This window comes from Cynocephalus volans, chromosome X (assembly GCF_027409185.1).
Source record: "Cynocephalus volans isolate mCynVol1 chromosome X, mCynVol1.pri, whole genome shotgun sequence".
Taxonomy (NCBI): domain Eukaryota; kingdom Metazoa; phylum Chordata; class Mammalia; order Dermoptera; family Cynocephalidae; genus Cynocephalus; species Cynocephalus volans.
The window spans coordinates 171,720,810-171,792,898 of NC_084478.1; the positions used below are offsets into that span (position 1 = coordinate 171,720,810).

Here is a 72,089-nt window from a genome sequence, read left to right on the forward strand (position 1 = left end):
TGAAATAAGAGAAATACCATATATTCCCACTCATAAGTGGGAGCAATAAACGCACAAGCACATGATAATAAGTTGAACTTTCAGAAGGAGAGAGCAGAACTGTGGTTACTATAGGTGGGGAAGAGGAAGGGGGAGGGAAGATAGTGAGAGGTTGGTTAATGGACACAAAACAGCTAGTCAGGAAAAGTAAACTCTATTGGTGTACTGCCAAGCTAGGCCTCTGTATTAATTAGTCCATTTCTGTTGCTTATAACAAAATACACCGAACTGGGTGATTTATAAGAAAATGAAATTTATTGCTTACAATTTCTGAGGCTGGGAAGTCCAAAGTGCAGGGAACACACCTGGTGGTGGCAACAGTGACCCCTCACATGCAAGGTGGTGGAGCAGAGAGAGCAGAGAGAGACTCTGCTCTTCTTTTAAAGCCCTCCACACCACGCCCCTGACCACCATTTTTAATCCATTCACTACTGCAGGGTCCTACAGTCCAATCACCTCTTCAAGGCCCCACCTTTCAATAACCATAATAGGATTTCCCATCCTCAACAGTTACAGTGGGGAGTGAGCTTCTAATATATGGACTTTGGGGGACACAATTCAATCAACCCACAGCAGCATCTGTAATTAACCCTAATTTACTGCATGTTATTGAATGACTAGAAGAGAGGAGATTGAATTTCCCCATCACAAAGAAATGAATAAGTTTTGTAATGGTGAATATGCTAATTACCCTGATTTGATCATCACACATTGTATACCCATATTAAAATATAACTCTGTACCCTACAAATATGTATAATGAGTACGTTTGAATAAAAAAAATTAAAAAAATAAAAGCTCAGTACTTTTATCCCTTTCCACCAAGTGGTACTGTGGGTGACCCAGATGATTCCTGATTCCTATTCTCTGCTTCCCTAGACTCAATCTGAAAGATGTTTCCAGTGCTTTTCCTCTCCTGATATTGACCCCCAATCTGAGTTCAATTCAACAAATATTTAAGCTCTACTGGGCACGGGTTCCTGTAACAGGTTACCGGGAATGAAAAGATGACTAAAACAAAGCTACTGCCTTGGAGGGACTTACAGCCTTGGAGGGAGGTGGACCCCCAAACATGATTTAAGAGACCAGTTTCCTTCTCTCCATAGTGATCAAGGCACACCCCCCTCTCCGCCTCTAGCCATAGGCCTCTGCTCTGCCGTGGCTTCCTGTTGTTTCTGGCACTGGTCTCCCTGTGTCTGCTTTCCTGTTTCAGCTCCTCACTTTATGTCTTCTTTTCTTGAAAAGCAAAACAAAATAAAACACAAAAGGAATATATGCATTATCAAATATTTGTGTCTCTGTGTATACAGGGACAGCCTGTAGTCCCGTTTCTTAGGCACTTACAAGGTAATTTATTATATGTAAATAATTTCTTATACATACAGAAATTTTAAATCAATATGAAATTAATATAATATTATTACTACAGATAAATATATAAATACGTACTCATGTATGTATATATAAGGATATATATTAACATATAAATATATGGGCAATACTAATAGGAATTTATAATGCATGAAATCAAAGATGTCTTGTAGAGAGGACAGGATACTTTGTCACAAACAGAATGCTCAGCTTCTGAAATAGGCTCAGTGGCAGAATCTACTAGTGAGCTAATCTTCGTGTTTACATGAATCAATTCACTAATTCAATAAACATTTTCTGAGAAATCAAGTTTAATGAGGCACTGGGGACACAAAGAGGAAGAAAGGTCCCTGACTCAAAACAAGTTTTGATCAGTTGGGGAGTTAAGAAAATACCCCAGCCATGTAATTAGCATACAGTGCAATAAGTGACGTAGTAAATGGCATAGGCGTGTAAACAGGGAGCTGTACATTTGGCTTAGGGTGGGAGGATACTTGATTTGGTACTTGAGGTACAAAAGGGTTAGATGAGACAGCATAGGCAAAGGACTTGGTGGGGAAGGATTTGGTGCGTTCACAGACCCGTGATAGTTGAGTGTGGCTGGAGCTTAGGAAGCAGGCAGAAGAGGACAGTGGAAGATCTCACGAGTCAGATTGCTAAGGAGTCTGGTCCTGCTGAAAAACCTTTTCAGTACGGGAGTGAAATGACAAGTGTTAGGTGGTCTGTCTGTGCTGGTAGCCCAGGTAACACATGATCAGGGAATGACCCAATCGAATGGGCAAAGGAACGTGGTTGAGCGGAGGCGTGTGAACTTCAACTCGGCAGGACCTGCGCAGGGATGGACAGAGGGCTGGGCGACATGCGGTCCGGGAGCTGGCACCGTCGACTGAATTGTGCACCGCTCCCCCGAGCCCCGCCTCCACAGTTCCTGTGCCGAAGCCCTGATCTCCAATGTGGCTGTATTTGGAGACAGAACTTTGAGGAGGTGATAAAGGTGAAATGAGGTCATAAGGATGGAGCAGTAATCGGACAGAGCTAGTGCCCTTATAAGAAGAGACTCAAGAGAGCCCTCACCAGAAAGTGACCCTGCTGGACCTTGATCTGGAACTTCTGGCCTCCAGAACTGTGAGAAAATACATTCCTGTTTTTTAAATCACCCAGTCTGTGGTATCTGGTGGTAGTCTGAGCAGACTAGTGCAGGGTGACAAGTAAGACAGCGGCAGGAGGACTGAGGGCAGGTCTGGGCGATTGAGAAGACGGGGTGAGGCTGGAGGACTGAGGAGAGGGCAGGGCTGGCGGGACGGATGGGGCTGGAGGACTATGAGCCAGGCTGGAGAAGACGGGGTGAGATTGGAGGACGGAGAAAGCTGGAGGGGTTGGAGTAATGCAGAAGGGCTGGGTCTGGAGAACTGAGAAGCAGGCCGGGCAGGGGGGTCAGAGAACTGGGGCAGAGCAGTAGGAGATGGGGGTGTGGCACAGACTTAGTCTGAGGACAGCTAGGTACTGCTGCTGCCACACCAGTCAGCTCAGTTCACGGCGGTCTGTGTGTTAACAGAGGACGCTCTGAGCACCCTCCGTGGCTGCGTAACAGGCTTTACCTCACACCATGTGTTCTTCAGTTGTTTGGCCCCTTTAAGGGCTGCTTGAAATCTAGTTATGACTCTCATCTGATCTGAAGCCAGGCCCGTGGGTGGAAGCTCAGGGCCTCATCCCCTGGAGACTGCCATGGAGTGACAATTCGCCTCCTTTCTGTCCTCATAGAGAGGCTCATGGCATCATTTCACTGACATGGTATTTCCTGGTTGGACCCGCCAGACCCTCAGCATATAATTGCTGCTGCTGGTCTCAAAGCAATAGCAAGCAGAGGGCAATGGTTTCCCATGACTCTCTGTCTCACGGTCGGTAGGGTGGTCCCTGAGCGGTTACCATAAGCTTACCTTGGTCTGGGAGATTTCATCATAGATTCTGCTCTCTGCTGGTTTGTTTTCTCTTGAAACTGTGTCCATATACTATTTTCTTTGAGACATCATCTATGTCACAAATAAAAACAGATTATAGTATAGGAAAGGTGATTGATTTTTTAGAGATTATCAATTCCAGCCCTTTTTAGTAAGAGGAAAGGGAGGCCCGAAGAGGTTAGATGACTCCCAAAGTTTCTTGGCTCCAAATCCAAGACTTTTCCCATCATGTTCAAGGCAGACTGGCTCTGACCTCATTTAAGTCAGAGGATTGGTGACCTAAATGATGATCTAGGTTGAGGACTGGTGTGGTTCCTATATCTTGGCCTGGTACCCGTATCCATGTGTTTCATGCCTCTATAGTTGGATGCTTGGGTCTTTGTCTGTCTGTTCCTTTTCTAGGGATTGTATGTAGGTAGATGTTGTGGATTGAATTGCATCTCCCGAAAATTCATATGCTAAAGTCCTGTGCCCCAGTACCTGAGAATGTGACAATATTTGGAAGTAGAGTCATTATAGATGTAGTTAGTTAAGATAATGTCATATAGGAGTAGGGTGGGCCCCTAATCCAATATGACTGGTGTTCTTGTGAAAAAGGGTAAATGTGGTCACAGATACACACAGCCAGAGAAGGCTATGTGAAGATTGGAGTTGTGATGCCACAAGTCAAGGAACTCCAGAATCTAGGAGAGAGGGCTGGAACAGATCTCCCCCCAGAGCCTTTGGAGGGGGAGTGGCCTTGTTGACACCTTGATCCAAGACTTCTGGCCTCCAGAACTGTGAGACAACATATTTCTGTTGTTTAAGCCACTCAGTATGTGGTCCTTTGTTACAGCAGCTCTAGCAAACTAATACAGTAGAGGAGGCACCTGGCTGAGGCCTCACCCAGAGCTCAGTGGAAATTCTCTTTTACTCAAGAGTCCAGATTCAGCTGAAGAGAACCTCTTCAATTGCTGGGTGGACAGTCAAAGGCAATTCTTTTATGCAAGGTGTGGTCTCACCACACTTGGTGTCTCTGACACAACACTGCTTTGCTCAGCTATGTGGCTTTTCATGTTGGTGTCCTAATTTCTCAGCTAGATTATCTCCAGTTATATGCTATGTTGGATTCTTCTAGTGTTATTTATCATCACCACTTCAATGTTGAGCACATTGTAGATGAAGCTCAGTGTGAGGCCCAGAGAAGCAAAGACAGTAAAAACAAATCCCTAATATTAAGACTTTATGGGCTGATAGAGGCACTCATCCCAGTTTCTCCTTTTCTTTGGTACTGACGTGGAACATTTTACAGTCAGCTAGAAAAGAGTTGGTCATATTCAGGGCACTTCAACATATGCACGAATAACAGGTCCAGTGAGCAGAGCAACATCATGGGGATCCAATGTTTTAGAGGCTAGTCCTGAGCCACACTGAGTGCCCTCTCCTACATCATCTGTAGATGCGAAGAATAGCCCTTCTTCTTCCCCAGTAGGCTGTGAGGGATTGACATGGCATGAGCTGTGTGATTTCTCCTCATCATGATGCTGTTTGAGTTGTGGCTCATGTCCAAAACCCTCTCCCCTTAAATTCCTCTTTCTGTGCCATTCCCAGACCCTTCAATTATCAGGACAGTAGCTGATATTTATTGAAGACTTACTAGGTACCAAGCATGGGTCCAAGTATTTTATATGTGTAATTCCATTTAATCCACTTAATAATATGTGCCCAAACCCTATAATTATGCATATTTTACAAAGGAGAAAACTGAGACTTATAGTGTTAAAATAACTGGCCTAAGATCCCATAGTTCCCAAAGCTGATAAATAATCAGGTGGTGACTGCCACATAAGCTGACTGCAAAGCACATGCTCTTAGTCTTAATCATTGTGCTGCGAATGCCCCATCCCTCCCAATAATTACCCAGGGAACCTTGTGGCTGAGAATTTACCCAGACTTATACCAAAGGTCTTTGCATAGGAACCTGAGGAATCAAGCCCAAAGGAGATTCAGGAACATGGAAGCAGAGTTTGAACCTGTCTACATCCATGCTTTTTATTGTGTTTGATGGGAAAAGAAGAGCTTGGGTGAACATGAGATCAGAAGGATTAGCAGGTTGCAATTACCCACCCAGGCTCCCAAGATCATGTTTTCTAAATTCAGAATGGCATAATTACAGAAGATTCCAGAGGGATCTAGTGGGATGTCGTGATGACCATGGGATGCAAACTTAGTACACATGCCTCAGTGACTCATCAGAGGTCATAGTCAAAATGCAATAGCAATAGAAGTGACCCTGGAGACCCTCTAGTCCAAACCTCATTTCACATGTGAGGACACTGAGCCAAAGAGGTGAAGACACTTGCCTAATGAGGCACACCTTGTTTTTGGCAGAGCTAAATTAAAACCCAAGTTCTAGGGCGCACTACACTGGCAAACCTGGGAATGGATTCTGGAGACAAATCAGGGTAATGTCTGGTAGTCCCCAGGGTCATCATTCTGGGAGGTGTTTAGGTGGTGGGCTGCGGATTGCAGAAGGGTTAGTTTCCTGGAACAAAGGACCTTTTCACATTACCTTAGATAAATAACTTCAGTCCCAGGAAGAAGGAAATTGCACTTCTTCATATCCACCTTCTGGGAAATTCTACTGAATGAAAGCACTGAAGGTGCAGTGGGAACAAACAGTGAGAGCGTGACCAGTACATTCAGCAACTCAGGGTAGTGAGTATGGAGGCCCATTGAGAGGTCTGGAAATAGAAGATGTGTGTATCTTGACTTCCTGGGAAACGGGAAGAGGCTGGGCAGGCTTGTCTGCATGCAGGGGCACTATCACAATTGGGTACCCTCCAGGAGAGTTCCCATGCTCCTAGGGAAACTACGCTTTCTGCTTGTTAGGTTTGGCAAGACAGAGGAAAAGAGAGAGAGAGACCTGAGTCAAGAACTATTTCTGCCAGAAGGTTTATTCCATTAATGTGTAGGGGAGACTGAACCAGATCAGTTCCCATGAATGAAGGAAAGCATGGGCTTGACAAGGCTTTTAGGAAGGGTTCAGACAGAGTAATGGGCAATTTTGAAATCAGTGGTATGCAAGGTGACACAGTCCTTGTGATCCGATGACATCTGGTAGGTTAAATCATAGGCTCTTGATTAGCCACTATCTCAGTACAAAGCATTCCAGCCCGAAGGCTGCTAGACGCAACCCATAAGACGTTCCCTTGATGATGATGGTAAAGTTTACCCCTTCCCAGGAGAGGATCTCAGTTCCCAGAGCAGAAAAGGGAAAGGGGAGGAGGAGTAGGGGGAAAGTTGCTTAACCTGCCTGTGCTGATGTGAAACTAGCCTTGAGGCCTAATACGGCTTTTAAAGGTCAGGATTAGAAAGTCTGAATCAGAAGGTTGAGCAGAGGCTGTCTCAGAACACCCTGAAATGCTTGGCATTTCTCTGAAGGCTTTGGGCTGTTTTCCAGTGGACTTCCTGAGAGAAGATGCCCCCAGCAACAGGGCCTGGCAAAATAGGAAGCACATTTCCCCAGCTCTCCAGAGTTATTTCTGAGGCCCCGGAAGAGTGGGACAGAGCCAGTTACACGCACAGGGCTGCCAGGCAGAGATGGAGTCAGAGTGGTTGCTGTGGGTTCCAGGCTGTTAGCTCTTGGTCCTTCGAGGTCTGGAAGATGCTAAAGACATTACCCTCTTCTCCCAGGGGACTCTAACTGTATGTAACATCTTTTTCTTCCTTCTCCGCAGAGCACGTCAGTGTGACATTGAAGGTGCTATTCACAGAAGTCATTAAGCTCCAGCTTCCCAAAATATGAACCACTGGTGCACTGGAGCTGGCTTGTACCAATGTGTAAGGTAAGAATTGATTGTCAAATTTTAAGAAATTTTGCAAGATGGTTGTTAAACTCAGCCTTCATTCAAAATTAAATTATAAAAATAAATTATTTTAAAGACAAGGGTAATAAATACTTAAAGTTACTTTCTAGTTAGTTTTCTTAGATTTTAGTGTTATCTATGCTCTTGAGGTTATTTATATCTATTGTAGCTCTACTTTGTAATGATGTACTACTGGGCATGTCTTCCCAACTCCATATGGCTTTAAATCAGCTATGTTGAAAACATTTATACGACAGAAATTGGCAAATGCTACAAACTAGGGCTTATTTTACTGTTTGTCGCTCTAGACTTAAGAAAGTGATGGAAGAAATGTTACTAATGCAGATTCTGCTTAAAAGTGGGTCATGTTTGTAGTCATTACATCATGAATAGGACAAAAAACGAGGCAATATTTTTTTGGTATTTGAAAAGCATTACCCAAATGAGTAAAGAAGTCATTCACATCACTGATGAATACGTGCCAATACATAAGCCTTTGTTGAATTCCTTTTTTCATTACTTAACTTAAATGAAAATATCAACCAACATTCATATCAGAAGTACACCAGTTCATCAGCTGCAACCACACATTATGTAGCAATATATGTTTGGAAAAAATCAACAAAAACATTCTGCAAGAATCAATTGGTTATATGGAATTTACAATAAAGTTTATTAAATAAAATAAAATTTTATTATAATTTATGAAATTGTGTGCCACACATCCTTTGTAGCAGTAAAATTTAGAAAAATGTGCACCTGCCTCTATAGAGAATCAGTTGAACATTTATCAGCACACCACCACGTAAAACAATATTTGTTTAAAAAGTTATTCTGATTCCTGATGTATGTGTTTTAAGGGTTTTTTTGTTTTATTTTAAAGTGTCCATGGTGAAAGCTACCACTGCTTTGAAAGTCTGTTTTAAAAAAAATGCTTTTACTAAATCAATGTAAAGATTAAGCATAAAAGTTGTGGACTACTGAAGGGGTACTAAAGAACAATCATATTTAAGTTCAGGTAATAGCTACATTGGGAGCTGTCAGGGGGAAGCTCTTTTTATTTACTGGAAGACAATAAAATGACCACATTTAGAATTAATAATCCTAGTGCATGCTCGGAAAAGCTGCTGCAATGAGGCTTCTTCCTTCTGCTGCAGCCATATAAGGGGGAGATAGAAGAGCCAGAAGAAACTGGCATATAACTTTCTAAGTAAGAGGAGCCTGGAAAGGAAATACATTCAGCAGTGTAAATATGCGAATCAATTGTCTGTATCTGTAAGGGAGTAGAATGTGAGCAGGTTTTTGGTTTCAAGCTATACAGAAAAACCTGGCTCTAAAAGTCAAATAATATATTTCTTAGAGGGATTTATTCCAGAATAAATTAGAATTAGTGATGATTTGGAAGAAGGCTTTGATTAGTTATACCAATGATTAATACAGACATGGATTAGTGAAATTAAACGAAACTTGTGAGATATCTTGTTTTTTTCTTTCGGGGACGTGTTGAGGTAGGGGATAGTAATGAGCAATGGTGTTCCCATCTACTTTTCTCCGCAGGAACAGAGACATTATCTTCAAGATGCTGCTCGTCAGAGAAAGACAGAGCCGTGGCTGGCAGGTCTTCATCCTCCCAAGCCAAGGAGCATGGAAGCCATTGGAGAGCTAGTTTGCAGTCCCGCTTCACTAATATCTAGCTGTAGGATTTTGGAGAAGGTGTACAGGTTCCCTGAGCTTTAGTTTCCTCATTTATAACATGAAGAAAACAATTTCTTCTTATATATAAAGAAGGACTATCTATGTCCATGTGCTTGGTCGCACGTTGATTATCTATGGAGACAAACGGGTACCAGCGATCGCCTCTGAGAAAGGAAACTTACTTTCCACGGCACGACTTCCCGTACTCGTGGCAAAATTTACAGAAGCGGATGAAGCACTGCTTCACTGGTGACCACTCCAGCGAAGGCAAAGGCAGGGACAAACAGGAAAGAGACCAAGGAATAATCACTTGGGTCTGTATGACACACTTGCTTTTAAAGGGTTGTAGTGGAGGAAGATGTTGGTCAAGTCCATGGGCCTAGAAGCTTCGGCAGAGTTCTTAGGATTTTTGTATGTAGACTAAGTTTTAAGAATGTTTGAGCTGGGGTGACGAAATTCTGATCAAAGGCGGCATTTGGGAAAGGTTGGTGCGATGGGCGGGGTACTTATCAGACTCAGGCCAGTGGCTCCACTCGGAAACAGACACAAAGACCGCTTCAAGGAGCAGGAGGCTGCCTGGGTTGTTGGGACCAGAAAGGCGGAGGCCGAACCCTCCAGGTGGCGTCTGTAGTCAGGTCCGAGAGACGATCGGGTTGCTGTGGAAGCCGTGACGGAGGGTGCCGCCTGTTCTGGCGAGGGCGTGGGACCCGTCGTAGCTCCCATTCCCAGGGCTTTAACCCCGTCCGCTCACAACATCCCCAAACTCCTTTTCCCAGGAGTTTTTCTTGCAGCTCCGACTCCTCCTTCGCGGGCCCCTGCACGCTTGTCACTCACTTGCGCGCAGCCAATCAACACCTACAGGTTGGGCTACTGGGTCAAAGGGGAAGGGGCGGCTCCTCCTTGAGCGCCAATGAATGCTCAGACTTCCACGAGGGGGCGGGCCTTCCGGGGCGCCAATGAATGCTCAGACTTCCACGAGGGGGCGGGCCTGCCGGGGCGAGCAAGCCAATCACGGACTCCCGGCGGCCGGTGGCCTGGATACAGTGGGTCGCGCTCTTGCTTCCTCAGCATGGCGGCCGCTAAGGACGGTTGTGGTACAAGCGAAGTGGCGGCAGGGAACGGGCGGAGACTTCATCTGGGGATTCCTGAGGCCGTGTTTGTGGTAAGAGGCACGCTGTCCCCCTGCCCCTGCCCGGGCTTCGACTGTTGGGGGAAGGAGCTGAGCTGAAGGTCCAGGCAGGGAGTCCCGCCCGGGCCCGCCCGGAAGAAACGCGGCCTGAGGAGGCCCTAGAAGGGGAGGGGCGCGGGCCGGCCCACGCCTGATTTCGTCCCCGGCTCCCTGGAAAAGGCGAGGCCCGAGCATGTCGTGGATCAGCCTGGACGCTGCAGCGACATACAAATGAACATTGAGAACGCAGTTAATAGGCAGGACAGCTGGCGCTAGCCGGGAGACATGGGGGAGGAGACTGATGGCCGAGCGCGGTGGTGGGAGTCGCGTGTGAAGTCTTTTGTGTCTTGCTGAGGAAGTTAGGCTTCATCCAGTAGGCAGTGAGCTGTCGTTAGAAGGTGTCTGAGTAAAGCCGCGATATAACCGTAGTTGGTTTTAGGCCCATCATTCTAACGACTTAGTAGAGAACGAATTGTCCGGAGTTGAGAGAGGAGGCAGGGAACGCAGTTTGGAGGCTTCACAGAACAGGGAGACCAACCCCAGTCCAAACAGAGAGAAGGAGGCAGACGCTATCAACTCCATCCTCCTATCGAGCTATTCCAGAAATAGTATTTGAAAACTACTTGAATAATGAGAAAAAACCTGTCACTGGCTTTCCAGGCCACCATCATCTGTCTTTCCTCATTTAGTTGTACTGAGCTACTATTAAATCTTAATGGAATTTTCTCGATCTTTTGGTTTGTTCCTATATTGCCTTACCTATACCTTTTTGCCGTGTCTTACTTACATCCTTCCAAAGACCCATTTCTTTTCGTTTAGACCACTCTTTGTATTGTACATTTGTATTTGCTGATTAAATTTTCCAATTATTTTCTTTAGTGATTTTGTGATTCCTCCCTGAGCTGTGCCATCTTATTTCTTTACATTTATCTCTCAACTAAATGTAACAAGAGAAACAATTTGTTGGGTGTCTGGCATATCTTAATGATTTTACAAAACTCCAGGAGGTGGTTACTGTCATCAGTCCCATTTTACAGATGATGATACCTGAGGCACAGAGCCCTTGAGTAACTTGCCCCAGGTCACACAAGATGTAAGTGAAGTATCCAGGATTTGAATTTGGGCAATCTGTAGGGTTTCAGAACCTCAGCTTACCCCACATGCTCTGCTACTGGGAGGAAAATGGGGTAGTTCGCTTGCATAGTGCCACTTCTCCTAGTCCTAGCACAGTGCCATCGTAGTATATAAGCTCTTAACTAGGGGTCTAATTGAATTTCCATAGTGCCTTAAATATCATAGTGCTCAGCTGGAGATGGCTTCAGAAATCTAATTCAAGAGGATAAACTTTATCTGAGAGCTTTATAGAGTCTTATCTTAAAATGCCTTTTTTTCCTAAAATTTTATGGGCTATTTTTTCTAGACCTTAAAAGTCCTACCTACATGATGTAATAAGCAACCTACATTTTACATAATTATTTTATACTCCCAAACTAAAGAACATTGGCTTCTAAATAGACCAGAATTTGAATCCTGTCTCTGCTTCCCAATTGCTGCCTAGCCTTGAGCATATTATTTTACCACTTTAACCCTCAGTTTCTTTAACTGAGGTTCAGATGACAATATTCTCAGAGTTGTTATGAGAAACAGAAAATTTGCTTTCAGTATTGACCTACTACTACATTTGCTGTTTCTCATAAAAACTCATCTAGTTCCTGATCCTTATTTAATTAACTCTCTTTTCTTCAAGGACCAGCATATGTGGTATATATTAAACAGTTTTTAACACTAGTTTTACTGCTTTTCTTTTGACTAATTATTCCTATTAAAAAAAAGATTGTTCTGTTTGCCTTTATTTCAACCACTTGATATTTAAGGAAGCATTTATGGCTTGCCTTGAGAACCTAATGACTATATTGAGCATGATTTCTATGGCAGAATTTGTAGAATTAAAAATAAGTAGATAAAGTTGATCATTTCAGCACACAACCTGTTGAATCATTTTGTGACTAGGGCACATGAATAGGCAGTGTGTTTGATTGTTGGTAATTTTCATACTTACTACTAGGGCCACATGGGAAATGCATAAAAGAGGCAAGGTCATCCTTCTTTCCCTTTTTTTTTTTTTTTTTGGTGACCGGTAAGGGGATCACAACCCTTGGCTTGGTGTCGTCCGCACCGCGCTCAGCCAGTGAGTGCACCAGCCATCCCTATATAGGATCTGAACCTGCTGTGGGAGCGCTGCACTCTCCTGAGTGAGCCACGGGGTCGGCCCCTTCTTTCCCTTTCTATAAATAAAACTTAAAAGAGGAAGGTGAAAGAATAAATTATCTATATGTGCATTTTCTGAAATGGTCTCTAACTTTTTACAACTCTTTTTTTTGGTTAAGAACAAACCTTTAGAGAGAAAGAAACAAAGCTTTTTTCTTTTATATTTTAAAAACAAAGCAATCAAAAAATCAGATTAGTGGCATGGATTCTAAAATTGGCAATGTATTATTTTTGATATTAAAGGAAGATGTAGATTCTTTCATGAAACAGCCTGGGAATGAGACTGCAGATACAGTACTAAAAAAGCTGGATGAACAGTACCAGAAGTATAAGTTTATGGAACTCAACCTTGCTCAAAAAAAAAGGAGGTAAGTGTCAAAATTTCTAAGTTAAGTTTTTAATCTTATATGACTTGAACTTTCAAAAAATTGCGATATAATTTACATACAATAAAATGTCCAGATGTTAAATGTTCATTTTGATGGATTTTGACACATTTATACAGTTCTGTAAGCATTGCTCAGATGAGTATGTGGCATATTTACATCACCCCAGGAGGTTCCCTCATGCTCCTTTCTGGTCAACTCCCTCCTCAGTTCCCCAGCAACCACTGTTCTCATTTTTCTCATGCTAAATTAGTTTTGTTTGTTCTTGAAGTTCATATAAATGGAATCATATAGTAACTATTGTTTTTGTGTCAGGTTTCTTACACTTATTATAATGCTTTGAGAGTCATTCATGGTGTGTGTATTGGTAAATTAGTTCCTTTTTAGTGCTGAGTCATGTTCCATTATATGTGGATGTACCACAATTTTTATCTCTTTTTTATCTGTTTGTCTACTGATGGGATTTGGGTCGTTCCCCCTTTTTGGCTTTAAATCTTTGTGTGGACATATGTTTTTATTTCTCTTGGGTAAATACCTAGGGGTGGAATTGCTGAGTTTAATGATAAGTGTATGTTCGATTTTATGAGAAACTGTCAAAAGTCCTCCAAGGTAGCTGTACTTTGTTACACTCCCACCAGCAATGTGTGAGAGTTCCAGTTGTTCCACATCCTTGCCAACACTTGATATTTCCAGTCTAAAGATGGTTTTGAAAACAGAATGAATATTGAAGACCTTGTTCCAAAGCATCTAGTATCATAACATCTTAGATGTCTAGTTCATCTTTCTCATTTTGCCAGTGAAATGAGGGACCCATGGAAGTTATGACTTTCTGTGATTTCATAACATATAAGTATAGGACAAAGATATCTATGGTACTAACTCTTTGTTTCCCTATATTATTTTAGATAGCTATAAAGTCAGTTTGCTATAATAAATATTTACGGATATCTATTTGCTATGTGCATGTGCCAGCATTCTTCTGTCAGTTAAATACTGGGATGCCAACTAAAAACACTATGAACGGTATGTTATAATTTTGGAAAAAAATGTATGTATGCACAGAAATGTCTGGAAAAATCCACACTAAAGGTCTATTAACAGTGATAATCCCTGGGTGGTGAGAATATGGTGTTTTCCTTATTTTTGCTTGTCTTTATTCTCAGTTTTCTACAATGTACATGTACTGGTTTTGTGATAATAAAAGTTTTTATTTTTAAAAAAAGAATGAAGCCATTGGATTCAAGATTGCCTACAGGGAGGTTACAGATACAGAAGAAAATGGGCCTTGGGACCACTCCCTGGGAGAGAGGAGGAAATTTGTATATCAAAGTTATATTGCTGACTCTAGTACTGTGGTATCATAGGGTACTCACTCCTACCTTACATATGCTTTAGGCCTGAATGTGTGGTGTGTAGGGGCATAGTAAAAATTGCAGTATATACCTGCAGCCCTCCTAATTAGATGCACTTGGGATGCATCAGTTAGCAAAACAGGCAAAATCCCTGGCCTTGGGGAGGTTACAGTCCAGTGGGATCTAGACAGTCTAGACAGTAAACATTTGATTCAATACAGTTAATATTTATTATACACTTACTATGCGTCAGGCCTTATCCTAGGCACTTAGAATACATCAGTAAACAAAACATGAAAATGGGTGTCCTCATGGAGCTAACATTCTAGTGAGATAAATAAATTATATAGTGGGTTAGAAGGTGATAAGTGATAGGCAGATAAGAAATAAAGCAGAGTAAGGGGTATGGAGTGTTGGGAGGTAGGAACCACTGAGGGTTTTGAGAAGAGGAGTGGCATGATCTGACCTTTCCCTGTTATCTGAATCACTTGGGTTGCTGGTTGATAATATTCTCAAGAAGGGCAGAAACAAGGAGGTCCGTTAGGAGGCCCTCTCACTAATATAGGTGAGGTTGATGGTGGCTTGCACCAGGGTGGTAGCAGTGGGGGTGGTGGGAACGAGTCAGATTCTGGATCTATTTTGAAGTTAGAACAAGCATGAACTGGTGGATTAGAAGTGAGATTTGGAAGGGAGGCATGAAGCATGCCTCCCAGGTCTGAGTGACTAGAAGGGGAGAGCTATAATCTGAGATGGGGAAGACTGTGGGTGGAACAGGTTTGAGGAAAATTAGGAGTCGGTTCTGGACACATTTGAGATGCCTTTTGTACATCCGAGTGGACATGTTATGTAGGCAATTAAATATATGAGTCTAAAGTTTGGTAAGATCTGGAGATAAAAATTTGGGAATCATCAGTATTTAAAGCCAGGGGACTGGATGAGCTCAAGCACCAAGACAGTGTGTGTAGGTGAAGAGAAAGTGATTAAAGATCCCGGCACTGCAACAGTAAGAAGTTAGGGAGAAGAAGGGTAGCAGCAAAGTAAGATAAGGACTGAGAATGGACTTGGAAGTCATTGGTGTTCTGGATGGGAACAATGTCAGTCCAGTGTGTGTTAAAAGAGAATGGTAGAATTAGAATAAGGAAAACTTTCTTGAAGAGTTTTACCCATTTTAATGTGGATTGGTTGTCTTTTTTATTTGTAGGAGTTCTTTATGTATCGGATACTAATCCTTTCAGGTTATATGTGTAAGAAATTTTTCTTCCTTTTGTAGTCTGTCATTTTTCTTTCTTTATGATTTCTTTTGATCAGTTGCTCTTAATTTAAATGTTTTCAGTCAAAATTTCCCTTTATAGTTAACACTTTTTGTATATTGTTTAAGAAATCCTGTCCTATATTTCATGTTCAAAAAGACAAACTCCTATGTTTTCTTCTAAAAATTTTAAAATTTGCTTTTCACAGTTAAGTTCTTAATCCATCAGAAATTTATTTTTATGTGTGGTGTGTGGTAGGCTTCCAATTTCTCTTTTAACATGAATACAGTGTGGATATAACATTTCGCTCAGCACCGTTTAATTTTAATGTAGTCTGATTCAACAATCTTTTTCCTTAATGGTTAGTGCTTTTTGTATTTTGTTTAAGAAATCTTTGCCTATCCCAACTTCATGAAGATATCCTCCCATGTTATCTTCTAAAAAGCTTTACTGTTTTATCTTTCACATTTAGATCTACAATCCATGGGTTACTCAGAAGTGTGTTGCTAAATCTCAAAACAATTGTGTGATATTCAAGCATGTTTCTTTGTCATCCATTAAAATTGGTAGATCTACCGGCTTGATCATATTGAAGTTTGAAATTTTTTTTTGCAGCACTGCTTCATAGGTGTATTGGTCCTTTTTTGTGTTGCAATAACAGAGTACCTGAGACTGGGTAATTTCTAAATAACAGAGGTTTATTTGGCTTACGATCCTGGGACAACTGAATCTCGTGCGGGCCTCAGGCTGCTTCTACTCATGGCAGAAAGCAGCAGGCAGCTGGTGGATACAAGCAGATCCCATGGTGGGAGGAAGCAGGAGAGAGAGATAGGGGAGGTGCCAGGCTCCTTTTAAACAAACAGCTCTCGTGGGAAATAATAGAGCGAGAACTCACTCATGACCTGTCAGGTCCACCGCTGGCTGACCCGAACAGCCCTAGCCTCGTTCTTTGGTGGGCAAGCAAATGGCCCAGATTCCTCTTTCCCTCCTGTCCCCTTTGGAAGGAGACGGGGGAAGAGAACCGTGAAGAGAGATGAGCACACCGCGGCCCCAATTAGCCCGGTTAAAGGACACTCAGACGCGGCGGGGGTTCTGTCGAGCAGTTCCATTTATTATCACACAAGCACTTGCTTTTAAAGGCAACTGAGGAAGGGAGGTTTTTTACATAATCCTATCAGCTTAAAGGTCAAGGGCATGCATCCTGTCTCAGTGCCTAGCTATTGCAACCACGCAGTGCTCACAAGCGCAGAAGCACGTATTTGGCCAATAAGGGCTAAGGCAAGGTTCCTGCAGACACCCCCACCCTACTTCCTTCCAGCGCCGCCTTAAGCTGCCACGTTAATACGCCCTTGTGGGCCTATAATGGCACCGCTTGTAATGTCACTTAAGGTGGCGTTAGTTTTTAAGGCCCGACAATGACTGTCCTCCTTGTAGGGTGAGCGTTAATCCATTCAGGAGGCATCCGCCCCCGTGACCAAACTGCTCCCAACATTGCCAAGTTGGGGATCAGATTTTGACATGAGTTTTGGGGAGACAACACATCCAAACTCTGTCAGTAGTTTTGTGTATTGTTCTTCCATTAAGAGGCAGACAGTATCTAGTTGTCTCTCTATGATGCTCAATGCCTAGATCCATTAATTTTGAGTTGTAAAGTGATGATACTTGAATTCATTTATTAATAAGCTGGCATACGTCTATAAAAAGATATGTCCCCTCATATATTTTTTGGTAAACGTGGCTGCAGGAAATCAGTTTACCTCTCAGAGTTTCTTCCCTTGCAGGAATCTTAGTCCTGTAGTTCCCATCACCTCAGCACCTCTCTGCTCCCTCCAACAGAGAAGTTGTGTATTTTCTTTGGCTCTTGGAATGGTTGGAGGTGGGAATACTTGTCTGCTGCCAGCTACTCCATCTTACCCAAATCAATTTCTGTCTTTTTTTTTTTTTTTTTTACTTTTTAGTCTACTTTATGTTTTTGGCAGCTGGCCAGGACGGAGATACAAACCTTTAACCTTGGTATTATAAACACCGCACTTGAACCAACTGAGCAAACAGGCCAGCCCCTTTTTAGTCTATTTTATTAGGCACATGCAATTGCAGGGATTATTATGTCTTCTTGATGAAGTTAACCCTATATATAATAATGCTTATTGTCTTAAAGTCTGTTTTATTGGATACTTATAGTTACCCCAGCTTTTCTCTCAGCTAATATTTTCTTAGTGTATCTTTTTCTAATCCCTTTACTTTCAACCTATTTATCACATATTTAAGGGTATTCTCCATAAACAATATATGGTTGTTGTTTTTAAATCCAGCCATTTTAGATAAACTAATTTAACTTTTTGGGTATTTCAAAATCACCCTTTTTTTTTATTGTTATTTCACCATAATTTGTCTCTGTGTGGATATCTACTTACTTAACTTCGTTGATATAGGTCAGTTTCCTGTAGCTATAGATGCTTGTCTAGTTTGCCTTTATCCATAGAGGATTTTGCTTTTGCCAGGAGCTGTGAGTCAGTACCAACCTTGGGCCATTTGAGCCCAGTTCCAAATTGTTACATTTTTTCTGTGAACTCCCACACCAAGCTGCAAGCCCAGGCTCAGCACCAGCCCTCACCCCAACCTTTTGCCAGTCTTCACTGTTCGACTCAAGTTCTTTTCTCGTTTTTTCCCTTTTTATTTTTCTGGAATTTTCCTCACCCCTATGATGTTAGCTATGCAACAAAACTATTTTTGTGCATAAGCTAGTCATTTTGCAGCATATAGCTCTATGTAGTTTGGGTGCTAACCTTTTTCTTTACATAAGTTGTAAATCTTTTTTTGCAGCCTGTCATTTAACTTTACTATCAGGCTATATAAAAGTTCTTTAGTATTTCATAATTTATGGGGTACAGAGTTGACTATCAGTATTTGTGTACAGTATGTGATGATCACATCAATATTATTAGCATGTTCATCATTACAAATCATAATTATTCTTTGTGAACTTTACCCAATTGCTGCCTAACCCCCCTCTCCCTCCCCTTCTCACCTTTAGTAACTATAGTCTGTTTTCTCATTCTGAAAGTTCAACGTTTTATCGCGGTCTACTTCCTCCCATCCTTCCTTCCTCCCATCCTCCCTTCTTCCCATCCTCCCTTCCTCCCATCCTCCTTTCCTCCCTTCCTAGCCCCCACCCCTCCTTGCCTCCTTTCCTTCCCTTCCTCCTTTCCTTCCCTTCTCTCCCCTCCCCTCCCTTCCCACTTATGAGTGAGGACATGCAGTATATCTCTTTGTGTGCCTGGTTTATTTTGCTTAACATAATTTTCTCTAGCTCATCCATGTTGCTGCGAATGGCAGAATTCCGTTCTTTTTTATGGCTTAGTAGTATTACATTTTGTGTGTATATATGTGTATATATATATATATACACATACCACATTTTGCTTATCCAGTCATCCATCGATGGACATTTAGATTTGTTCCAACTCTTGGCTATTGTAAATAGCACTGCGATAAACATGGTAATGCAGGTGTCCCTTTGACATGATGATTTACTCTACGGCCATACCACCCTGAACGCGCCCGATCTCGTCTGACATGATGATTTCCATTCCTTTGGGTATATACCCAGCAGTGGGCTTGCTGGATCTTATCGTAGTTCCATCTGTAGTTGTTTGAGAAACCTCCATACTGTTTTCCATAATGGCTGTGCTAATTTATAGTCCTACCAACAGTAGAAGAATTCCCTTTTCTCCACATCTTTGCCAGCATTTGTTATTCCCAAATAGTGGCCAGTCTAACTGGGGTGAGATATCTCAGTGTGATTTTGATTTGCATTTCCCTGATGATTACTGATATTGAACATTTTTTTCATGTACCTGTTGGTCTTTTATCTTTTAATTAGGAATTTTGTGATTATCATTTTTTCATTTTTTTCTATCATATGTTAATTATTTTCCTCTCTCCTTCTGGATTTCCTTCTGGTTTTGGATGTTGACACTTCCAATTCTGCCTTCCATTTCTCTCTTCTCTTTTGCTGTCTTTTGTCGTTGTTTTTTAGCAAATAGATGGATATCTATGAATTTTTTTTTTAAATACCAAGTAATTTTGTTTGGTTCTTCTTAGAATGACTTATTTCTTCATATTACCAATATCCTTTTTTTTTCTTCTTGAGGTATTTTTAAATACTTACTATATAATCTTATCTTTTGGTATTTGTTAATTTTATTTTATATGATAAAGGTTGTTGCGTTTATTGTCTTTATTTTACTGTAGTTTAGTTGATCAGATTATTCATTTCTTTTGTCAGCTCATATTTCCTGAGGGCTGTCAGTTACATGTGGAAGTGGGGATGACTTAAGTCCCTCCTGGTAGGTAGGGTGGAGGAATGCTGCTGCTGTTATAGCCATGGAGTATGCCTTCTCCCCAACTGGGGGTCTCCGCCTCTGGGGGATTCTTTCTTTTCCTCTGCCCTCAGCTTTCTTTACTGTCATCACCTGAGGGAGTGGGAGTGGGGGCTACTGGGGACCAGAACTTATCATTCTCAGCTTCCCAGCTTGGCCCTCTCCCTGTCTCTGGCCAATTCTGCCATTTTTTCTACGCTGTGACAGTGATGGGGTAGGTTATATGATTTGATCAGGACAACTCGGAAGTAGGAGAAGAATATAGCTGGAACATTCTCCTTCAGCATCATTCTCCTTTTGAAGACTTGGTCTACTTCCATTCTAAGCTGCTGTCTCCCCTTTCACTCCCCTATCACCTCCCAGGACCTAGAGATCTCCATTGTTCTTATAATAACAAAAACCTACAACTGACCTGAGTGCCCTTTGACAGGAGAGTGGAAAAGAAGGTGTGTTATATTTGTAATGGAATATTACACAACAGTGAAAAGGAATGAACAAATCTTAGGAACTTAATTGAGTTAAAAAAGCAAATCCCAGAAAAAAATGCATTTAGCATGAGACCATTTGAATTAAGCTTAGAAACCAGCAACACTAAATAATATATTGTTTAGAGATACACACAAATGTGATGAAACTTTTTTGCAAGTGACCTGTACAGGGATTTGAACTCTTAACCTTGGTGTTATGACACTGCGCTCTAACCAACTGAGCCAACCAGCCAGCCCTGATGAAACTATTTGAAATAGAAAAAAGGGACTGTAAACTCAAAGTTCAGGGGAGCTGCCATCTTATGGGGTGAAACAGGGTGGGGAAGATTGTATTGCTTGAGCATGCATAGTGATCTTGTAGACTTGGTTTCTAAGTTGGCTGGGGCTGCAGCTGATTGATTCATTAAATGCCTTATAACATACATTACATGTAATGTTCATACATACAAAAATAAATCTTAAAAATCATTTACATGACCAAAAAACTTGATCTGAACATACTTCTTATGTTGCATATGTATCAGATATTTTACAAATGAATACATCTTTTTGGCATTTATCTATATGAACATATCATGCAAAAATAAGCAAAATTGAGTGATCTACAGCATCCATGTTGAATTGTAAATAGTTCACAGAACATCAGCCTTCAAATTAAGTAAGAAAAAATGATTGCTGAGTGTGTTTCTAGATGATTCACTGGACTTTATTATCAAATAGTGACATTAATATTTTTATTAATTTTTTTGTTTTTTAACTTATCAGTATACAGTGTAGTTGATTTTTATGTCCCTTTACCAATTCCTCCTTATCCCCACTCTCTCTCCCCTCCACTCCCCCATCAACATCATATCTGTTCACTTATCTTAACAAGTTCAAGGAATTACTGTGATCTTGTCAGGTCAGTAGCACAGGGTATAATAAAGTTTACCCTGCTAGTCTCCTCCACATACAGCACGACTTCCTTTATATGATGCAATACGTTTGTTTTCATTACCATATTTAAATTTTGTTTATATACTGGTCTCTAGTAATATTTAGTTAAGTTTACCCTGAAAGAGCAAGAACTTTGTTTTTATATTTTTAATCTGTTTTGTTACAAATTACATTATGATTTGACAGAGACCCTAGAACTATTTTGTACATTTCTCCATGCAAAACACATTAAAGCCTTGGGCAGTTTCTAATCAACTATAAAGAAGAGCTAAACCCCAGTGACAAAAAATGTATCATTGTTTCCTCTCTTTAAGTGACTTTGAGTATTTTCAGTGCATTATTTTTGTCGTATATTTTTGTCAGTGAGGTTGATTTTATTTGGGAGTCATTTGCTAGTAGTTTGCTAGTAGCTATAATATAACTTATCTGTTGAGTCTGATCAGTCTCATCATGCCTATCATTGTTTTTCTGAATTTCCTATGTTTAAGCCAATGATCCATTTATAATTTTAAGAGTAATTGTTACCTAACTTGAAAAGAAAATAGCATTTATCAATATAAACTTTAAGGAAAAAGTACCCAAAGCTTAAAAGAATCACTAAACTATACTCTATCATAACGTGGTGTGTTAGGCATTCAGGTGATATTGTGACAAGCGCACACACCAAGATGTCACTGTGTTTTGCCTGGCATTTAGATGACTGTGATAGATGTTTGCATACTGAATGCACTCACCAGGAGCAACTGTATGCAGCACTGGATAGGGGGTTGGCGGTTTTGAATTTAGAATGTGATATTTGAATGTATGTTATTTTTAAAATTAGTTTTAAAATTAATCTATTTAAAATGCAGTTCTAATCAAATGCAGAACTCCTGAAGCACCTCTGTAGAATACGGTCTGCTGTAGAAATGTTGAATAACAATGGGGTGTTTGACATATACACTGTAGGCATTCCATAAATATTTGCCATTATATCTCAAATACTTATATTAAATATTTATACCTTAAATATTTTATGTTTCATTAATGTTTTATTTTTATAGAAATATTTTATTAAAAGTTTTATAAATATTTGTCTTAAATACTTATAACTAAAAATATCTTAAATTTTTAATAAATAAAATTTATTAAATAACTCTAAAATACCTTAAGTATTTTATATTTGTAATTAGTTCTCAAGCATATGTCAATAGGTCGGCTGGTTAGCTCAGTTGGTTAGAGCGTGTTGTTGATACACCACGGTCCAGAGTTTGATCCCTGTTACCGGGCAGCTGTCCCCCAAAATAAATTTTAAAAAAAAGAACATGTCAATAGATGTAAAGCTAGTAAGACTGTGTCCTTGTTGGCTGGCTGGTTAGCTCAGTAGGCTAGAGCGCTACCTTGTAACACCAAAGTCAAGGATTCAGATCCCTGTACTGGCCAGCCACCAAAAAAAATAAATAAATAAAAAATGACTGTGTCCTGGTATTTATTCTTGCCAGCAAAATACTAAGTTAACCTTTTTCTTGTTCACAGACTTAAAGGTCAGATTCCTGAAATTAAGCAGACTTTGGAAATTCTCAAATACATGCAGAAGAAAAAAGTAAGAGCATTTTTGTTTGTAAATATGAGTGAACCAGCATATTTTGGCAGAAACTCATCTTCCTTGATTCTTTGGTCACTGGTATTTGATCTATGCTCTAGGAGCCAGTCGGCCTTCTTGATACACTGATGTTATAGACAGTGTGCTTCTGTAATAAGTGTGGCTTTGTAGCCTTCCCCCAAAAGTCAGGTTTAATCTAGGGCCCGTAGACTAAGTGTAGTGGTAAAAGAAATGAACGCTAGAGTAAGATGGCTGAGCATGGATTACATTACTTACACGTAGTGTGTGCACAACTTAAATACAATTTGAAATTGTTTTAGGTACAAAAAGCAAATGTCTTATATTGAAGTAGCAGCATCTAAGGGTTTTTGTTGGTGGTGGTGGTTTCCCTAAGAATAAGGAGCGAGTCCAAGATTTATATAGCTGGAAAGAATCTTAGAAATTATCTGTTTCAGAATTTCATTTCACACTTGTGGACACGGTTCAGAGAGATTACACTTGACCAGTGCGACTTAGCTAGTTAGTGGCAGAACTAAATTTGAAAGTCTTCTAAGTCTTAATCCACTCATTAAATAAAAGCAGACTGTAAAGATGAAATCTCATAAGTATATTGTATTGAAAAGATTGTATGCGTGTGTGCATATGATTTTTTACTTGACTGGTAGAATAACTACACTTCTAGTACATGATTATATGTGGTGAACTTTGTAAGAGACTTCAGAAACTTACTGGTTGTACAGGATGCACCAATTAAGTAATAATAGCCAATTCTTGTATAGCACATACTCTGTGTGCCAAGATACTGTTTCGTGTGAGAGAGTGTGTGGGTGTGGTGTGTGTGTGTGTGTGTGTGAACTCAGTGCTTACCACTGCCTTTGTAGGTGTAGAGGATATTATTGTCATCATTTTACAGATAAGGAGCGTAAGCACAGAGAGATAGTGAAGCGCCAAATTTACACGGCTAGTAAGTGGCTGAACCAGAGTCCATGCCTAGCCATCTGGCTCTAGCGATCGTTCCTTTTACCACTATACTTAGTCTGCATGATGGCACTTTTTAAAATGTCTTAGGTTCAGCTGTGTGATCTCTCCTTAATAAACTTGATGTCCAACTGGCCTGTTCATGGTACTGTCATTTTTTTTGAAGGAGTCCACTAATTCACTGGAGACCAGATTCTTACTGGCAGATAACCTGTACTGCAAAGCTTCGGTTCCTCCTACTGATAAAGTGTGTCTGTGGTTGGGGGTAAGTAAATGTTATAGCTGCAGCTGACATATTTGTAATCCAGTGTGTTTTCCCTAGCAAAATGGTATTGTTTGAGATATGTAAAGTGTTCATCTCCCTTAGATGTGGAAAGAATAAAGGGCCAGAGTTCAAATGGTCCATATTAGAAACTGACTGGAATTAGGAGTGTGATGAAGATCATACAAAGTACATGCTGAAGTCTCTCCCAATCAGTACAAAACTGACCAAACCCTACTTCTCCAGCTAATGCTTTATCTCTCTTAAGTAAAATAAAAATTATTGCTAAACTTCAGATAAATGTTTCTTCCCCATAACAGTTTAATAGTTCTAGAAAGATCCCTCTAAATTTAAGGGGGAAAAGATTATTACAAAAACCTTGAGGTTAGAGGCTATTTTTTAACCGTCTATTTCCATTTTAGACTATTTCATAGACCTTGCTCAGGCCCTTGATCAGCCAGCCAGCTGTTCACAGGTCTTGGTTCCTCAGGCAAGTTCCCATACAAAGTAGCAAGCCAAGTGAAGCTCCCAGCTCTCCCAGCTTCCCCCACTGTGAGGATTTTTCCCTTGCTGCTGTCCTGTAGACTCTAGTGCTGTGAAAGATATGCAGATTAGTACATGAAAACTAGTGTCCCTATCCCTTAGTTCATCCTCCTGATTTTTATTAGTTGTAATGTTTTCAGAGTTTGTACACCATTTACATTTCATTCTACAGCCATCATTCCCACACTTGTTTAGTCTTAGTTCTATATTTAAAAGGAAGGATTCAATGTTTATCACTAAGACTTTTAAAAAATACTTCGAAGTGTAGAAACTACACCTGAATGTCTCGGTGTAGAATGATTTTCTGTATTTGTGTTGTTGTTTTTTTTGTAGAAATTCTGTGACCTTTTGATTCACAAATTCAAGTATTTATTTCAGGAAAGATGAGTTCTGTTGTGTATTTGAATGTGACTGTTGTCCCATTTCTTTATTATCTTTTTTGAGAATGATAAATATGCTTATGTTGGATCTTCGACTGTTTTCAATATCTGTATGTTCTCTGTTTCCAAATATTTGTTCTTTTTTGTTTTGTGTGATTATCTCTGGGTTCCTCCCCCTGACTTTGGGTTTTCTCTTGTAGTTATTCTTTTTCGTTGCTTCTACTCTGTCTTTCATAACTGTTCTATATATTTGTTTATTTTCTTTGCTGAGCTCTTCTAGCTCTTTTCATCTTTCTTTTGTTTCATACCTGTTACCTGAATGCTTGGATTCTGATTTCTCCTGTAGACTGGCACTTGCCACACTCTTCCCCATCTCAGTAAATGGTAGAACCTTTTGCCTAGTTGCTCACAACAAAAACCTTTGAGTCATCTTTGATGTTTTTTTGTATTTCTCAACCAGTCCTTCAGCAAACCCTATTGGTTCTTTCTTCCAGATATATTGAGGAGTCAGTCACTTCTCACTTCTCTGCTGCTGCTACCCTCGTCCAGGCCACATTTGTCTCTTGCCAGGGCTCTGGGAATAACATCTGTATTAGTTTGCTAGGGCTGCCATAACAAAGTATCACAAACTGAGTGGCTTAAGTAATAGAAATAGATTGTCTCGTGATTCTGGAGGCCAGAAGTCTGGGATCTACCCCAGAATCAGGGTTGGTTCCTTCTGAGGGCTCTGAGGAAAAATCTTTTCCATGCTTCTCCCTTACCTCCTAGTGTTCACTGAGAAGTTTTGGCATTTCTTGGTGTGTAGAAGTATTACTCTGGTTTCTGCCTTCACACGTGTTCATGTATATGTTCACCTTTACTCTTTTTATAAGGACACCAGCCATACTGGATTAGAGACCACCCTAAAGACCTCATTTTAACTTACCTTTGTAAAGTTCCTATCTCCAAATAAGGTCACATTCTGAGGTACTAGTGGTTAGGATCCCAACATATTTTTTGTGGTGGAGACAATTCAATCCATAATACCGAATTTTCACGTAAAGTCGCATTCACAGGTACCAGGGGTTAAAACTTCAATATTATCTTTTTGGGGGACACAGTTCAATCCATAGTAATGTCCTAATTTACTTTCTTCTACCCTTTACTTCCTAAAGCCTTTCCAGTACAGCAGATACAGTGATCCTTTAAAATCTCAGTTAGGTCACGCTGTTATTCCGCCCAAAATCTTCCTGTTGTTTTTCATCTCATTCCAAGGAAAAGACCAAGTTCTTTGAGTGGCTGACGAGTTTCCACACAGCCTGGTACTCTCTGTTACTTCTCTTATGTAATGCCCCACTTCCTTACATGGCCACACTTGGACTTCTTGGTAGACCTAGACCATGCTGAGAGTGGCCCTGCCTCAGAGCCTTTATTCTGGCTCTTTCCTCTGCCTGAGTTGCCAGAGTAATGCTTTTAAGACATGTCAGATTATGTTACTTCTCTGTTCAGGATTCTAGTGGTTTCCCCTGTCACCAAGGGTAGAATGCAGAGGCTTCCCCTCCATAAGTCAGTCCCTTTCCTTCTCATTTCCTCCTATTCTTTTGCTCACTCTGCTGTACCCATAGTGGCCTCCTGAGTGTTCCTGGAACCTGCCAGCATGGCCCCCCTGCCTTTCTACTTCTGTGCTCTTCACACTCAATCCTTCGAGTTCCCTGCTCTAATTGCTAGCTCCCCCCGAGAAACTTGCTCTGACTTGTCTGTTAGCATCCTTTTGTGTCACTCTGTTTATCTTGTACTGTTTTTCTTCAGAGCACTCAGCACTCCCTGATATATTATTGATCGTTATGTCTACCAGTTGCCTGGCGCATAATAAATGCTTAATGATTTTTCTTAGATGAGTGACATTTTTGTTATTTTATCAGACTTATACACACCAATGTTTAAAAGAGCAAATAGGACAGAAAGTCTTAAAATAGAAAGTGGCAGTCTCCTGCTCCATCCTCAGATGCAGCCACTTTTAATCATTTCTGTACATCTGTATGTACCTAAATATTGGGGTTTTGTTGTTGATTATGTAAAAGGGGGATTATATTATACATATTGTTCAGTACCTAGCTTTTCACTTAATATCACAGATATCTTTCCTTGTGAATAGATATAGTTTGCCTCCTTGGTTTTATTGGGTTCATAATATTCTGTGGTGGGGCTATGCCATAGTATTCCCAAGTCAAGGAGTATTTAGGTTGTTTTCAAGTTTTTTGTATAGTGAATAATGCTGTAGTGAACATCTTTGCACATGTAAACTTGTACACATAGGCATATATACATTTTATTTTTCATTGACACATAATTGTACATATTTATGGGGTACTATGGGATATTTGGGTACACATATACAATGTGTAATGATCAAATCAGGGTAATTAGCATATTCATCACCACAAACACTTGTCATTTCTTTGTGTTGAGAACATTCAAAATTCTCTCTTCTAGCTATTCAAAATTGTACAATAAATTGTTGTTAACTGTAGTCACACTACAGTGCTATGGAACACTAGAGCTTATTTCTCCTATCCAGCTGTAATTTTGTATCCATTGACCATCCTCTCCCTATACCAACCTCTCTCCCCTTCCCAGGCTCTAGTAACTACTACTCTACTCTCTACTTCTATGAGATCTACATTTTTAGCTTCCACATGTGACTGAGAATGTGCAGTATTTGTTTTTCTGTACCTGGCTTATTTCACTTAACGTAATGTCCCCCAGGTTCATCCATGTTGCACAAAGGCATATATTTGTATGCTGCTTCAAAATGGAATTGCATGTTTAACATTTTGGTAGATACCATGAAATTGCTTTCACGAAAAGACTGTACCAATTTATATCTTCTCCAGCAGTATATAAAAATATCCTTTTATTGACAGCCTCACCCACATTTTTAGGTTTTTGCTAGTTTTATAGTTGAAAATGCTATCTGATTATAGTCTTTTGTTTGACAAGATGCTAATTCATATTTTATCTTCTGTTTGCCTGCCTAATTATGTTCTTGGCTCACTTTTCTGTTGGATTCTTTTTTTTTTTATAGATGTCCAGGTTTTCTTTATATGCTATATATTTGTGATACAGAGTCTTCTGTTACATATTGCAAATACTTTTTCTGATCTGTAACGTGTCTTTGTGTGTGGTAACTTTTATAGAAGTTTTAAAGTTTATCAACATTGTCAGATATTTATAATTTTATATATCTTAATGTACTCCTTTCACCAAATTTGTAAACTTTTTTTTCTAATATTTTTATACTTAAAAAATATTTTTAAACTTACTTGTTAAAGATAACATGAAAAGATAAGCAACTCAATAGATTAAGGTGAGTGACTTCCAAAAAGAGGATATCCAATGGCCAGTAAACATATGAAAAGTTGTTCAACTTCATTAGTGAACAGAGAAATGCAAATTAAAAGAACAATGTGATCCCACCGCACATCCATCAGAACAGCAGGGTGATACTAAGTGATGGTAGGACGTGGAACAATGAGAGCACTGATTCACTGTTGCTGGAGATGTAAATGGATACAGTAACAGGGGAAACTGTTTGGCAGTATCTATTAAAGCAGAACAGACGCCATAATAGTTCTATGCCTATCTCAGTCTCTTTGTACATCTTGCTATATATAGCAGAAATGTGTATAAATAGTCACCAAAAGAGAGGTATAAGAATGTTCATATCAGCACTTTTTCGAGTAGCCAAAACATGGAAAGGACTCAAATATTCATTACAGTCGAATGGATGACTAAATTGTGGTATGTCCAAGCAATGGAATACTACACAGCACAGAGGAGGAATGAACTCCTGCTACATACCACTGTAACAAGGGTGAGTCTCACAAACACAAAGGTGAGTGAAAGAAGCTTTCTTACTTTTCTATTGCTGCATAATGAATTACCACAAATTTAGAGGCTTAAAATGACACCCATTTATTACCTCTGAGCTCTAGAGGTCACATGTCCATATGGGCTTGCCTGTGTACTCTGCTCAGGGTCCCACAAGGTCAAAATTAAAGTGTCAACAGGTCTGTACTGGAAGCTCTGGGGGAGAGTCCACTTCCACCCTGTATACATTGTTGGCAGAATCCAGTTCTCTGTGGTTGTAGGGCTGAGGTCACTGTTACCTTGCTGGCTTTCAGCCAGGGGTCATTTGCAGCTTCTAGAAGTACCTGCATTCCTTGGCTCGGGGCCCTTTCTATCTTCAAAGCCAACAATGGCATGATTAATTCTTCTTACACTTTGAATCTTTTCAACTTGCCCTTCTGCCACCAGCCAGAGTTCTCTGCCACTAGTTCCCTGTTCTAAAGGGCTTTTGTTATTAGATTAGGCCTACCCAGGTAATCTCTGTATATTAAGACCAACACTTAGAAATAACATATCTCATCAGAGTCACAAGTTCCAGAGATTAAGGTAGGACAGTGTGGGCACAGAGAGACATAATTCTGCCTGCTACAGAAAGAGCATATACTTTGTGATTCCATTTATGTAAAGTTTAAATATAGGCAAAACTACACTGTTAGAAGTCAGGATAACGATTACCTTTGGGGTGGGGTTGCTGACGGTAACTGGAAGGGGGCACAACGAGGTTGCTGGGGTGTTGGTGATGATCTGTTCCTTGATCTGGATATTGGGTTCACGGGTGTGTTAAGTTTGTTAAAATACATCAAGTTATGTGTTTATGATGTGGGTACTTTTCTATATGTGTATAATGTTTAAATATAAACAAAAAATCAGAAAACTGCATAAAACAAATTGCAAGTTAACGAATCTGTTATTAGTGAGGGTTCAATCGGAGAAACAGAACCATATAAGCTTGTGTACAAAGATGCAAGTTGTTGTGTGCATATGTGTGTGTAATACCTCATGAATTCATATTGTTACTTCCAATTCAAATTCAGGACAACAGAGTTTTTACTTAACTTGTTCCTCTGTTTTCTTCTTTCTTCTATGCCAAGAGTCCTGGTTCTCCAAAATACCAAGGGTGATAGAATTAGACTGGACAATATTACTCATTTGCTTTGTTCCTTATCACACGCAAAGCGTTCTTAGAATAACACCACTCAACACTGTTGCCGCTGACATTTTTCCATATGCTCTTCCTGTCCTTTCCCATTCTTTATAGGGTTGTGCCCATATTGTTGGAGCACAGAGCCATTATATACTCTGTTCCCTCGCCTGTGTGCACACGTGTGCTCTCTCTCTCTCCTCTCTCTCTCGTCCTTCATTTATCCTTGTTCTCCATTGTAAGTATGTACATTGCTGTCTTTGTGTTGATGTCCCCCCAGTCATTTTGGTCATCTGATACTCATTGTCTAATAGTTTCTTTAGCATTTATGGGAACAATGTTCTCTCAGTTCTCACATGTTGCTAATAACTTCTGTGGCCTTTTTACCTAAAAATCAGTTTTGCTGGTTGTAAAATCCTCAACTCATATTTTATTTCCTTGAGCATCTTATACATTGCTTCATCTTCTTTTGTCATGAAGCATTGCTGTCAAAAAGTTTGATGGCAAACTCATTTTCTTTTTTTTTAATTTTAATTTTTTTTATTGTGTTAAAATACACATAATGTAAAATTAACCATTTTAAAGTGCACAATTCAGTGACCTTTAGTACATTCGCAATGGACCAACTGATTTGCTTTCCTTTATAATGACTTGTTCTTTTGGCCTGGATGCTTAAAGGAATTCTGAGTCAATTTCCCCAGGTATACAGTGTACCCTTTCATTTTGTCTCATTTTGCGCATGCGTGCGTGTATCTGACATTTCAGGAACATTTTGTTGAAATGAACTGTTTAGAATTTTTTCTGATCCCATACTTTGGTTTTCTTCTCTGGAGATTCCTGTTATATTTATGTTCAGTCTTTGCCTATATTCACTGTTTGTCACTTTCTCTTTAATACATTTCCTCTCATCTATTTTTATATTTTTAAGAAATTTCCTCATCTTCTGTACATCTTAAAGAATTATCTGTTGTAATTATTGGCTTCTGCATTCCTTCCAGTTTAGTCATCATTTCTGAAATAAATTTTTCTTTTATTTCTAATTCTTTCCTGAATTCTGTCACCTTATTTCTGAGTTTTCTAATTCTGGTTTATGTTTGTTCTTTCATATCTCTTAATGTTATTTATCTTGTTTTGAAATACATTATAATTTTCATCTATTTTATGCGCATGTCTTTCTGCTTTGCTTATGTTGTGTATAAAGAAGTTACTTTGTTCCTTATTCTTTTTTTATTATTATAACTTTAATTGAATTTGGCTTTGATCCATTTCCATGGTTATTTTTATGTAAAATTAATTTTCCTGAACTTTAAGGGAGGAATGATTCTAGAGCTCCTTTTTGGTTGTTCATATAAAGCAGTAAAAACATACAGCTGCTGGGATCCCTGGCTTTGTTTGCACCACCACTCCCTTCACCCCCACATACACTTTTTGTCAGTATTGTTTCTATCCTATTATCCTGCTGTCCCTGTTACTATTTGGAGTCTGTTCCCAGCATGTCCTCTTTATTGTGGGGCCCTATTGTATAAGGAAGTTGTAAGGTTAGTTGAGGTTTATTTGGCTTACGATTCTGGAGCAGCTGCATCTGGCACGGGCCTCAGGCTGCTTCTACTCATGGCAGAAAGTGGCAGGCAGATCACATGTCAAGAGGAAGCAAGAGAGAGAGAGAGAGAGAGAGAGAGAGAGGGGAGATGCCAAAGTCCTTTTAAACAACCAGCTCTTGTGGGAACTAAGAGTGAGAACTTACTCACTACCTGTCTAGCTACACAACCACGCCAGATGTTGGGCTCTTTTACCTGCTGGTAATCCTGCCGACTGGGCCAATTGTCGAGCTAGGGCTGGGTCTGGAGCTCACAGACCCCTCAAGCCCGTTCACAGACTGGGTCACAAACCCTTCACATGCCAGGCTGGGTCACCAGATCCCTTCACACACAGGTCTGTGAGCTAGGTAACTGGCAAACAGGTCCTTGGGAGCTGCAGGTTGGAAAGCATGGCGGCTTGTGGAGTGGTGGCCACCTGAGGTAGACACCAGCCAAGGTGGTGGCACCGCATGCACACCAGCTCCACCCACACACACAACACACAGTTTGTTTACTGAACCACCTCCAACTGGGCCCCAGGGGAGAGGGCCTGATTAAATTGTTCTATTTTCCCAACACTACCCCACCCCCACCCCCACCCCAGGGAGGATGTAATCTATTCATCAGAGGTCTTCCCCCATGACCTAAACAGCTCCCAATACTGCCACATTGGTGATCAGATTTAGACGTAGGCTTTGGGGGGACAACATATCCAAACTCTGTCACACCTTTTGGCTTTTGTGAATAATGCTACTATGAACACTTTGTGTACAAGTTTTTGCGTTGGCATACATTTTCAATTCTCTTGAGTATATACCTGTACTGTTTTTTGGGGGGGGTTTGGGGGGCGAGGCGGGTATGGAGATCCAAACCCTTGGCCTTGGTGTTATGAACACCATGCTCTAACCAACTGAGCTAACTGGCCAGCCCCCTATCCTGGTTTTTAATGTTGGCGTTTGTGGGGGTTTTTTTAAAGGAACTTGGGGAGATTCAACAACTGCTGCTGTTGCCACCATCTTCCTAAATTTGCCCATTAATTTTTTTTTTAATTTAGAGCCCTAATTAACCTGAAAATTATAAGAAATACTGTGAGGAAGAATGTTAACTCTGATTTTCCCCCAAAGGGGTATCTAATGGTCTCAGCATCATTGAATTTTCAGTCCCTTTTCTCCCTGCAGATTGATTTTCTCAATCTGCCTGGATCCATTTCTGGGTTCTCTTCTGTTACTTTGTTCTATTTGTCTGTTTCTGATCAATATCACAATGACCAGAGGAGCTACTTACAAAAAGGAGTGGGAAGGTTTTCCAGGCCCTGTAACAGCAAGTTCAGAGGCCCTCAAACCAGGACCTAGCTTGAAGGGACAGGAAGCCCAGACCAATGTGACTTTGGTTCTGCAACAGAGGATAAGAGTGATAGATGGTGGGGCAAAGGCTCATGTTGTTAGCTGTGGCAAGGAGTTGGGGTTTCGTGCAGGGTTTCATACAAAAGTGGTGGAACTGATTTCTTTTTGCTGATTCACTCTCTTTTGGATGGTTGTATAATAACACATGTGGTTGGATAAACCATTTTCAAATTAGTTTCTTTTTCTTTTTGGGGACAGGATTATTTGTTATGTTTTTTTTTGTTATTTCTAGTACATTTTTTAGTCTCGTGAGTCACAGGAATTTTTTTGTCTCCCAGCGCGTATAAAAGTTATGTTTATACTGTATTATGTGCAGTAGTGTTATGTCAAAAGAAAATGTATATATCTTAATTTAAAAAATACTTTATTTGGCGAATCATAATCTTTTTGCTGGTGGAGAGTCTTGCCTTAGTATTGATGGCTGCTGACTGATCAGGGTGGTGGTTGCTGAAGGTTGGTGTGGCTGTTTGTGGTATGGATTGATGCTTCCATTCATGGAAGATTTCTCGGTAGCATGTGATGCCGTTTGATAGCATTTTACCCACAGTAGAACTTCTTTCAAAGTTGGAGTCAGTCCTCTCAAACCTTGCCCCTGCTTTATCAACTTAGTTTATGTAATGTTGTGAATCCTGTGTTGTCGTTTCAACAGTGTTCACAGCATCTTCACCAGAAGCAGATTCCATCTCAAGAAACCACTTTCTTTGCTCATTTATGAGAAGCAACTCCTCAGCTGTTAAAGTTTTATCATGAGATTGTAGCAATTCAGTCACATCATCAGGTTCCACTTCTAATTCTAGTTCTCTTGCTATTTCCACCCCATCTGTACTATCTCCACTGAAGTCTTGAACCCCTCAAAGTCATCCATGAGGGCTGAATCAATTTCTTCCAAACTCCTGTGAATGTTGATATTTTGACTTCCTCCCATGAATCACAAATGTTCTTAATGACATCTAGAATGGTGAATCATTTCCACAGGGTTTTCAATTTACTTTGCCCAGATCCATCAGAGGCATCACTATGGCAGCTGTAGCCTTACTGATTCTCCCATTTATTTGCTAACTGTGCTAGTGTAAACAATCTGACCTCTTAACTGTAAAGAAGATAACTCTTACTTCTCCAGGGTTGTTAGGATTAAATGATATGATGTATTTATCTATATTCTCTAACCCAGGGGTCAGCAAACTTTCTTTAAAAGGCCAAATAGTATTTTGGGTTTGCAGACACACTGTCTCTGTTCCAGCTATTCAGTTCTGCCACTGTGGCAGGAGTAAGATTTTATAAGATGATAAATAACATGTTTGGAATGAATACATAAATCAGTAATGGTTGAAAAGAATTGTGAGCTTTTTTACTCATGATAAAACCTCTAGGAATAGTAAAGATCCCTGTGGAAAGTCATTGGTACAGTGGCTGGTATGAGGTGATACAGATTCTGGTAACAACACAAATGTGTTATTCCACTTCCGTGCAGTACTTGAGCCCAGAAGTGGAGCAGCTGGGTTCCAACATAACTTACCTTCCAACAAAAAGGTAACAGTCCGGATTTGGCCTGAGCACTGTAGTTTGCTACAACCTGCCCTAACCTGTAAAGCACTATGTAAATGTTGAGTAATTGTCATGATTTTCTCTCTTCAGGCTAATGTAATGCTTGAATATGATATTGATGAAGCTCAGGCATTGTTGGAAAAGAATTTATCAACCGCCACAAAGAATCTCGATTCTCTTGAGGAAGACCTTGACTTTCTTCGAGATCAATTTACTACCACAGAAGTCAGTATCCTTTTTTTAAAAAGAAGAGGGGGGGGTGGGGAGAAAGATGAAAAAAAATTTTCTTATTGTAACTTCTTAGTTGCATTGCAATGGGAAAAATGTTTTTATTCTTAGGCTAATGTGAGGTTGCAGATTTTATAAGACAATAAATAACGTTTGGAATGAATACTTAAATAAGTTTGCAGATAGAGTGATGAGTTTGAAATGTCAGCAAATTCACATTGGTGAATGAGTACTTTTCTTTCACATATTTTCCCAAGACACCGTTAGAGCTAGTTAAATAGTTTAATCCCACAAGCATTTATTAAGGGGTCTCCTGTGTTCCTGCAACTGCACTGAGCCATACGAGGCATGGAAATCAATGGGAAAAAAAAAGAGTGGCAAAGTCTTTCTCTATTAGAACTGCACTGTAAAACAGCTAAATGATAGTTTCATAGCAAACTATAAATAAATTCACGTATGCCACACCAAGGCAATTTAAAGTTTGGGAAAGACAGATGGGAACTGGAGTTAGTTCAAGGAAGGCTTTGTTTTTATCTAAGAAGATAAAACTTAGGTTGTTTTTAAAGGCAGTGTAGTATTTAGATCAGCAGAGGGAAGAGATGGAGGTGGAATATTCTGGGCAAGGGGAGAACAGGCATTTTAAAACCAAGATCTTTGTTTCTCTTCACTGACCTGTCTCCTCCTTGTTCCTGTCACACTCACCCAAGACAGAAATCTGGGAGTCTTCCTTCATAGTTTTCCCTTCTTACTACCAAGAGTGAACCAACGACCAGATTCTCGTCAGATTTCCCTCATAAATCTCTCTGCCTATTGCTGTTACTCTCTTCTAGAACCTGCACTCAGTAGTTTCCTAATCTCCTCCTTCCATCTGTCTTTCACACTATTGCCAGCATGAATTTACTAAGTCACATATCTTATTTTTATTCTTCTGGTTATGTAGGATATTTCAGTGGTTCCTTGTTGCATGTAAGGGATGCATACAGGCATTCTGTGAAGTGTCCCCAGCCAAATCTCACCTCATGCCACTAACTGATTCTTGCCCTGGCTCTTCCCCAGTGTACCCTGGGTTCCAAATAACCCCAGTTGTTATTCTCTTCACCCCCCAAATGTGCCATACCCTTTGCATTTCTAAACTTTGTTCCTGCTACCTGGAATGATTTTCTCCTTGTTTACGTAGGGTACTTCTTTTTATCCTTCATATCTCACCTCAAGCATCAGATCATTCTCGAACATTTACTAATCTCAGAGTGTTTTGTTGTTCTTCTGTTCCTTCCTTACTTAGCACTTTGCATGTAGTACTTTGTTTTCTTTGCCAACGCATGAGCTCTTTTAGTGTAGGATCTGTACTGTGTCTCTCCTCCAGTGCGTAGCATGTGGGCAGGCGTTTAGTGTTTGGGTTTAAGAAGGCAGGCCTGTTTGTGGCCTCCTTCAAGGATCATCATCTGACTGGTAATTTGGAGACTTCATCCAGTTGTGCGATGATGAGGGCCTAGGAGGGGTGGTGCTTAAGGAAAGGAAAGATGTTAAACGTGAGAGAAAAGACAGGACCCAGTGATTTTAAGATAGTTATAGGAACCAAAAGAAAGGGAATCATCTAAGATGAGTCCTACAAGCTTAGAGAAATGTCATTCATTATTGCTAGTGCTGGTAAAGGTAAGGAAGGTGTACAGACATGTGAGGTAGCTAGAGCAGCCAGTCTGATATGTACTGACTGTTGTACTAGAGTCCGAGCTCTATGAGGGAAAGGACGTCACTTGTCTTACTCAGGACTTTGTACAGTGCCTAGTCAGAAACACGGTAGACGCTTAATAAACTGAATGAATGCCTCGTTAAACCAAATGGAGGGTAAGAAGTAAAATTATTGATAATTGTACTAATTTAAATATTACAAGGCAGGAAATGGGTTGAGCCATCTTTGAGATTTCATGGATGAGGGACCATCTTTAAAATTGTTGAGAGTGTCTAGCACATATTTGTTAAATATATTGCCATAATTGATGAGCTATGCTAAACAATTGTTGATGTGAGGCCTTGACTTGGTTTTGATAGAATTTAATTCCAGTAGTTTGTTAGCAATTGACATAGACAACAGCAGTTGTCACCAGTATTTGTGTATGTGTGATTTCTATGTCTTTGACTCATTGTGTGAGTGAATACTTAGTTATTACATATGTTATCTTTAGAATTATATTCGCGTTTTCTTTGACAATTCTTGCAGATATGGCCAGGGTTTATAATTGGGATGTAAAAAGAAGAAACAAAGATGATTCTACGAAGAACAAAGCATAATGCTAGCAATTAAACATATAGTTCAGTTTTTCAAACATGTTATTTTAAATATTCCAACATTTATCCTTAAAGATTGACATAACTTTGAGTAATTTTTTTAACAGCAAGAATGATTTAAACTTTAAGAAAAGATAAACATCATTTTATTTATGTATAAAAACAAAATTTGTTTCAAATATTTTATGAAATTAGCAATATTTTTTTTTTCACATTTCCCAGCAAAGTTAATGCTGCTTTCATCTTTTTTTTTTTTTTCCCCCCTCTGTCATAAGAAAACTCTTAGCTGAAATGCCTAAAAACTGTGAGGTATGCTGTGGAAGCTGAATGCTGGACACTAGCACAATTTACTCTTTATTGGCTGATCTTACTTTCACTTGATGTGGTTAAACCATTTTAGAAATAGGGAAGACAGTTTGAATATTTGTAAACTTGTTTTTCTTTAGTACATGTGGGACTTTATGGTCCTCTGTTGCTGTTGTTTGCTTTCTGTAAATGGGGTTTCGTGAATTACTGCTTAACCAATAACTATTGTGATATTCTTCACATTTGGGGAAATGGTAATTTGCCTTTCTACATGGTAAGAGGGCTATTGAGACAACGCTTTTTCTAACCCCAAATAAGTGCACAGTGTCTTTGCATTGCCAATGTAAGGGAGATCTTGGCCAATATGAAATAATATTACCCATTCAAAACTCTTTACTAAGGTGATTTTGTATTTCTTAACAGTTCTCTAAGCATCCTGAACAGGAATATTAAGATAAATGTAAATCTGTAATGGTTGAAAGGAATTGTGAGCTTTTTCATTCATGATAAAACCTCATAGGAATAGTAAAAAATCCCTGTGGAAAGCCATTGGTGTAGTGACTAGTACTGGGTGATACAGATTCTGATAAAAATACAAATGTATTATTCCACCTCCATGTAGTAAAAATATACTTGTACAATGTTTTGTACTTGTATTTCATGTTATTAAACCAGTGATGTTAAAACTGTGTCACAGCACTTTTTTTCATGTTACTCTTTTGTCTTAATCCATTTGGGCTGCTATAATAGTATACCATAGACTAGGTGGTTTATAAACAACAGGCATTTATTTCTCACAGTTCTGGAGGCTGGAAGTCCAAGATCAAGGTGCCAGCAGATTTGGTGTCTGGTGAAGGCCTGTTTTCGGGTTCATAGACGGTACCCTCACATGGTGGAAGGAGCAGGGGAGCTCTCTGAGGCCTCTTATAAGGGCAGTAATCCTATATGAAGGCTCTGCCCTCATGATCTACTAACTTCCCAAAAGGCCCCACCACCTAATACCATCACTTTGGGGGTGAGAATTTCAACATAGGAATTTTGGGGAGATACGAACATTCAGACCATAGCATTTTTCTAAAGTTAACATGGGTCTTTTCATATATTTATGAATTTTATTTACTTGTACATATAATTAGCATGTTCAAGAACTTATATTTGTAGAAACAACATAAAATCTTTTTAGAAGGAATACAGATAAGCAGACAATTGAGAAGTTAATCTAGAAGATACCAAAATTCCTTGATTCAGTTTTTCTTTCGTAATTTTAAATTCCCATATTTTAGAATTTGAGTATTATAAATGTCTTGAGATATTTTAGGTGCTGTCTATTCTCCCAGACGTTAGTAGGGTAAATAAGTATATTGGTAAAAATTTGCTCTGAAGGTCTTTATTTTGTCTTAGTTTAAGTCCATGAAAGTCTAAACATGAGTTTTTAGGTAATGCAAGGAATATGAAGAAACAGAGCTCTTTAGAGACATGAATTACAGGACAAAAATTATGTTAATTATTCAGCTAAAAAACCCAGTATATGTCAAGAGTGATATTAGGCTCTGTTAATTAAATGAAAGAAAGATATTTAAATTTTGCTTCTGCCAGATTACTTCTAATTACATTTTCAGAATAACAACCATCCTGATTTGATGTGATATTTTCAAGCTTAGTATTAGTATAGTATATATACTAAGAGAAGATAGGGGCAAAAGGTTGACTATGAAACTTCATAACAAATGTGTTGGATCTTAAATTTTAACTCTTTTCCTTTATAAAATAGATGTTTATTTGAGAAAATTTAGAAAATAGGAAAAAAGGACCTTTAAGTTCCACTTGTAGTCCCCCTTAACATTTCTGTCTTTCTTTTTCTGTGCATAGGTTTTTTAAAAACATAGTTGAAATTATTTTGTCTTTAAATTTTAATCCATCCTACTTTCTTAACATGAAATTTGCCTATTATATAATGCTATTGCATTAACATCATTTTACTAGTTTCATAGTGGTATTCTAATGGGTGAGCCATAGTAAACTTTCATTTGCCTATAATTAGACACTTGGATTTTTTTAAAAAAATGTTTCTCTCCTTCTGAAAGTTCAACGTATTGTTGTGGTCTTTTCTTTCTTTCTTTCCTTCCTTCCTTTCTTCCTTCCTGATGAGTATTGAGGTATGTTGAGGAATGAATGAAGCATTGTTAAAAGACCAACGGGCAAAAGCTTAAGAAGTTGTTTTTGTTCTCATTCTGAAAGCCTGGAATCCTGGGTGTTTTGCAGGTTTGACGATTTAAAACAGACACAAGCCAAACTGATGTTTTCTTTCCTCTAGCTGTTGTTTGTTATGTTTTCTAAATTCCTGTTTTTCTCGTACATGAATTGTGCTTTCTGTCATCCCCTGCTACCTCACCTCTCCTCTTCCACATAGACAGTGACATCTGTAGGGGGAAGCACTTTACTGAAGGCTACACAGCAGCTACATTCACAACCAGGATGAAACCTAGATCTTCCTGACTTTTGGTTGAATTTCCTCCCTTATACCATGATGCCTTGCTCCTTTATTTAGAAATAGCTAATAGCTGAGTTTGGTAAAAATGTTAACTTAAGTACAATTCCTTAATGAATAAATACTCTCCTTTCTCTTTATATTTGCTATTCTCAGCCCTAAACCTCAGTGATACCTTTAAGGGTCTTAAGCCATTTTTTAAAGGTTTGTCTTCGTTGGTTCTAATCCCATACTCTTTTGATAGACATATCTATGCCTGTTTGGTGCTAATATGGGATGGGGTTGCATCACAGCTAGTATTGGGTTCAGTTACACAACTGAACTCCCAAGGAGACCTGGAAAGGCCATATCTGACACCAGTTTACTCTGAAGAACATGGGACAGGCAAGACAGCGTGCCAGGGGACAGCTTTAGACACATTTCCTTCATGGGAATTATCACACCAGTCCCCATAGACTACACAGAATGGTGCAGGAGTCACCCTGGCTTTAGAAGCTATGAGGAACCACAACCTCTTTAACAATCCCTTGTGCATGTGCCATCCCTGAGTCCCGGCAAGGGACAGGGCCCACGAACAACTAGTACACTGCACTCAGGGAGCTCAAGCTGTGGCTCCTAGCAAGTGTTTATGTTCACGCACAGCCTTCCCAACTTGGATGCAGGGTTCCACCCAGGGCATTTTACCAGAAGCAGTCTCACCCAGTCACGGTCCACTTTTATCAGATTTCCAGGGAAACCTAGCTAGAAAGCTGATACAGGGTCAGATCAACACCTCAAAGGAGGAAGGGATTTGGAACACCTCACTCACCCCGTTGGGTCTTGCACAGTCATGGCCCAGTTTTTGACATTAGCTTGCTTCCTTATTCAGTTCCCTTTTATAAGTCCCCTTAGCTAGTAATTACCTCTGCAGAAATGGTAGTAATAATTCAGATATTTCAGTGGGACAGATGGAAGCATTTCTGTATAGGTTAGGTGAAAGAAAGGCATTAGCTGGGATGTCCAAGTAGTTAGATCCCAAAGTTTCTTAATATAATGAATTGAAAAAACCAAACCCCAAACCTTAAAACCTTAAATCCTTAACCCAAAACCAAGTGATGCTATAAATTTAGTGAATCTATGAAGTCATTGCAAAGTACAAGATTTTCAGATTTGTGACCAAAATGAGTCAATAACAAAATTTTTCAGTTTTACATTTTTTATTTTAAGATTTTATAATTACAGCCATTGTCATAGAATAGATCGGCCTGCTAACTAACTGTCTTTTCTATATGTTAATACTTTTCTGTACCTAGGAAGATCCACTTACATGACCAGTTGTGAGAAGACCCTAATTTGAGATTGAAAGTGTCCCAAGCTGGAGAAATTGGTTCACGTATTATGTGCACAGAGCTCCTTTTCTTGTTTGGGCTGTTAGCAGATCACCCAGAGTTTCATCTGCTCATGAAAACTTTGCGAATTGTGCTCTGAAATTCAATTAAAGAACAGACTTTCATTTCTGTCCCTCTCTTATCTGGTGTCAGATTTGGTTATAGCTACATTAAACAGAAAGGATGGGCCTGGTGTGCACAATATTTTTGAACTGTTTATAAAAGATCATGCCTCTTGATCATGGTTTTCAAATTTTATGTTTTAATTCATTCTGTGATAACTGTATTTGCCTTTTGGGGATACTTTATGTGGAGGTAGGCAGTGATGAAACAGGAAATTTCTTCCAAACTTTTTAGTTCCCCAAGTAAACCCGTCTTAGACAGGATCAGTTTTTTTCCCCCAGATCAAAGCTGTGGATTCTAGAGAGTAAAAATGATAAAACTAAAAAGCAAAAGGTCAGTGGATAACAATCTCTTGCCTTTGCCTCAGTTCTCATGTCCCCAGCTACTTCAGTCCATGACTGGACTAGATTGGGCAGTGATTTCTTCTCAGTCCAGTGGTTCAGGTCAATTTAAGAGTAAGATTTTTTAAATTAACTTTTTAAATTGATAAGTAAGAATTGTATGTACTTGTGGTGTAAAACAATGTTTTGATGTATCTATGCATGTATTACATACTTATTTTTTGAGGCAAGAATGCCTAAAATAGACTCAGCAATTTTCAAGTGTACAATATATTTGTATTTTTTAAAATTCTTTATTCTTTATTATTGATTATACTTATTCATGGAGCAAGAACTGACTGTCAGCACCTGTGCCCAAGATGTGGTGAGCAAATCAATGCTACCACCATGACCACCACCTCCAATTGCAATTGTTCCCTGTGTTCCCCACCCAACCTCGCCCCAACCCCCCTGGCAGACCTAGGTCTGTTCTCTTCCTCTGCAAGACCAAAGCACTACTGTGGTCTTTCTTTACTTCCTTCTTTCTCTCTTAGCTCCAACTTCTGAGTGAGTACATGTGGTATTTTTCCCTTTGTGCCAGGCTTATTTCACTTAAAATTTTTTCCAAACTCATCCATGTTGTTGCAAATGGCAGAATTTCATTCTTGTTTATGGCTGAGTAGTATTCCATTGTGTATATATACCACATTTTCCTTATCCAGTTATCTGTTGAAAGATATTTAGGTTGCTTTCATATCTTGGCTATTGTAAATAGAGCTGCAATGAACATGGGAGTGCAGGTATCCCTTCAACATGATGATTTCCATTCCTTTGGGTATATACCCATAAGTGAGATTGCTGAATCATATGGAAGATCTATTTGTAGTTGTTTGAGGAAAACTTCATACTGTTTTCCATAATGGATGTGCTAATTTACAGTCCCACCAACAGTGTAGAAGAGTTGCCTTTTCTCCACATCCTCGTCAGCGTTTGTTATTCTCAGTCTTTTTGATAATAGCCAGTCTGACTGGGGTGAGATGATATCTCATGTGGTTTTGGTTTGCATTTCCCTGATCATTAGTAATGCTGAGCATTTTTTAAGTACCTGTTGGCCATTTGTATGTCTTCCTTTGAAAAATGTTCCTTTGCCCGTTTTTTAATTGTATTATTAGTTTCTTTTTACTGTGTAGTTGTTTGAGTTCCTTGTATATCCTGGAAGTTAATCCCTTGATGTATAGTTTGCAGATATTTTCTCCCATTCAGTAGGTTGTCTTTTCACTCTGTTGATTGTTTCCTTTGCTGTGCAGAAGCTTTTTAGTTTGATTATAATCCATTTATTTATTTTTTCTTTTGTTGTTTGTGCTTCTGGGGTCTTATTCATAAAGTCTTTTCCCACTCCTATTTCCTGAAGTGTTTTCCCTATGTTTTCCTTTAGTAGTTTTATCGTTTCAGGTCTTATATTTATGTCTTTAACCCATTTTGAGTTGATTTCGGTATATGGCAAATGGTAAGGGTGTAGTTTCATTCTTCTGTATATAGATGTCTTATTTTCCCAGCACCATTTATTGAAGAGGCAGTCTTCCCCAATGTATGTTCTTGTTGCCTTTGTCAAAGATCAGTTGGCTATAAGTGTGTCAGTTGGCTGCAAGTTTGTGGGTTGATTTCTGGGTTCTGTATTCTGTTCTACTTGTCCAAGCGTCTGTTTTTATGCCAATACCATGCTGTTTTGGTTACTATAGCTTTGCAGTATAATTTGAAGTCAGGTAGTGTTATGCCTCTGGCTTGATTTATTTTGCTCAGGATTGCTTTGGCTATTTGGGGTCTTTTGTTGTTTCATATGAGTGTTAGGACTGTTCTTTCTATTTCTGTGAAGAATGTCATCAGTACTTTGGTGGGGATTGCATTGAATTTGTAGATGGCTTTGGGTAGTATGGACATTTTCACAATGTTGATTCTTCCAATCCAAGAGCATGATATGCTTTCCACCTTTTTGCATCTTCTTTAATTTCTCTCAGTAGTGATTTGTAGTTCTCATTGTAGATCTTTCACCTCCCTGGTTAAATTGATTCCTAGGTGTTCTGTTTTTTTGATGACTATTGTAAATGGGCTTACTTTCTTGATTTCTTTTTCTGCTAGTTTGTTATTGGAGAATAAAAATGCTATTGATTTTTGGGTGTTTATTTTGTATCCTACAATATTACTGAAATTGTCAATCAACTCTAAGCATTTTTTGGTAGAGTCTTTGGTTTTTCTATGTATAGGACCATGTCATCTGAAAATAGGGACAGTTTTACTTCATCTTTTCCAATCTGGATGCCTTTATTTCTTTTTCTTGCCTGATTGCTCTTGCACTTCTAACACTATGTTAAATAGGAGTGGTGATAGTGGGCATCCTTGTCTTGTTCCTGTTCTTAAGGGGAAAAGCTTTTCCCCATTCAGGATGATATTGGTGGTAAGTTTGTCATATATGGCTTTTATTGTGTTAAGATATTTTCCTTCTATACCTAGTTTGCTGAGAGCCTTTATCATGAAGGGATGTTGATAGGAATAACTACTCCTGCTCGTTTTCTATTTCCATTTGTGTGGTATATCTTTTTCTATCCCTTCCCTATTGGTCTGTTTGTATCTTTACAGGTGAGGTGGGTCTTTTGAAGACAGCATATAGTTGGGTCTAGCTTTTTAATCCATTCAGTCAGTCTGTGTCTTTTGAGTGTGGATTTTAATCCATTTACATTTAGGATTGTTACTGAGAGGTATTGTCACACTCCTGCCATTTTCTTGCTTTCTGCTTAGATGGTTTATGTATCTTTTGTTCCTTTCTTCCACTTTTATTATTCATCTTCGAAGTTTGTGGGGTTTTTGAGGTGATAAGATTTTTTTTTCCTTCCTCTTTGCATTTTTGTTTTACCAATGGGTTTTGTTCTTTCTTGTGTGTTTGTGGTGGTGATTATCATTTTTTGGATTCTAGATGTAGGCCTCCCTTGAGAATTTCTTGCAGGGCTGGCCATATGTTGATGAACTCCCATAGTTTTTGAGAAATACACTATTTCTCCCTCATTTCTGAAAGATAGCTTTGCTGGGTATTGTATTCATGGCTGGCAGGTTTTTTCTTTTAGTATTTTGAATATGTCATCCCATTTTATACCTGTCTACAGAGTTTCAGTTCAGAAGTCTGCTGTTAGTCTAATGGGGGCTCCCTTATAAGTGACTTGATGCTTTTCTCTTGCTGCTTTTAGGATTCTCTCTTTGTCTTTGAGCTTTGCCAGTTTGACTATAATATATCTAGGAGAGGATCTTTTTGGATTGAGTCTGTTTGGGAATCTTAGAGCTTCCTGGATCTGAAGGTCTGTGTTTCTCCCTGTATCTGGGAAGTTTTCCATTATTTCATTAAATAGATTTTCAATACCTTCACCTTTCTCCTCCCCTTCTGGAACATCCATGATTCGACACTTGAGGTTGTCTGCTAGCTCCTTCAGACTTTCTTCAATTTTTAAATTCTTTTTTCCTTTTTTTTTGTCTGTCTGGGTTATTTCATAAAGAATGTCTTTGAGATCAGAGATTCTTTCTTCTGCTTCTTCTAATCTGCTGTTTAAGCTCTCAGTTGTGTTTTATTTATTTATTTTTTAAAATTTCATTGAATGAATCCTTTAGTTCCAGGGTTCTGTTATATTCTTTTTTAAGGTATTAATCTCTTTGTAAATTTCCTCCTTAATATCCTGGATATTTTTTCCTGTCTTATTGTGTTTTCTAACTGAGTCTTTTCTTATCTCATTGAGTTTCCTTAAGATAGTTACTTGGAATTCCTTTTCATTTGTTTCAAGGGTTTTCTGTTCTGTAGGGTCTGGTACTTGAGAATTACTATATTTCTTTGGTGGTGTCATGTTTTCTTGTTTTTTCATTCTTCTATTATTTCTACATTGAGTTCTGGTTATCTGGTAGATCAGTTGCCCCTTCTATTACTCTGGAGTGTACTTTGAGAAGAAAGTCTTCCTCCTCTTTTTTCCAGGCTCCTCTGGTGACTCTCCTTGTGTCAATGCAGTTAAATATGCAGCAGGCCATCTACATAGGGATCATGGTTGCTACTGTTGTGACTAGTTATCCTTGCAGCCATTGAAGCTGTGATGATGGCTATTGTGGATTACCTCCTTGTAAACAGTATGGAGCCTCCCAATCTGGTCCCAGTGGGTGGGTGGTGCTGAATCCTCCTTGTTGGCTGGCGACAGGCAGGCTTCCTGGGGCCTCCTTTTTCCCTGTTGTGTGGCCCTGGTCCCAGTGGGCAGGCGGTACACTGGGTCCTGCCTTGTTGGCAGGCATGCGGGCTTCTCAGAGGCAGCTTTTTCCCTGCCTGTGCGGCCCTTGTCCTGGCAGGTGGGTGGCATGCTGGGTTCTGCCTTGGTGGTGGGAGGTGGATGGGCTTCCTGGGGGGCAGCTTTTTCCCTTCCTGTGCAGATCCCATCCCAGTGAGCGGGCAGAACAGTGGGTCCTCAATACATTGTCATTATCTCTAGTCACCATGATGTACAGTAGATCTCTTGAACATATTCCCCCAAAATGAAATTTTGTGTCCTTTGACAAACGTCTCTCCAACCCTCTCCCCCACATTCCCAGCCTCTGGTAACCACCATTTTACTCTCTGTTTCTTTGACTTTTTAAAATTCCACATATGAGTGAGATCAAACGATATTTATCTTTCTGTGCCTGGAATATTTCACTTAACATGATGTCCTCCAGGTTCATCCACGTTGTTGCAAATGACAGGATTTTGTTTTTAAGCTGAGTAGTATTTCATTGCGTATATTTTCTTTATCCATTTATTCATTGATGGACACTTAGGTTGATTCCATATCCTGGCTCTTGTGAATAGTGCTGCAGTGAACAAGGGAAAGCAGATATCTCTTCAGCATACTAGTTTCATATCCTTTGTATATATACCTAGTAGTGGGATTGGTGGATCATATGGTAGTTCTGTTTTTAATTTTTTAAAGAACCTTCATACTGTTTTTTTATAATGACCATACTAATATATATTTCCACCAGCAACATACAAGAGTCCCATCTTCTCCACATCATCACCACACTTATTTTCATCTTTTTGATAATAGCCATTCTGACAGGTGAGAGGTGATATCTCATTGTGGTTTTGATTTGGTTTTCCCTGATGATTAGTGATGTTAGGCATTTTTTATATATACCTGTTGGCCATTATGTCTTCTTTTGAGAAATGTCTATTTAGATCCTTTGCCTATTTTTTAATTGGGTGATTTGGTTTTTTTCTATCAAGTTGAGTTCCTTATATATTTTTGATGCTAACTCCTTATCAGATGTATAGTTTGCAATTATTTTCTCCCATTCTGTAGGTTGTCTCTTCACTCTGTTGATTGTTCCCTTTGCTGTGCGGAAGCTTTTTTGTTTGATGTAATCTCTTTTGTCTATTTTTGCTTTTGTTGCCTGTGCTTTTGGTGTCATATTCAAAAAATTATTGCCCAGACCAATGTCATGGAGCTTTTCCCTTATGTTTTCTTATTATAGTTTTACAGTTCACATCTTATGTTTAAATCTTTTTTTTTTTTTTTTTGGATATTTTTTGAGATTTTTGGAATATTTGCATTTTTGCTTACCAATTGAGCATCCCTAATTCGAAAATCTGAAATCCAAAAGGCTCCAATGAGCATTTCCTTTGAGTGTCATGTTGGCACTCAAAAAGTTTTGGATTTTGGAGCATTTCAGATTTTGGATTTTTGGATTAGGGATGCTCAACTTGCAGCGTATATCTTCAGTGATTATTGTCTAACAAGTTAGTGCATTCAGTATATTTACTTATATACATCTATATTTAAATTTTAATATGATCATGTAGAAAATCTGCAATTAGAAAAACTTAATACAAGAAGAAATTAGACATATTTTAGTAAACGTCCTAGGGACATTCGGAATTACAAGAAAAGTTTGCCCATATGTATGACAAAATGTATCTTAAAAGGGGCATATTTTGCAATGTGAAATTTTATTGGGAAGATTTCATCAATACCATGCCTGTTTTGTTTAATGTAAGAAAATGGGTCTCTTTATTATCCTCAAAGGAAAAAAGAAAAGTAACTTTTAGTGTTAATTGTATGTTACAATTATTAATACCAGGTGGATAATTAACTGGCATGTGATACATATGGAAACTTACAAAAATCTGTTGCGGAGTGGGAGATGGGAAGCAGAAATGCTATGAGCTGACTTGCTTCTTACTGTTTCATCTGGTTTTTCCAATTCAATGAAATTGAACTTTCAGAATCAATTTTGTTATAACATTGCACCCGTATTTATTGCTAGAGAGCTGTAAAAGGTTATGTGATGATTTTTCCCATGTGTTTTTTCCACATTAAGAAGGATTTTCTCTTCTGTTCAGTTTGGGACAAGGCTTGGAGAAGACATTTTGTATGCTAGTTAAAATTTAAAACATGTTTTTGAGATATTTTCCTAAGTTTCTCTTTGGGTCTTTGGTTAAAGTATGCTGTATAAGTTTTAAAAACTTTCTTAGAATATTCTTAAATCCTTTTCTTTTTTAAAAAACGATTATATTTGTAGTCTATTTGAAGCATTAGCTATTGAGATTAGAAGTTCAGAAAGTTAAAATTAAAGAGAAAAAATAATTCTTTTTACATGTTTTATATTGATATATGTTTTCCATTCATATAAAATTTAAAATCATAGAAGTGTAACTTTAAACTTGTGACTAATTACCAATATATTCTTATCGTAGCTAATTCTCTTCAGTAATATAATTCTCATGAAATGTTAATAGCTTTTATTGAAAAGATGGAGTAGTGAGCCCTGAGTGATCTGATTGCTCAGACTCCCTCATTTTCTAGGACCTTTCCCACCACCTCATGGTTAAAGTGAGATCTGCCATGTTCCATCAGTGATCCTGCCTCCTGGCTGGGAGGATTGACCCAGAGGGAGACGGCTGACCGAAGCTGGGCCAGAGTCCTCTAAGAATTTGGAATTGATACTTAGGGCCCCTCAGTCTAGCTCTAAAATCATCATCACTCTGGAAATGTTGGCAGCCATGTTTTACCATGTGAAGTAAAACACTGAAAAATCTACTCTGCCACAGGAGGGAAGAAGGAAGCAGATGGGCATAGTAGCAGAGATTAAAGATGACGAGAGACTTAAACAGACACATGGAGGGGATGGAGAAAGGGGAAGACGGGGGCGGGTAACAAATATATGGGGAGAGGAGAGGAGATGGCGAAGGGAGGGGGGTGTTAACGGGACCAGGAGAAAAGAGAATGTGAACAAATTAAATTTCCAGGACATCGGTTCCTTGTTCTTGTTTTCTCTTATGACCTTGAATTCTATGAGACACTCCTGTAATCTTTATAAAAATTCTTTTTGCTTCAGCTACCTCTAGTCAGATTCCATCCTTGCAGCCAGGAGTCTTAACCAAGTAAACACTTGCATTTTTTAGGATACGTGCTGGTGGTTCTACGTCAGACATCAGTTAATTCTTACAGTATTGCAAGATAGGTATTATTTCTCCAGAAAAAAATGATAAAACTCAGGCTTCTTTTTTTTTTTTTAAACTGGGCAGAAAACAATCACAATTTATTCCATAAACACATTGTTTTTTTTTTTTTTTTCTTAATTTAATTTTGTCGATATACAATGTGGTTGATTATTGTAGCCCATTACCGAAACCTCCCTTCCTCCTCCCTCTCCCCCCTCCCACCCAACAATGTCCTTTCAGTTTGCTTGTTGTATCAACTTCAAATAATTGTGGTTGTTATATCTTCTCCCCCCCCCCCGGTTTGTGTGTGTGTGTGTGTATGTGTGTGTGTGAATTTATATATTAATTTTTAGCTCCCTCCAATAAGTGAGAACATGTGGTATTTCTCTTTCTGTGCCTGACTTGTTTCACTTAATATAATTCTCTCAAGGTCCATCCATGTTGTTGCAAATGGCAGTATTTCATTCGTTTTTATAGCTGAGTAGTATTCCATTGTGTAGATGGACCACATTTTCCGTATCCACTCATCTGATGATGGGCATTTGGGCTGGTTCCAACTCTTGGCTATTGTAAAGAGTGCTGCGATGAACATTGGGGAACAGGTATACCTTCGACTTGATGATTTCCATTCCTCTGGGTATATTCCCAACAGTGGGATAGCTGGGTCGTATGGTAGATCTATTTGCAATTGTTTAATGAACCTCCATACCATTTTCCACAGAGGCTGCACCATTTTGCAGTCCCACCAACAATGTATGAGAGTTCCTTTTTCTCCGCAGCCTCGCCAGCATTTATCGTTCATAGTCTTTTGGATTTTAGCCATCCTAACTGGGGTTAGATGGTATCTCAATGTGGTTTTGATTTGCATTTCCCGGATGCTGAGTGATGTTGAGCATTTTTTCATATGTCTGTTGGCCATTTGGATATCTTCCTTAGAGAAATGCCTACTTAGCTCTTTTGCCCATTTTTTAATTGGGTTGCTTGTTTTCTTCTTGTAAAGTTGTTTGAGTTCCTTATATATTCTGGATATTAATCCTTTGTCAGATGTATATTTTGCAAATATTTTCTCCCACTCTGTTGGTTGTCTTTTAACTCTTTTAATTGTTTCTTTTGCTGGCAGAAGCTTTTTAGTTTGATATAATCCCATTTGTTTATTTTTCCTTTGGTTGCCCGTGCTTTTGGGGTCGTATTCATGAAGTCTGTGCCCAGTCCTATTTCCTGAAGTGTTTCTCCTATGTTTTCTTTAAGAAGTTTTATTGTTTCAGGGTGTATATTTAAATCCTTAATCCATTTTGAGTTGATTTTAGTATACGGTGAGAGGTATGGATCTAGTTTCATTCTCCTGCATATTGATATCCAGTTATCCCAGCACCACTTGCTGAAGAGGCAGTCCCTTCCCCAGTGAATAGGCTTGGTGCCTTTGTCGAAGATCAGATGGCAGTAAGTGTGTGGGTTGATTTCTGGATTCTCTATTCTATTCCATTGGTCAGTGTGTCTGTTTTTATGCCAGTACCATACTGTTTTGGTTATTATAGCTTTGTAGTATAGCTTAAAGTCAGGTAGTGTTATGCCTCCAGCTTTATTTTTATTGCTCAGCGTTGCTTTGGCTATGCGTGGTCTTTTGTTATTCCATATAAATGTCTGGATAGGTCTTTCCATTTCTGAGAAAAATGACATTGGAATTTTGATGGGGATTGCATTAAATTTGTAAATCACTTTGGGTAGTATGGACATTTTCACTATGTTGATTCTTCCAATCCAAGAGCATGGGATATCTTTCCATCTTCTTGTATCCTCTCTAATTTCTCTCAGCAGTGGTTTGTAGTTCTCATTATAGAGATTTTTCACCTCCTTGGTTAACTCAATTCCTAAGTATTTTATTTTTTTGGTGGCTATTGTAAATGGGCAGGCTTTCTTGATTTCTCATTCTGCATGTTCACTATTGGAGAAAAGAAATGCTACTGATTTTTGTGTGTTGATTTTGTATCCTGCTACTGTGCTGAAATAATTTATCACCTCCAAGAGTTTTTTTGTAGAGGCTTTAGGCTGTTCAATATATAGGATCATGTCATCTGCAAACAGGGGCAGTTTGACCTCATCTTTTCCAATCTGGATACCCTTTATTTCCTTCTCTTCTCTGATTGCTCTGGCTAGTATTTCCAACACTATGTTGAATAGGAGTGGTGAGAGTGGGCATCCTTGTCTAGTTCCTGTTCTTAAAGGAAAAGCTTTCAGCTTTTCCCCATTCAGGATGATATTGGCAGTGGGTTTATCATATATGGCTTTAATTATGTTGAGATACTTTCTGTCTATACCTAACTTATAGATGGTCTTCATCATGAATGAGTGTTGAATTTTATCAAATGCTTTTTCAGCATCTATAGAGATGATCATATGGTCCTTGTGTTTGATTTTATTAATATGGTGTATCACATTTATTGATTTGCGTATGTTGAACCAACCTTGCATCCCTGGGATGAATCCCACTTGATCGTGGTGAATAATTTTACGCATGTGTTGCTGTATTCTGTTTGCTAGTATTTTATTGAGGATTTTTGCATCTATATTCATCAAAGATATCGGCCTGTAGTTTTCTTTTTTGGTTATATCTTTACCTGGTTTTGGTATCAGGATGATGTTTGCTTCATAGAATGAGTTTGGGAGATTTGCGTCCATTTCAATCTTTTGGAATAGTTTGTAAAGAATTGGTGTCAATTCTTCTTTGAATGTTAGGTAAAATTCTGCTGTGAATCCATCTGGTCCTGGGCTTTTCTTTGTTGGGAGCTTTCTGATAACAGCTTCAATCTCCTTTATTGTTATTGGTCTGTTCAAATTTTCTACGTTTTCATGGTTCAGTTTTGGGAGCTTGTGTGTGTCCAGAAATTTATCCATTTCCTCCAGATTTTCAAATTTGTTGGTGTATAGTTGCTTATAGCAGTCTTGAATGATTCCTTGTATTTCAGATGAATCAGTTGTAACATCACCTTTTTCATTTCTAATTTTTGTTATTTGAATCTTCTCTCTTCTTTTTATTGTTAGCCATCCTAATGGTTTGTCTATTTTATTTATCTTTTCAAAAAGTCAACTTTTTGATTCATTGATCTTTTGTATTGTTTTTTGGGTTTCAATTTCATTAAGTTCTGCTCTGATCTTAATGATTTCTTTCCGTCTGCTAACTTTAGGTTTGGATTGTTCTTGTTTTTCTAGATCTTTAAGGTGAAGTGTTAGGTTGTTCATTTGCCATCTTTCCATTCTTCTGAGGTGAGCATTTAATGCAATAAATTTCCCCCTTAATACTGCTTTTGCAGTATCCCATAGGTTTTGGTATGATGTATCATTATTTTCATTAGTTTCAATAAATTTTTTGATTTCCTGCTTGATTTCTTCTTGGACCCATATGTCATTAAGTAGAATGCTGTTTAATTTCCATGTGTTTGTATAGTTTCCAGAATTTTGTTTGTTATTGATTTCTAGTTTTAATCCATTATGGTCTGAGAAAATACATGGGATAATTCCAATTTTTTTGAATGTGTTGAGACTTGATTTGTGACCTAATATGTGATCTATCCTGGAGAATGATCCATGTGCTGATGAGAAGAATGAATATTCTGAGGTTGTTGGATGGAATGTTCTGTAGATATCTGCCAAGTCCAATTGGTCTAGAGTATTGTTTAGATCTTGTGTTTCTCTGCTGATTCTTTGCCTAGATGATCTGTCCAATATTGACAGTGGGGTGTTCAGGTCCCCTGGTATTATGGTGTAAGTGTCTATTTCCTTCTTTAGGTCTAATAGAGTTTGTTTTATAAATCTGGCTGCTCCAACATTGGGTGCGTACATATTTATGATTGTTATGTCTTCTTGATGGATCAGTCCTTTTATCATTATATAGTGTCCCTCATTGTCTCCTGTTATGCTTTTTAGTTTAAAGTCTATTTTGTCAGATATAAGAATAGCTACTCTAGCTCATTTTTCTTTTCTGTTTGCATGGTAAATCTTTTTCCATCCTTTCCCTCTTAGTCTATGTGAGTCTTTATGGGTGAGGTGGGTCTCTTTAAGGCAGCATATAGTTGGGTCCTCCTTTGTAATCCAGTCAGCCAGTCTGTGTCTTTAGATTGGGGAATTTAAGCCTTTTACATTAAGCATTGTTATTGAAAAGTGTTGATTTATTCCTAGCATTTTATTGATTGTTGTTTTGTTGTCTTAGGTGTCTTTTGTTCCTTGCTTTCTGATTTACTGTTTGTTTTCTGTGTTTGTTGGTTCCTTGGGTTGTAGATAGCCTTTTTGTTTGTTTTCTCTTCATGAATGCCATTTTTATTATACTAGTGGGTTTAGATTTTTCTTGGGTTTTTATGGCAGTGGTAGTTATTTTTCAGGAACCAAACCCGGTACTCCCTTGAGAATTTCTTGTAAGGGTGGTCATGTGGTGGTGAACTCCACAGTTTTTGTTTGAGAAATATACTATTTGCCCTTCATTTCAGAAGGATAGCCTTGCAGGGTAGAGTATTCTTGGCTGACAATCTCTGTCTTTTAGTATTTTGAATATATCATCCCATTCCTTTCTGGCTTTTAGGGTTTGTGATGAAAAGTCTGATGTTAGCCTGATTGGGGCTCCCTTATAGGTGATTTGACGCTTCTCTCTTGCAGCTTTTAAGATTCTCTCTTTGTCTTTGAGTTTTGCCAATTTGACTATAACATGTCTTGGAGCAGACCTTTTTGGGTTGAATATGTTTGCAGATCGTTGAGCTTCCTGGATCTGAAGTTCTGTGATTTTTTCCTATACCTCAGAAGTTTTCTGCCACTATTTTGTTGAATATGTTTTCAATGCAATCTCCTTTTTCCTCCCCTTCTGGAATACCCATGACTCGGATATTTGAGCACTTAAGGTTGTCTGATAATCTCTCTCAGATTTTCTTCAATGCCTTTGATTCTTTTTTCTTTCTTTCTGTTTGCTTGTGTTATTTCAAACATCCCATCTTCGAGTTCAGAGGTTCTCTCTTCAACTTCCACAAGCCTGCTGGTTAAACTCTCCATTGTGTTTTTTATTTTGCTGAATAACTTCTTCAGTTTGGCAAGTTCTGCTACATTTTTTTTCAGGGCATTGATTTCCTTGTACATTTCCTCTTTCAGGTCCTGTATACTTTTCCTCATTTCATCATGATGTCTAGCTGAGTTTTCTTGTATCTCATTCAGTTTCCTTAGAATTATCACTCAAAATTCCTTGTCAGTCATTTCAAGGGCTTCTTGTTCTATAGGATCTAGAGCTTGAGATTTATTATCTTTTGGTGATGTACTTTCTTGATTTTTCATATTTCTGGTATCTTTTCTTTGATGTTTATTCATTGTGGCAGGGGTTTTCACAGTCCACAGGTTTGACACTATTGACTGACTAAGATGTTGTTGTGGTTGCCAATTTGGTATGGCTACCTCAGTGACTACTCAGTTGGCCACTAGTGCCTTGCCTGTTTTGTTGCCTCAGGTCTTGGGCCTCTCCTGGGAGCCATCTCTCTGGTCAGCTTGGACTCTGCCGGGCTGCTGGGTCACGGGGCGGTACCACAGGGTGTGTGGTGTCTGCTGAGCGTAGTATTCTGTCGGGTCCTCCCGCTGCCTGCCTTCTCCGTCCTGCTTACAGTTTCAGAGGCTGGGAAGTTCAAAGTCCAGGGAACACCTCTGGTGAGGGCCTTTTTCTTGGCAGTGGCCAGTTTCTGAGGCTGGGAAGTCCAAAGTCCAGGAAACACATCTGGTAGAGTTCTTTGGTGTCCCAATCTTGGCCCGCCAGTTAACTCAGTTGGTTGGAGTACATCCTTGTAATGCTGAGGTCGTAATTTTGGATCCTGGAATCTCTATTATTAGAAATATTAGCTTGAAGATGAGAGGCAAGGGTACAGTTCCTGCTAATTCCTGAGAAAAGGTTAATGGTTTTAAAAAATATAAGATGTGCACCAAAAGGTATCAGAGGTCAGGAAGGTCTGTAATTTCTGAGACCTGTAAACTGATTGTTTTTTTGTTTTCGTTTTTTTTTCTAATCTTTAATCTATGTTGAGTTGTTTTTTGTATATGGTATGAAATGAGGGTCTATTTACATTCTTCTAAGTGTGGATATCCAATTTTCTCAGTACCGTTTATTGAAGATAGTTTCCTTTCCTCATTTTGTGTCCTTGCCACCTCTGTCAAAAATCAATTAACTGTTAATGTATGGATTTATTTCTGGGTTCTCTATTCTGTTCCATTGGTCTGTATGTCTGTTTTTGTGCCAGTACCATAATGTTTTGATTACAATAGCTTTATAATATATTTTGAAATCACAGAGTGTGATGCCTCTGGCTTTGTTCTTTTTGCTTAAGATTTCTTTGGCTATTCAGAGTCTGTTGTGGTTCCATGTGAATTTTAGGATTGTTTTTTCTATTTCTGTGAAAAATGTCATTGAGATTTTGATAGGGTGTGCATTGATTCTGTATATTAACTATGGACATTTTAACAACATTAATTTTTCCACTCCATAAATACGGATTATCTTTCCATTTATTTGTGTCTTTTTAAATTTTTTTTTATCAGTTTTATAGTTTTCAGTGTACATATCTTTCATCTATTTGCTTAATTTTTTTTAGTCTTTTTTGTTTTATTTTTCTCCTTGCTTAAATTTATTCCTAAGTGTTTTATTTTTTGTTAGCAATTAAATGAGATTGTATTCTTGATTTTTTTGATAGTTAGCATATAGAAACAGTACTGATTTTTGTATGTTGATTTTGTATCCTGCAACTTTCTTGATTTTCTTTATCAGTTTTAACAGTTTTTTTGTTGTCTTTAGGGTTTCTGTATATAAGATCATGTGATCTGCAAACTGACACAATTTAACTTCTTCCTTTCTATTTTGCATGCCTTTTATTTTTCTATTTGCCTGATTGCTCTATCTATGACTTCTATTACAATGTTAAATAAAAGTGTTGAGAATAGGCATCCTTGTCTTGTTCCTGATCTCAGAGGAAAACCTTTCAACTTTTCATTGTTCAGTATAATGTTAGCTGTGGGCTTGTCATACATGGCCTTTATTGTATTAAGCTACATTTCCTCTTTACTTAATTTGTTGATACTTTTATTATGAAAGGATGTTGAATGTTCTTGAATGTCTTTTCTGCATTTGTTGAGATGATCATATGGTTTTTGCCCTTCATTTCGTTAATATGATGTATGATATTTATTGATTTGCATACATTGAACCATCTTTACATCCCAGGGATAGATTCCACTTGATCATGGTGAATGATTTTTTATAAGGTGCTGTTGAATTCGATTTACCAGTATATTGTTGAGGATTTTTGCATCTGTGTTCATCAGGGCTATTGGCCTGTAATTTTTTTTTTTTTTAAAGATGACCGGTATTGGGGTCCCAACCCTTCACTTGGTGTTGTCAGCACCATGCCAACCCAGTGAGCTAACCAGCCATCCCTATATGGGCTCCAAACCCGTGGCCTTGTTATCAGCACCACACTGTCCTGAGTGAGCCACAGGCTGGCCCTGGCCTGTAATTTTTTTGTTTGTATTTTTAGTGTCCTTGTTTGGCTTTGGTATCAGGGCAATACAAACTCTTTTGGAAGAGTTTGAGAAGGCTGATAGCAGTTTTTCTTTAAATGTTTGGTAGAATTCCGCAGTGAAGTCATGAGGTCCTGGGCTTTGATGGGAGACTTTATTCCTGATTCAATCTTCTTACTCATTATTGGTCTATTTAGATTTTCTATTTCTTCATGATTTACCCTTGATAGGTTTTATGTGTCTAGGAATTTATTTATTCTAGGTTATATATTTTATAGGCATATAATTATTCTCATCAATCTGTTATGATCCTTTGTATTTCTGTGGTATCACTTATGATATGTTCTCTTTCATTGCTGATTTTATTTATTTGAATATTCTCTTTTTTTCTTCAATTAGTCTAGCTAAAGTGTTGTCCATTTTGTTGATCTTTTCTATTGTTTTTATAGGTTCTATACTTATTTCTGCTCTGATCTTTGTTATTTCCATCCTTCTACTAACTTTGGGCTTGGTTTGCTTTTGCTATTTTGGTTCTGTGAGGTGTAAGTTGAGGTTGTTTATTTGGGATCTTTGTTTATGTAGGAGTTTATTGCTTTAAACTTTCTTATTAGAACTGCTTTTGCTGCATCCCAGTAATTTTGGTATGCTGTATTTCCATTTTCATTTGTCTTAAGATGTTTTTAAATTTCCCTTTTAATATTTGACCCATTGGTTGTTTAGGAGCTTGTTGTTTAATTTGCACATATTTGTGAGTTTTCTGAAATTACTTTATTATTGATTTATAGTTTTATACCATTGTGGTTGAAGAAGATATTTGATTTGATCTCAGTGTTCTTAAGACTTGTTTTGTGGCCTAACATATGGTCTATCCTAGAGAATGTTTCATGTGTGCTTGAGAGGAATGTGTATTCTGTTGCTGTTCGATGGAGTGTTCTATATATGTCTGTTAGGTCTCTTTGGTCTAAAGTGTAATTCAAGTCCAATGTTTCATTATTGATTTTCTGTCTAGATCTGTCCACTACTGAAAGTAGGATATTGAAGTCTCCTACTATTATTGTCTTTCTCTTCAAAGGTATTAATATTTGCTTTACATATTTGTGTGCTCTGATTTGGGGTATGTATATATTTACAATTATTATATTTTCTTGATGAATTGATCCCTTTATCATTATATAATAACCGTCTTAGTCTCATTTTATACTTTTTGATTTAAAGCCTATTTTATCTGATATAACTATAGGTATCCCTGCTGTATTTTGTTTTCTCTTTACATGGAATATCTTATATCTTTTTCTCTCCTTTCACTTTCAATCTATGTGTGTCCTTGAATGTGAATTGAGTCTTGTCAGAAGCATATAATTGGGGCTTTTTAAAAAAAATCAATTTGGCCACTGTATGTCTACTGATTGGAGAATTTGATCTACTTACATTCAAAGTAATTATTGATAAGTAAGGATTTAGTACTGCCATCTTGTTAATTGTTTTCTGGTTGTTCTGTGGATCCTTTGCTCTTTTCTTCCTCTTTTACTGTCTTCTTTTGTGATTAGATGATTTTTTCTAGTGGGATGCTTTGATGCCTTAATGTTGTTGTTGTTGGCTGGCTTGTATGGGGATTCAAACCCTTGACCTTGGTGTTATCAGCACCGTGCTCTAACCAAGTGAGCTAACGAGCCAACCCAATTCATTACTTTTTATTATAAATTTTGCTTTGTAATTACCATGAGGTTTTCATAAAATATCTTAGAGTTATAACAGGCTGTGTTAAGCTGGTAACAGCTTAACTTTGATCACATAAAAAAAGTACACTTTTGTTGTTGTTGTTTTTGGTGACTGGCTGGTACAGGGATCTGAATCCTTTGGTCTGGGTGTTGTAACACTGTGCTCTAACCAACTGAGCCAACCAGCCAGCTGAACTCTACACTTTCACTCCACCTCCCACTTTCTATGTTTTCAGTGTCCCAATTTGCACATTTGTATATTGTATATCCCTTAACAAATTATTTTAGCTATTATTTTTAATAGTTTTGTCCTTTCACTTTTATAGTAAAATGTAAGTGGTTTACACACCACCATTACAGTGTTAGTGTGTTCTGAATTTGTGTATTTACTTTTACTGGCGAGTTTTATATTTTCACTTTTTTGTGTGTTACTAATTAGCATCCTTTTCTTTCAGCTTGAAGAGCTCCCTTTAGCATTTCTTGTAAGACAAGTATGGTGGTGATGAACTCTCTTAGCTTTTGTTTGTCTGGGAAAGTCTTTATCTTTACTTCATTTCTGAAGGACAGCTTTGCTGGGTAAAGATTTTCTTGGTTTGCAGTTTTTATCCTCCAGCACTTTGAATAAAGCATCACATTCTCTCCTGTCCTGTAAGGTTCTGCTGAGAAAACCACTGCTAGCCTTATTAGAACTTCCTTATACATGATTTGCTTTTATTCTTTTGCTGCTTTCAAGATCTTATCTTTCTTTTTGATTTTTGACAGTTTGGTTATAATATTTTTTAGTGTAGTCATATTTGGATTGAATCTCATTGGATAACTTTGGCCTCCCTATACCTGGATACAATTATTACTCCCTTCCCCCAAAGAAATGCATATTATGCTCTCTTTCTTGCTTTATTTTCCCCAGATTTGGAAAGTTTTCTGCTAGTGTTCTTTAAATAAGCTTTCTTAACTCTAGGGTTATTGTATGCCATGGTTTGCTAGGGATGGAACTGGTTTATTTCTGCTGTAGAGGAGTTAACATGTATCAATTATTTTTAGTGCCCCTTTCTACTTTCAGTAGTGTCTCAGCTTAGTTGACAAACTATGTGGTTACCGTACTTATCACTATCTAACATTCTATATATTTCCTTTATTTTATTTGTTTTCTGTCTCTCCACCCTCGAATGTAAGTTCTATGAAGGCAGGAATTTTTGTTCTATTCTTTATCTATTCCTAGCACCTACAACAGTGCTTGACATATAATGAGCATTCAAATATTGCATGAATGAGTGAAACATTGTTTAAAGTCTGTTCTGTTACGATAAAACATACTCAAATGTTTAAAAAGAAGTCTGGCCCCTTTAAGAAGAGTTTATGAGGACAAATGCCCTTGAAGTTGCTGTTGGTATGAAAAAACATATTTATAGAATTGCTATTGGAAGCTAGTAGAGATTGAAAAAGCAAAAGCTCAATAATTGCTGTGAATTGTCATGCTTCATTGACGCTACATTTCATTATGTCCCGAGAAAAAGGTGAGACTTCTTAAATTCAAAATCAATGCTTTCCATGTTGGTTTATCAGTGCCTCATTGGAATAAAAATTATTTTCAGGTTTTAGCTCTGTTTTCTCCCCAATTAAGAATAAGTTTCTACCTTTGAGAAGCTTGTGTTTTTGTAAAAAACTTAGATGTATAGTGACACAATTACAACAATATATGATGTCTGCTGTAATATAGTATGTGTTTGTATTCAATATACAATATCCACAAAGCAGGGACTTCTTAATATTGCTTAAGTGAGGTGGAGAACATTTGTAAGTTACAGTGATTTACAGGTTATCTTCATATGATTGAGTTTGTGTGTGTGTGTGTGTGTGTGTGTGTGTGTCTTTTTCGTGACCAGTACTCAGCCAGTGAGTGCACTGGCCATTCCTATATAGGATCCGAACCCGCGGCGGGAGTGTCGCTGCACTCCCAGCGCCGCACTCTCCCGAGTGCGCCATGGGCTCGGCCCCATATGATTGAGTTTTGAGAGTTCTTTACATATTCTAAATATGTCTTCTATCAGGTATGGTAAATATTTTCTCCAGGTCAGTGGCTTAACTTTATTTCCTTAACAGTCATTTGAAAAGCAAAACGTTTTCAATTTTGACGAATTCATATTCATATTCATCAGTTTTAAAAACTTTTGTGTTTTTGTCATATCCAAATTTCTATTGGGTTTCATCTAGAAGCTTTTGTTTTAGCTCTCACATTTAGGTCTGTGATCTAATTTTAGTTAATTTTTTTGTATAGTGTGAGGTGAGGGTTGAGGTTCATTTATTCACATAGGCATGTCCAATTCTTTCAGTACCATTTGTTAAAAATATTATCTTTTCCTCCATTAAATTACCTTGGCACCTTTGTCAAAAATAAACTGACTAAAATTTGACTTGTGGGTAAGATGAAGGAAGTACACTCCCCCTTGTCTGCGCTGCTGAGTGCAGCTATAAAACCTAAGGCAGAATGTTTGGAACAGTTATTTTGAAGACGCTGAAAAGAAAATACTAGTAGGCCATCAGGGAAGAACAACAGAATTTGAAGTACCACTGAACCTGTTGTGAGTTTACCATTTTTTCTGTTCTTCCTGCCATGTGGACCCTGACATGGTGCAGTAGAGCAGGGTAGCTAAACTGGAAAGTACCAGAGATGGGGGACAGAGATAGGGAGGAGCTCTGGAAAGCAAGCCCCCAGTGCTGATCATGAACTACTGTTACTGACAGGCCAGGCCCGGCTTGCCCTCTCGCATTAAACAAATGACTTGAAAGTCCAAAAGTTGGTGCAAGGATTGGAAGGTTTATTCAGATTACACGTACTCAACTAAATGTCTAACCAAGCAAACAAACATAGAGAAAAGAGGAGCAGTGGGGTCCAGCTCAGCCTAGTCCCAGTCGGCGGGGCCAACCTATTTCATTAACCATAATTGATAAAAGCAGTTCTCCCCACTGTTTTCAGCATAAAGAAGAAAAGTATCAACTAGATTTAAATCAGAAAAACAAAGCATAGCCAGGAGCCCTCCAGGGTGCACCTGCATAGTAGTGGATACAATCCAACCAAACAGAAGAGGTCTCAGAAAGTCAGAGAAAGGTAAAGAGAATAAAGCACTGCCTTGTCAGAATTTAGGCCAGGGACTCCAGGAGAGATCCACCAGCAGCACAGACATGGGAGCAAAACAGTCCCAGTGGCCACTTGCCTCTTGCAGCTGGAGTCTTTTCTGGTGTCCAAAGCTTTCCAATTTTTGCCAGTGATTAAATGAGGCTCTCGGATTCCAAAGTCATAGAAATAAACAATGTACCCACGTAGTAAAGCGAGCAATGGTTTATTAAAAGAGGAGACAGACTTATGCATGAGGGGGGTAACAACAGTAAAGCTAGCCCCCCGCCCCCGAGGGGAGCTGCTCAGGGTCTTTTATCAGGAAAGGAGTTAAGGGGAACAGGCCAGCGTCACTGGAGGTGGTCCGTTCTGTCCTTCCTGGTTGCGTCATGGGCTCATGCTCAGTAGGTAGTGCTGTTCATCATTGTCACCCCAGGAGGGTCATTGTAGCAGTCACCTTGATGTTTTGTGCACAGGTGGGAATTCCTAAAGGGGTCTTAAGGTTAATCTGTAACTTTTATAATCATAGTAAACAAACCTTGTGGAGGGGTTTTGCAACTCAGTAAATATCTGTTTCCTCTCTTATCTCAGTCTGTTTTGTCAGGGCAGCCCATGGGGTAATCATTCGCCCAGAGGGGTCTCATGACTGAGGAGTGGAAAAGTAACAAAGTGTCCTCTGCAGGGAAGATGGGGTCAGTACGGTTCACAGGCCTAGGCTTACTCTTTCACTACCAGGCTCCCCTCTGAGCTGCACACGCTTGCACGTATTCCTAATCATCATACACAAGACTTTGAGAACTGAACAAAAGGATCCACCACTGCCCGCTTCCCACATTGGCCACTGTATTCCTAATCATCATACACAAGACTTTGAGAACTGAACAAAAGGATCCACCACTGCCCGCTTCCCACATTGGCCACTGGGTGGTGCACGAACACAGGAAAGATGTGAGTGGCTCAGCAAAGGTTTTTGAAAGCTGAACTGACATTGGAACCACAGCCCACAGAGGGTAGGTTGGAACGTGTGACGTGGAGTTACCCACTACCAAAATTCTCCATAGGATTTAAACAATCTCATAACATACAAAATGTTCAGGGCACAATAAAGCATTAGTTGGCATATGAAGACCCAGGGGAATATTCATTCACACAAAAAGGACAAAGTATGGATTTATGTAGTTAACATAAAAATTAATAAATTAGAATGCAGAAAAAGTAAAACTGATAAAACCAGCAGCTGGTTCTTTGAACATACTGATAAAAATAGATAAACCTGTAACAACACTGAATAATAAAAAGAAAAAACACAAGTGCACATTACAAATGAGAGGTTTCTATCCACCAGTACAGAGATTTTAAAATTATACTAAGTACAACTGTATGCCAATGCATTTGAAAACCTACATGAAATGGATAATTTTGAAGAAAAATATAAATCACTAAAATTTACTCATGAGAATGTATGTGTTAATCTAGACAGGCTACATGATACTGTGGCAGTCACTCCCAGTCCTGGCGGCCACATGTCCACTGCAGGTCAGAGGTCGCTCTGCTCCATGTGGACATTACTATCTGGGACATTTCCAGTCATATGGCCATGATGGGAGGGAAATATCATTCGATTCCAGGGAAGGGCAATGAACATACGTGAAGAACAAAACAGTCCATTTAATGGTTGAAAACTGAACTAACCATAACCATAAACCAAAGGGAAAGAATTGTGAAAGATCTACACCCCTTTCCACACACACAAAAGGAATGCCGAACCCCAAAGCTCTTATGAGTAAATTCTATCAAATCTTCACGAAAATAACTGTTATTGTATCTTATAAGTCGAGGAGATGCTGTATAAAATTGTCTCCCAATGGAGACTCCCAAAATATAATAGTGTAGTCCTACAGAATACTGTTTTGCTTTGTTTAATCCACAATTTTCCAAATATACTTGACCGTAGATGCCCCTCACCCTCCGACTCCTCTTAATCCCCAATGGAATACATTTCTGGAAATGCTGTTATAAACCAATCTCAAACATACATATAAATGCAAAGATCCTAAAGAAAATATTAGTAAATTAAGTCAAGCAGTATTTTAAAATTACACCGCAAGCAAGTAGAGTTTATTTTAAGAATGTAAATAAATTTTAAACATAAACAGATTTACTAATGTAATTAATTACATTAACAGGCTAAGGGAAGAAAACCATTTGATTTTCTCAATGGGTAACCAGAAAGATATTTGAAAAACTCAACATACATTTTCTAAAAGCACTTAGTAAAATAGTAATGCAGTGAAAAATTGCATAGCTTTATAAAGATAAAGTTGAAATGCTATTATTCACCATTTACTCCAAGTTCTAGCCAGTGTAAAAAGACAAGAAACGGAAATTAAGCATACATATTAGAAAGGAAGAGAAAACATTATCATTATTTGTAGACTGTAGCGTCTACCTGGAAAGCAGAAGACATCAACTGGAAATTATTTGAAGTAATAAGAGAGTTTTGTAAGGTGTCTGGTTACAAGATATAAATATAAACAAATCTACAGATTTCCTATACACTAGACATGTAATGAGAAAAAGAGCCCATTCAAATAATAGCAGAAGTTATAAAATATCTGGGAATAAACAAAATGGCTAAACTAATAAAAGAACGATAAAAAGTTACTGATAGACATCAATGGAGAACTAAAATAATGAAATGACATATTCTTGGGTAAATATTGTAAAGATGCTCATTCCTGCCATATGTGAGTGGCAGTAAATTAATACAATTTCAATCAAAATCACAACCCTACCTTAGGGGAAACTTGAGACATTTATTCTCAAGTTCTAACTAATATAACTGCATGACAATAGTGAAGATAATTTTGAAGGGAGAAAATATATCTACAGATGGTGCTGGGACAAATAGCCATTTGGATAGGCCTTCCCGGCTCCCAGACTAGAAAACTGTTGTATTGGTCAGTTTTCTCCCACTGATAATAGAATACCTGAAACTGGGTAATTTAAGAAATGAAATTTATTTATTATAGTTTCGATAACTGAGAAGTCCAGGGTCTCTTATCACTTCACATAAAATAGTTGTCATTCCTATTTCCACATACTATACATAAGTCAATGCCTAAGGAAACCCAAATCCATTATAGGAAAACAGTTGCTATGGTCTGAATGTTTGTCTCCTGCAAAGCTCATGTGGAACTTAATTCCCAATATTGTATTTGAAAGGTGGGGCCTTTAAGAGGTGATTGGATAAATTTTGTTTCTTCATAAATTACCACTTTCAGATATTCTGTTATCACCAGTGACTAATATAACAGTTTTCTAGTTTTCGTGTGGAGAAGGTCTATCTAAACCTGACACTATTGCCACAAAACATTAAGACAGGACAACATACTGTACAAGAAAGGTAACGTAAGGTTCATGGTACAAATTGTCTTCTTCACACTTTGTTCTGCAACCACCCAGTCCCCAACTGTGACACAAAGACTCTTTCCAGTTTCTTGTACACAACAAATTTGGTCACCTAGATATTAGAGACTTCTGTATTACCAACCAACAGAAAGTTTAAAAAGTCAGAAAAACCTGAAAAAATATTTGTAACACATATGATGAATAAAGAACTAGTTTCCATATATAAGGAGATTTTACTAATAAATAAGAAAAAAAGCACACTTTTATTATTTAGGACTACTTTCAGCTTCAAGTAACAGAAAACCAATAATCAAAGATATACACATTTAAAAATACTGATACAGTATTCATCTCTCAAATTTAGAAAAGTTGAAAGATTGTCAATAATGCCCAGTATAAACACGATCATACACTCTTCATGGTCATTCAGTGAAATGTTTCTGGAGAGCAATCTGATCAATTACACCAAAAAATTTTAAATGTGTATATTCTTTGATTCCACTTTTAGGATTTTGACCTGAGGGCATAATTGATCAAATACACAGAGGTGTATTCGCATTGTAGAACTGCTTTATAACAGCAAAGAATTGCACAAAATCTAAGGAGGATTGATTAAATAACTTATTGTATGTTCATACAGTGAAATGCTATTGTATCACTTAGGAGACTTTCAGCTACAAGTGGAAAAAATGGTATTAACTAAAATGGGATTTGTTATCTCAGGTGACAAAGAGTCTTAATATAGGGTGACTCCAGGGTAGTTAAATCTGTAGCTCAATGACATCAGCAAGGACCCAGTTTTCTTCTATCTCTGCTCTGCAATTTTCAGTATGTGAACCCCCTGATCACGTTCAAGAAATATGTACAGGCACTGATTGACTGTAGAGATATAATTGGCAAAAACAGACCAAGCTCTTGCCCTCATGTATTTATAGAAAATACACTGCTTGTGAAGAGGTAACAGCACAGTATGTGTTACATGATACCGTTTATGATAAAGATCCATTTAGGTACAAACATATTATAATACCTAACATTTTCTTAGTATAGTTATTAAGTGATGTTTACCAAGTGCCAGGGCCTGTACTAAGTACTATATATGGATTATCTCGCTTCATCCTCACAACCCTAGGAGTTAAATACTATTATTATTCAAACTTATACATGTGTAAGCTGGTACTCAGAGAGATTGACTCACAAGTATATTAACTGGTAGAGTCAGAATTTGAACCCATGTTTGTCTTACTTTAAAGTCCATACTCTTAACCACTATGGCAAACAAACTTTTGAAAAGTAAAATAAAAAATCCAGAAGGAAATAGACCACACTTTTAATAATCATTTTCTTTAGGAACTGATGGTTGAACGCAGTTGACTACAAGAGTTGGGAGAAAGGGGAAGGAAAATAAAGTCAAGGGATAGGCTGGCAATGGGTAGTAGTTGATTGACTAAAGGTCCTAAAGAAGTTCAAAACAGGGATCGTGGGACGGAGTGGACAACCAGAGCTTGTAATCAGTGAAGAGTTCCAGAGGCTGCAGAAAATTTGGAAATTCTTCAGGACAGGGACACGTGTATTTTACTGAAGTGAAGTAAGAGTCAGGCCATTGAATTAAAGTAGGGCAGGAAAATAATCATTCATTCAAGTACTTAACCGAATATACAAGCACATTCTATGTGCTACAGGTTGGAGAAATACTGATGAACAAGATGAGTAAGATTCCTACTTTTGTTGAACTCCTAGTTGGAGGGGGAGGCAGAGGCCAGGTTCTGGCAGGGCCTTGTAGCCATGTTAAGAAATGGAAGGTTTCTTTGGATTTTTTCTAAATGGGATGAGAAACTACTCATGGGCTTTAAGCAGGGGAATGACTTGATCTGATTTATGTTGTGAAAAGATCACTCTGGCTGTTATATTGAGAATGTATCATTGTGGTGGGAGCAAGAGACCAGTTAGGAAGATATTGAAGTAGTTCAGGTAAGAGTTGATAGTGGCTTAGACAAAAGTGATAGCAATGGAGATGAAGAAAAATGTTCACAGTGCTTGATGATGGATTTAATATGAGAAGTGAGAGGAAGTGAGGAATCAAGGATAACTCCCCAATTTCTACCTTCAGCAAGCAGGTAGATGGTGGTATGTTTATAGAGATGAAGAAGGCTGGGGTGGATGGAGCGCATTTTAATAGATGTCGACTTTGTATTGGATATGTTGAATTTGAGGAATCTGCATCTAGTAGGCAAGTTGGCTGAACTGGTATAATGCTCAGAAGAGTGTGCTGTAGTCTCTCGTTTGGGAGCCAGAAATGCAAAGACTGAACTAAAGACATGGGAGTAAGATTGTCTAGGGAGAGGACAGGATGGAGAGCAAGAAAAGGACTGGGCGTCTGACAGAACTGAGAACACCCACTTCCTGGGAGCCTTGGTGTAGGCAGAAATAATTTCACCAACGCTGCTGATGAAAGGCCACTCATGACTTCCTGCTTCTTCCAATTCTAGAAATGCATTTTAGTTCTATCTTTGTGAACCCACTGCCGCACTGTGATACTGCTGTCCACTCCTTCCTTTTTTGGTACACCCTAAACTTTGTTGTTCTTCAAAGAAGACTTAAGAGTAAAACTCCGGGTTGAGCTTTCAGTAAGGACATATGGAGCCCTGTCTTCCCTAAGATCAGGAAGCTGCTTGCAGATTTTGGAAGCGGCTGGCTCCAGAACCTGATGGAAGTGAGGGAGAAATCCATGCAAATATCTCAGAAAATTCTGGACAGAGGGAAGAGCAAGTACAAATTCCCTGAGGTGGGAATGTGCTTGTTGTGTTTGAGGACAGGAAGGGAACCTGTGTAGCTGGAGTAAAATGAACAAGGGGTCAGCAGGAAGAAATGAGGTTACAGAGTGATGGAATTCATTTCGAAGGGTTCTTCTGAAGGCCATTGGAAGGACTTTGGGTTTTAAGCTGAGTGAAACGGATAACCATTGGAGAATAATGAGTAGATGATTGCTTATAACTAGTTTTTATCAGGCTCCCTCTGGCTGCTGCGTGGAGAATAGACTGCCAGGGCAGGGGATGAGACCGGCAGCTATTACAACATTACCAGGCAAGTGACAGTGGCCAGCACCAGTGTGTGAGTAGTGAAAATGGTAAATAGCTGTCAGATTCTGGTTATATTTTTAAGGTGGAGCCAGCATAATTTCCAGATAGATCAGATGTAGACTGTGAAAGAAAGGAGTCAAGGGTGACTCCAAGGTTTTTGACAAGAGTATATGAAAAGAAAAAGTTGCAATTTACTGAGGAAGCGAAGGCTATGGGAGGAACGGATTTGGGAAGGAAGACTAGGAGCCTGATTTGGGACATGTTAAATTTGTGATGCCTGATAGGACATTAAAATGGAGATGTCAGGTAGGTCGTTGGTTATGAGGGTCTGCAGTCTATGGAAAAGAGACAAACAAAGGAAATATAAATTCAGAACTCATTGGCTTATTGATGGGATTTACAGCCACGGGACTGAAGGAAGCCACCAAGGGAACTCATAGGAATGAGGAAGAGATGATCAAGCCCTGGGGAGCATTTGAAGGAGAAGGGAATGCTAAACTACACCCAGTGCTGTCACGTCGTTGGTTCTTTCCTTTCTTCTTTCCTTCCTCCCTTCCTTCCATTCACTCATTGCTATAAAAGTGATAAAGCTGTGTGGAACTTAGCCTATCCATGCCCAGACTCAGAATTAAACATCTTTCCCTTCTTTATGCTCCCCCACATATGTACTATCAACCCTGAGAAGTGTGCTGACCTATTGTGTTCCAACCTGGGCCCCGCACTCCAAGTGAGCCCGATACAAAAAGCTCACCATCGCAGGATCGGAAAATACTGAGGCAATTTAGTCTGGAGAAAAGAAGACTTTCCGAGGAAGACAAGAGTCGTAATCAACTACCTGTTGACAGAATTGAGATCCTTGACTAAAAATTGCAGCGATGAAGATTTAGGCTTGACACAACCAACTTTTCCCAAAGTGGCCAGGAAGTAGTGAGGTCTCTGTGACTTTCAATATGATGGTCATATAACTTCCAGAAATCATATTCTGTCTCTGGCTTTGAGATACTGGTGAATACAGCCGTGCATAGTATATGTCACATCTTACTGACATCCTTGGTAGCGGTTGCTGTGCTGTAGTGACAGACTCTGGAAATAGCTACAACACACACCTGGATCACATAATCAACCATTTTACTAAATACAAGCATATTTTCATTCACATACAGCTAAATAAAGCATTTTTCACATTTCACTACAGTGCACAACAAAGTGAAGAAAAAGTATACAGTACATTTTATTCTGGCATATGAGACAATCTAATCCAACATGCACTTATGGTCTTTGTTACAAGTTATCTTTTCTTTACCTATGTAGTAAAATAGCTTCTAAAGCTTCATCCTTAGTATTATATGAACACCTGATTTTTTCACACATTTTCTAAAACCCACTTATTTCAGTGACAACAGCACTGAATTCTACAAAAATGATTTTTAAAGTTTCTAGACCTTGTTTAAGCAGTTAAGCTCAGCCACCTCTGCTGGATCTATGCTGAGTATTTTTAAACCTGCCTTAAAAATGTCAGGAATGGGAAAAGTATACACATAACGTATTTTAGTCAAGAAAACTGTAGAGAAGTTTTGTTTCTATCCTTATTTGAACTGACAAGAATCTAGTCAGCTCTCATTTATCCACTGGATAATCTTACTTTCAGAATCTTCTACATATAATTAAGTATAGGAGTTGATAAAATTTTGTGTTAACCCAATTTGCCGTCTTTTACAACCATGAATCTGGCAATTTAGTTACCTGCCCCAAGCAAGCTCAGGTAAAATGGATATGGAGATGATCAGTTCACTTGTAGTTGATGTTGCCAATTGGTCCAAGGTGTTTTGCTCATTCAGCTTGGGGCACAGGGGGCAGAACAGTTTTCCATAATTTTCATTATTTCACTTCTTTATTTTGGGTGAAGCAAATTCCCAAACTTTCAGATTCAGTCACATTCATACTAACGTTCAGTACTATATCTCAAAGCAATTTTCCATTCTTAGGCTTTCCTATCATAATGGATATGATAAACCTGACTCTGATCATAATAGTTTTTACCGTGGAAAGTATGGCTTTTGCCTAGCTGAACTGGCTACAATCCAAAATAGTTTAAAGCATCACCTCTCTTCAAGAACATAATGGAAACTTCAAGGCAGCCATTCCAATTTGCTGTTTGTTCACCTGAGAATTAAGAGCTGACTCTTTAGGATTGATGGGAACCCAGTGTAGGTATTTGGCAGACAGGTGGCCAAGGTCATTGTGGTGTGAGTATTTTATCCCTACACCACTTCCCATTGATGTATTTGGTTCCTTTCAAGAAAATGTCCATTGTGTTTCAGTGATAAGAACACTTACAGCCCATACAGTTTCAATGTGTTTTCAGTTGTGCAATTATTCACTTGTTTAAAGCTCTCTTGTCAATAATACCTGAATGGGCTTTACCTTTGATTCATTCCCAGGTACCCTCAGGATTATAGCTGAGGTACAGTCAATAAGGAAAACATATCCTAACATGTAGAGAACATTTATTTACAGTCACATTTCTTCCAAAGTAAATAAATTCATAATTATTTATTAATCTGACAACAAGATAATGCAAGGAAAAGAACTAGAAGTTAGGAGTCCTTGACCTTGGCCAAGTGAGTCTCCTGACTCTTAGTTTACCATTCTGTAAAATGGGGACAAAAACCTCACAGGCCTGTTATGATGAGCAAATAAGTTGCTCAAGTAACTGTAACGTTTTTGTGAGGGTTACAGAGACTCCTGTTGAGTAGGTACTCAGTACACAATTGACAAGCGAGTATTTGCATCAGGGCTCTCTTCAGAGGCAATCCATGTGTTGTAACTGTCAGGTGCCTGAAGCAGCAGGCAGGCTGTTTACTTCCAGATTGCAGCCACCCATGCAGTAAAACCCCAGGGAAGATCAGAGGGGGAACTAGGGTATGGCATCTGGGTTACAGTGTTTCTTCTACTAATATGATACTTGGCATGGGACAATTTCATTCACATGGCTGGTAACTCTATCACTAGGGTGTACGTTTTCTCAAATGTGATATTCAAATCATTTTACTAGACACCAGACCTTCGCAAATAGCTGGTTCATGCCCCTCACTTTCCAGGTGAGCCGTTAGAAGCTATAAGAGGTACGTTTCAACCAAACCCAGGACACACATTTGGTACAGGCTATTCCCACTGAATAAGCTGATTCCATAGTCTTTGTCTCATAGTCTTAATTAGTTAGGGCCCAATGTGACACTTTTTTTTCCCTTTACATATTTCTTTATGTTTATGACCTATGAATGAGCTGAAATACCAAGGAACAGTTGTCCTGTCTATAGGTATGTTTTCCTGAACCCCGGGGCCTTAACATGTGGTCCACGAGGGGCATATGGAGCAGTCACTGTCCAGCATGGGCCACAAAACAGTGCCTGGCCTGGCCCCTGTGAGCAGTTCAGTCCCTCGATCACAGCACACGAGCCTGTCCGAGCCCCCACGGAAAGGAGGCTCACTTGGTATCCAAATGGAGGTTGAGTTCTCTTCAGTCACACGAGGGTTATATTTGTTTCAGTCACTTTTAAGTTCGGGTGGGAGAGCACGTTTCGGAAATAAAAGGGTGAACTAGCACAAACATCTCCTCTCTGATTTGACAACCTCTTCTGAAGAGTGAACCACATTTGGCACGAATCCACTCTTCACCCCTTCCCAGCCCTCCTGAATTGTAATCTCGCCCCTTTTAACCAGCTCATAAATGTCTCTCGTCAGGTCTGTGAAGGCTTTCTCCACATTAATGGCATCTCGGGCTGACGTTTCAATGTACTTCATGCCATATGCAGCAGCCAGTTTCTCGGCCTCATGGCGAGTCACTTGCCTCTGTGTGTCCAGGTCACACTTGTGACCCACCAGAACAAATACAATTTGGTAGGGCTGAACGTGTGCTTTGGTCTCTTCTAGCCACTCATGGACATTCTGGAAGGACCTGCGGTTGGTAATGTCAAATAAGAGAAGACCGCCTACTGAATTCCTGTAGTAGGCGCGAGTGATGGATCTAAAACACAAGAGAGAAGTACGGTCAAGGCCGCGCGCCTCACTCAGGGCAGCCCAGGGTTCCCGGTGGCTGACGCGGTCTTTCAGGGAAAGCGATTTTTTTAAACAAGGGAATATAAATGCCATTCAATGAGAATAACATGTGAGTTCTCAACTGGG

At 38.8% G+C, this 72,089-nt stretch overlaps 2 protein-coding genes across 2 annotated transcripts in view; one reads left to right on the forward strand and one right to left on the reverse strand.

Moving 5' to 3' along the window:
- Positions 1-9,938: 9,938 nt before the first annotated feature.
- On the forward strand, positions 9,939-37,946 carry VBP1 (VHL binding protein 1). The gene is made up of 6 exons (XM_063083845.1): positions 9,939-10,073; positions 12,591-12,715; positions 22,657-22,723; positions 23,868-23,966; positions 34,531-34,669; positions 36,887-37,946. The coding sequence occupies exons 1-6, from the start codon at positions 9,981-9,983 to the stop codon at positions 36,955-36,957; spliced, it is 594 nt and encodes a 197-aa protein (XP_062939915.1). The 5' UTR covers positions 9,939-9,980; the 3' UTR covers positions 36,958-37,946.
- A 33,558-nt stretch (positions 37,947-71,504) lies between these two features.
- Positions 71,505-72,089, reverse strand: part of RAB39B (RAB39B, member RAS oncogene family) — a 3,468-nt gene continuing 2,883 nt past the window's right edge. Inside the window, exon 2 of the mRNA XM_063085119.1 lies at positions 71,505-71,931. Coding sequence (XP_062941189.1) covers positions 71,505-71,931 — 427 coding nt within the window. The remainder of the gene's footprint in view (positions 71,932-72,089) is intronic.

What these genes read in the sequence shown, in the direction of transcription:
- VBP1 (XM_063083845.1), top strand. Translation starts at nt 9,981, where the DNA reads ATGGCGGCCGCTAAGGACGGTTGTGGTACAAGCGAAGTGGCGGCAGGG. An exon ending in AATACATGCAGAAGAAAAAA is followed by an intron (nt 22,724 to 23,867) that starts GTAAGAGCATTT and finishes TTTTTTTTGAAG; the next exon opens with GAGTCCACTAATTCACTGGA. An exon ending in AAGTGTGTCTGTGGTTGGGG is followed by an intron (nt 23,967 to 34,530) that starts GTAAGTAAATGT and finishes TTCTCTCTTCAG; the next exon opens with GCTAATGTAATGCTTGAATA.